This window comes from Arachis stenosperma, chromosome 3 (genome assembly GCF_014773155.1).
Source record: "Arachis stenosperma cultivar V10309 chromosome 3, arast.V10309.gnm1.PFL2, whole genome shotgun sequence".
Classification (NCBI taxonomy): domain Eukaryota; kingdom Viridiplantae; phylum Streptophyta; class Magnoliopsida; order Fabales; family Fabaceae; genus Arachis; species Arachis stenosperma.
Genome location: NC_080379.1, coordinates 96,631,399 through 96,703,487, shown reverse-complemented (window position 1 = coordinate 96,703,487; position 72,089 = coordinate 96,631,399). Strand labels below are relative to the sequence as shown.

The window sequence follows — 72,089 nt, the reverse complement described above, 5'->3', positions numbered from 1 at the left end:
AATATACCTTTGCATAACCAATAATAAGAACATACATCCCTGCAATTCCTTGAGAAGACGACCCGAGGTTTAAATACTCGGTTATCAATTTTAAAGGGGTTTGTTACTTGTGACAACCAAAACGTTTGTACGAAGGGATTTTCTGTTGGTTTAGAATTTATACTTACAACGCGACTATATTTTTACAAAATTCTTTACTAGCAAAAATCCTAACGTCATGTGCGAATGGATATCTTAGAATAAGAATAAGCATGAATTGAATAGAAAACAGTAGTACTTTGCATTAATACTCGAGGAACAGCAGAGCTCCACACCTTAATCTATGGTGTCTAGAAACTCCACCGTTGAAAATACATAAGTGAAAATAGGGTAGGCACGGCCAAATGGCCAGCCTCTCAAAATGTGAACAATGGTCCAAAGATGTTCCAAAAGCTCCCTAGTACAATAGTAAAAAGTTCTATTTATACTAAACTAGTTACTAGGGTTACAGAAATAAGTAAATGATGCAGAAATCCACTTCCGGGCTCACTTGGTGTGTGCTTGGGCTGAGCATTGAAGCTTTTATGTGTAGAGAATTTTCTTGGAGTTAAACGCCAGTTTGTAGCCTGTTTTGGGCGTTTAACTCTAGCTTGTAACTTGTTTCTGGCGTTTAACGCCAGAATAGGGTAGAAAGCTGGCGTTGAACGCCAGTTTGTGTCGTCTAAACTCGAGAAAAGTATGAACTATTATATATTTCTGGAAAGCCCTGGATGTCTACTTTCCAACGCAATAGAGAGCGCACCATTTGGGTTTCAATAGCTCCAAAAAATCCATTTCGAGTGCAGGGAGGTCAGAATCCAACAGCATCAGCAGTCCTTTTTCAGCCTCTAAATCAGATTTTTGCTCAGGTCCCTCAATTTCAGCCAGAAAATACCTGAAATCCCAGAAAAACACACAAACTCATAGTAAAGTCCAGAAATGTTAATTTTGCATAAAAACCAATAAAAATATACTAAAAACTAACTAAATCATACTAAAAACAATCTAAAAACAATGCCAAAAAGCGTATAAATTATCCACTCATCATGAGCCTAGGAAGGGGAATCACCTTCATTTGAACTAAAGCTCTATCCATCACAATTCTCATTACCAACACTATTCGAGAGGAATTGAGGTGTTGAGAATTTGTGTGGCTTATGGATAAGAGAATGTGCTCTAACTCTTCTCATGACAATTAGATCAAGGAATTGGCAAGATTGATTGTGATTAAAGAGATTGGATTGCCAAGGAATTGGTATCCAATCAATTTCAATCCGCCATAGATCTATGCATATGATTGAGAAAGGAGTTGAGACTCAATTGATTCATGAAGGATTATAGCATCTCCAATCCCTGATAAATCACCTTCTTTAAATTTCTTTCACTGTGATTTTTCTGCATGTGCTGCAATTTACATTGTTTACTGCTATTTTGATTCCCAAAACCCAAATCCCTTTATTATTCATGCAATTTAAGTTTCATTGCTATTTAATATTTCTGTACTTTTAATTCTTGCACTTTAAGATTCAATCATTTATATTACTTGCAATTTAAGATTCAGTTCTTTTACTTTCTTGCACTTTAAGTTTCAGCAATTTACCTTTCTTGCCATTTGAGCTTCTGCTATTTTACTTCCAGTATTTAAATTTCTTGCAATTTACTTTCTGTCAATCACAAATCACTCAAATCACTACTTGTTAGCTTAACTAAATTCATCACCTAACTAAAGTTGCTTAATCCAATCAATCATCATGGGATCGACCTCACTCTTGTGAGTTTTACTACTTGATGCGACCCGGTATACTTGCCGGTGAGTTTGTGTAGAATCGTTTTTCCCTCATCAAGTTTTTGGTGCCATTACCGGGGATTGATTTAGATTAGCAATGATTAAGTAAGGTGATAATCTAGATTAATCATATTCTTTTATTTTTGCTAAGCGCACTAACTGTTTGAGTTTTTGTTCCTATTAACCATAACCCCACTCTAGCAATAGAGTGCCTTGTTTTGTTTTTGGTTTGTTTGTGTTTGTATGCCAGGAGGAAGAAGAGGTGAATCCACCTCATTTGATTCTGAGCCAGAGAGAATATTCTTGTGGTTGAGAAGAGAAGCAAGAGGGAAGGGAGTTGTTGGAGAAGAATAAGAAGAAGAAGATCAAGAAATAGAGGGTAACATCCCTAATCCACCTGAGGATGTGGCTAACAATAATGGTCAACCTCAGAGAAGAGTTTTAGCTTCCTATACCATTCCCAACCCAAGGCATTGTGGTAGCAGCATCTTAACCCCCAATGTCCATGCTAATAACTTCGAACTCAAGCCTCAATTGATTACCCTGGTCCAGAATAATTGTCAATATAGAGGAAGTGTTGCTGAAGATCCAAACCAACACCTATCTGTGTTTTTGAGGATTTGTGATACTGTTAAAATCAATGGAGTCCACTCTGACATCTATAAGCTCTTATATTCCCATTTTCACTGAGAGATAAAGCCATACACTGGTTAGATACATTCCTAAAAGAGAGCATCACCAATTGGGATGACCTAGTCAGTAAATTTCTAGCCAAATTCTACCCCCTTTAAAGAGTCATCAAATTGAAAACTGATGTACAAACCTTCAGACAGCAAGAAGGAGAGTCATTATATGAAGTTTGGGAGAGGTATAAAGCTTTGATTAGAAGATGTCCAAAAAGAATGTTCAGTGAGTAGGTTGAGCTCCAGAATTTCTATGAAGACTTGTCTCTAAGTTTAAGGAAGGCCTTGGACTATTCTTTAGGAGGATCTCTGCAAATGATGAAAACTGCTCAAGAGGCACATGATCTTATAGATATGGTGGCCAACAATGAATACTTCTACTCCTCTGAAAGGCAAGCCGCTCCGAAGAGAAGAGTATTTGAGCTTGAAGGAGTTGATACCATCTTAGCTCAAAACAAGATTATGCATCAACAACTTCAACAACAAATTGAAATGATGTCAAAAAGGATGGATGGGCTACAACTTGCAGCAGTGAGAACCACAAATCAACCACCAGTAGTGTGGGGACAATAAGAAGAGAGCTATGAGGAGCAGCAGCCTAAACAAGTGCAATACATGCACAATCAAGGAGCCAGACCAAATAATTTCCATGGAGACACCTACAACTCATCTTGGAGGAACCATCCCAATTTGAGGTGGGGGGAGAACCAAAACCAGCAACCATGGCAGAGAAACTCAAACCAAAATAACTCCAGAAACACAAACCAACAAACCCATCAAAACATTAACCAAAATTCATACAGAAAACCACAAAATAACTACCCTGCATCTAACTTCTATCCACCCAATAATTCCGCAATTAACCAAAATAACGTTCATCCTCCCTCAACATCCCACACTCAACCACAACCACCCCAAGCATCTCAAAGAATCTCCAATTTGGAGATGATGATGGAAAAAATGATCAAACATCAAGAATTAGCTAACAAGAACCATGAAGCTTCATTGAGGAATCTAGAGAGACAAATTGGACAACTGTCCAAGCAAACAGTGATTGAAAGACCAACCAATGCACTACTAAGTGATACCATTTTCAATCCCAAGAAAGAATGCAAAGCAATCCAATTAAGGAGTGGAAAAACTTTGGAGAATGACATTGGCAGCAAGAAGCAAGTAGAAGAAGACAAGCATGACTAAGAGACATCCAATAAGAAGGAGGAGGAACCACAAGCTTCAAGGATGGGAAAACAAGTCATGGAGGAACATCCACAAGAACAGAAAAAAGTGGAAAAATCATACATTCCTTCCTTCCCATATCCTCAATGGTTCAAAAGAGAGCTTAAAGATCAACAATTTCCCATGTTCTTAGAGGTTTTTAATAAGTTGGAAATTAACATCCCACTTGCTGAAGCATTGGAGCAGATGCCTCTATATGCAAAATTCCTCAAGGAGCTCATCAACCAGAAGAGAAGCTGGAATGAAAAAGAAACAGTGATCTTGACCTAAGAGTGCAGTGCAGTGATTCAAAAAGGCATGCCACCAAAGCTCAAAGATCCTGGAAGCTTCATCGTATCATGCACCATTGGTAATATGACCTTGGAAAAAGCTCTTTCTGAGTTAGGTGCCAGCATCAATTTGATGCCTCTCTCAGTAATGAAAAAGCTTGCGATAGAGGAAGCCAAACCCACTAGAATGTCACTTCAAATGGCTGATAGATCACTCAAGATACCTAATGCAGTGGTGGAAAATTTATTGGTGAAGATTGGAGAGTTTATTTTTCCCACTGACTTTGTCATTATAGACATGGAAGAAGAGGGACACAACTCAATTATCTTGGGGAGACCTTTCTTAGCCACAGCAAAAGCTATTATTGATGTAGAGAATGGTGAAATGATCCTCAGGGTGCATGATGAACAAATGATCATCAATATTTTCAAAGCCATGCAATACCCCCCTGAGGAAGAAAAGAATATGAGAGTGGAAATGACAGAAGATCTAGTGGAAGAAGTGTTTGAAACCAACGGTCAAGAAAAACAAGGAGAAGAAATAGAAGCAGCTCAAGATATCTTAGAGGAACAAGTACCTGAAATTTCCTCTGAAGGTAAAATAGAGGAAAATCCAAGACAAGAATTGAAGCCTCCCCCTTCACATCTTAAACATGCATTCCTTGGTGGAGAAGAGAATTTTCTAGTGATCATCAATTCTGCCTTGAGTAAATAAGAAGAAGAAGAGCTCCTTGTTGTATTAAAAGCTCACAAAGATGCACTAGGGTGGACCATTGATGACTTGAAAGGCATAAGCCCAGCCATATACATGCACAAGATACTTTTGGAGGAAAATTCTAGGCCAGTAGTACAACCACAGAGAAGGCTAAACCCTACAATGAAAGAAGTTGTTCAAAAAGAAGTAATGAAGTTATGAAATGCTGGAATCATCTATCCAATTTCTGACAGCTCATGGGTTAGTCCAGTGCAAGTAGTGCCAAAGAAAGGTGGGATGACTGTCATTGTTAATGAGAAGAATGAGCTCATTCTCACAAGAACAATGACAGAGTGGAGGATGTGCATCGACTACAGAAGGTTGAATGATGCCACAAGGAAGGATCACTTCCCTCTTCCCTTCATAGATCAAATTCTTGAGAGGCTGGCTGGCCATGCCTATTACTACTTCCTGGATGGATATTCTGGCTACAATCAAATAGTGGTTGACCCCAGAGATCAAGAGACGACTTCATTCACTTGCCCCTTTGGAGTCTTTGCATATAGAAGAATGCCATTAGGGTTATGTAATGCCCCAGTTACCTTTCAGAGATGCATGCTATCAATCTTCTCAGATATAGTAGAAAAATTTATTGAAGTCTTGATGGATGACTTTTCTGTTTTTGGTGATTCTTTCAATGTTTGCTTGCATCATCCTACCCTAGTCTTAAAAAGGTGCCAAGAAACTAATTTGGTTTTAAACTGGGGAAAATGCCATTTCATGGTACCCGAAGGAATTGTTCTTGGTCAAAAAATTTCAAGAAAGGGTATAGAGGTTGACAATGCAAAAGTAAAAATCATAGAGAAACTTCCTTTACCAACCAATGTGAGAGCTGTTACGAGTTTCCTAGGGCATGCTGGATTCTATAGAAGATTTATTAAAGATTTTTCCAAAATAGCTAAACCACTTAACAACTTGCTGGTGGTTGATAACCCTTTTAATTTTGATAAAAGCTGTAAGCATGCCTTTGAAACTTTGAAAACTAAACTCACAATAGCACCAATCATCACACCACCAGATTGGGAATTACCTTTTGAACTCATGTTTGATGCGACTGACCTTACAATTGGTGCTGTGTTGGGACAAAGGAATGGCAACTTGCACCATGTCATCTATTATGCAAGTAAAGTATTGAATGAAGCACAGAAAAATTATACCACAATAGAGAAAGAATTATTGGCTGTTGTTTATGAATTTGATAAGTTTATACCATACTTGATTGGATTTAAAATTGTGGTTTATACTGATGATTCTGCCCTTAAGTATTTGATGTCAAAACAGGATGCCAAACCAAGATTCATTAGATGAATATTACTTCTACAAGAGTTTGACATTGAGATAAAGGATAGAAAAGGGAGTGAAAACCAAGTTGCTGATCACTTATCAAGGCTGCCACAAGGAACAAGTCAAGAGGCTACTCAACCAGTGAACAAAAGCTTCCCAGATGAACACCTCTTGCAAATTCAGCAAGCCCCCTGGTTTGTTGATATTGCAAACTACAAAGTTGGAAAGAAGATCCGTCAAGGATTCACCAAACAACAAGTGAAAAAGCTGCTCAATGAGGCTAGAAAATTCTTGTGGGATGAACCATTCCTGTTTAAAAGATGTCCAGATGGGATGATTAGAAGATGTATCCCTGAAAATGAGATGAGAGACATATTGTGGCATTGTCATGGCTCAACCTATGGTGGATATTTCAGACCAGAAAGAACAGCAGCTAAGATGCTTCAAAGTGGATTTTATTGGCCAACCATATTCAAATATGCCAGAGAATTTGTGCACCAATGCAATGAATGTCAAAGAGCTAGAGGGTTAACAAAGAGGAATGAAATGCCTCAAAACTTTATTTTAGAAGTAGAACTTTTCGATCTCTGGGGTATAGATTTTATGGGCCCCTTTCCTCCATCCTATTCTTTCAAATACATTCTAGTAGCAATGGAGTATGTCTCAAAATGGGTGGAGGCTATGGCAACAACTACCTGTGATGCACCAATTGTCCTTCAATTCCTCAAGAGACATATATTCACCAGATATGGGGTGCCCAAAGGTCTTATTAGTGATGGTGGTGGCCATTTTTGCAACAGACAAATGGAGAAATTGCTTCACAAATATGGGGTAATTCATAAGGTGGCTACACCTTATCACCCCCATACCAATGGCTAGGCTGAATTGGCTAATAGGGAGCTGAAAAGAATCTTGGAGAAGACAGTTAGAGCCACAAGGAAGGACTGGGCAAGAAAACTGGATGATGCCCTGTGGGCATATAGAACCGCATTCAAAACTCCAATTGGAAAATCACCTTTTCAGCTAATCTATGAAAAATCGTGTCACCTTCCTATGGAGCTAGAACACAAAGCATACTGGGCCACTAAACTCCTCAATCTTGACTCTCAAGCAGCAAGAGAGAAAAGGTTATTGCAACTCAATGAGTTGGATGAGTTCATATTGGAAGCTTATAAGAATGCTAAGATATACAAGGAGAGAGCTAAAAGATGGCACGACAAGAAGATCACAAGAAAAGAGTTTGAGCCAGGGCAACATGTGCTGGTATACAACTCCAGGCTCAAGATTTTTCCTGGGAAACTCAAATCTAAATAGACTGGACCTTTTCTGGTGACCAAGGTTTCTCCATATGGAAGTCTTGAACTTCTAAATGAAGCCACACAGGATACATTCATGGCGAATGGTCACAAAGTCAAGCACTACCTGGGAGGATCTTGGAACAAGGAGGAGAGTATGCATGAACTGAGCTGAACAAGAAAGGACAAGATGTCAAGCTAGTGAAAATAAAGAAGCGCTTGTTGGGAGACAATCCAACCGGAGGTAGTTTTCTTTTTATAGCTATTTCAATAAAGAGTGAAGTAGATTTCTCTGCATTGTATGGAACTAAGTTTGGTGTTGCACACCAAAATAATTTAAGGGTGAATGGGTGATTCTAAGTTTGGTGTCCCACCACAAATTTCATCAAGAACAGATTACATCCCTCTGTAAGATTAATCACCAACTATAAACAATCAGAGAAACTACTTAACACTTGCTTAGGTTCTGGTTCATAATCTGTTTTCTTTAAAAGCATAAGGTTTCATGTATGGCAACTTGCTGCATCATAGACTGTGGCTAGGAGCTAAGTTTGGTGTTCACACACCAAAGTAATAAGTTTAAGAGCCTACAATTATCCATGCATGCTAACCATATTTTCAAGTGCTTGGGGAACAAGCAACTTCCAATAATTATGCAGGAAAGGCATTCAGCATCTTGAATGAATCATACATTATCACCAAAAGATGTACAAAAGTTATAGATGATGATGATAAAAGGAAAGATGGATGACACTCCCAGGAGGTTGTATCGTCACTTAATTTCTTTTGCTTTGAAATATTTGAATTGGAAGTTTCTGTGTACCCTGCTAATTAGTTAAATGAGTGCATTTTTTTCTTGATGTCTGATGAATATTCTGGTTTAAGTACTTGTTTTCAAATTCATCTGCTTAAACTTATGTCTTATACCCTTCTGCAAAAATGCATAAAGGAACAATTCTTTGAAAAGATGGATTGAAGAATAATTTTTTTTATTTTGAGGCAAGCAAAAGATTAAGAGAAGTGGTGGTTCTAGTTGTATGATTGTGTATTGAGGTTGCATGTTTATGAAAACTTGCATGGGAGCTCATAGACAGGAAATAGAGTTCAAAGAAGTACTGTGGAGATTCTCAAACATTTATTGATCCAAGAAGCAGCAACAAAAGAAAATAAAAGAAATGAAAAACAAAAGAACATGGCAAAAGGCTCTGAGCATCAATTACTAGGAGGAAAAAGAAAGAAATAAGAACTCAAAGAGTTGCTATCCTAGTTAAATGCTTGTGGAATAATTATGTCAAAGAGAGAGGCTTGGGCAAGTAAATCCTAAGGGGTGCTGGTGCGCGAAATTGTGAACTATACTTTTTCACAACTCTCATAATCCCTGGTAATGGCTCCAAAAACTTGGTGCGCTCAATACCATGGCATTACACAACTTCGCACAACTAACCAGCAAGTGCACTGGGTCGTCCAAGTAATAAACCTTACGTGAGTAAGGGTCGATCCCACGGAGATTGTTAGTATTGAAGCAAGCTATGGTCATCTTGTAAATCTTAGTCAGGCAAACTCAGATATATATGGTGATGAACGAAAATAACATAAAAGATAAAGATAGTGATACTTATGTAATTCATTGGTAGGAACTTCAGATAAGCGCATGAAGATGCCTTCCCTTCCGTCTCTCTGCTTTCCTACTGTCTTCATCTAACCCTTCTTACTCCTTTCCATGGCAAGCTCGTATAGGGTCTCACTGTTGTCAGCAGCTACCTCCCATCCTCGCAGTGAAAGCTAATGCACACACTCTGTCACAGTGCTGCCAATCACCGGTGTGGTTCCCTCCCCTACCGGAATAGAATAACTCTTTTGTGTCTGTCACTAACGCCCAGTAGGTTACAGGTTTGAAGCACGTCACAGTCATTCAATCATTGAATCCTACTCAGAATACCACAGACAAGGTTAGACCTTCCGGATTCTCTTGAATGCTGCCATCAGTTCTTGCCTATACCACGAAGAATCTGATCTCACGGAATGGTTGGCTCGTTTGTCAGGCGAGCACTCGGTTGTCAGGCGATCAACCATGCATCATGCAATCAGGAATCCAAGAGATATTCACCAAGCCTCAAATGCTTGTAGAACAAGAGTGGTTGTCAGTCACTTTGTTCATGAGTGAGAATGGTGATGGGCGTCAATCATCACCTTCATCATGTTGAAGAACAAGTGATATCTTGGATAAAGAACAAGCGGAATTTGAATGAAAGAACAATAGTAATTGCATTAATACTCGAGGTACAGCAGAGCTCCACACCTTAATCTATGGTGTGTAGAAACTCCACCGTTGAAAATACATAAGCATAAGGTCTAGGCATGGCCGAATGGCCAGCCTCCCAATGATCTAAGAACTAAAATGTCCAAAGATGATCTAGAGATCTAAAAGTGATCAAAAGATTTCTTTACAATAGTAAAAGGTCCTACTTATAAGAAACTAGTAGCCTAGGGTGTACAGAAATGAGTAAATGACATAAAAATCCTCTTCCGGGCCCACTTGGTGTGTGCTTGGGCTGAGCAATGAAGCAATTTCGTGTAGAGACTCTTCTTGGAGTTAAACGCCAGCTTTGGTGCGAGTTTGGGCGTTTAACTCCCATTTGGGTGCCAGTTCCAGCGTTTAACGCTGGGATTCCTTGAGGTGACTTTGAACGCCGGTTTGGGCCATCAAATCCTAGGCAAAGTATGGACTATTATATATTGCTGGAAAGCCCAGGATGTCTACTTTCCATTGCCGTTGAGAGCGCGCCAATTGGGCTTCTGTAGCTCCAGAAAATCCGCTTCGAGTGAAGGGAGGTCAGAATCCAACAGCATCTGCAGTCCTTTTGAGTCTCAAAATCAGATTTTTGCTCAGGTCCCTCAATTTCAGCCAGAAAATACCTGAAATCACAGAAAAACACACAAACTCATAGTAAAGTCCAGAAAAGTGAATTTTAATTAAAAACTACTAAAAATATACTAAAAACTAACTATATCATATCAAAAACATACTAAAAACAATGCCAAAAAGTATACAAATTATCCGCTCATCACAACACCAAACTTAAATTGTTGCTTGTCCTCAAGCAACTGAAAATCAAATAAGATAAAAAGAAGAGAATATGCAATGAATTCCAAAAACATCTGTGAAGATCAGTATTAATCAGATGAGCGGGGCTTTTAACTTTTTGCCTCCGAACAGTTTTGGCATCTCACTCTATCCTTTGAAATCCAGAATGGTTGGCTTCTTTAGGAACTTAGAATCCAGATAGTGTTAATGATTCTCTTAGTAAAGTATGATGATTCTTGAACATAGCTATTTATTGAGTCTTGGCTGTGGCCCAAAGCACTCTGTCTTCCAGTATTACCACCGGATACATACATGCCACAGACACATAATTGGGTGAACCTTTTCAGATTGTGACTCAGCTTTGCTAAAGTCCCCAATTAGAGGTATCCAGGGTTCTTAAGCACACTCTTATTGCCTTGGATCACAACTCTTATTCCTTTCTCTTTTTTTTTTCGTTTTTTTTTTTCGTTTTTTTTTTTTTTGAAATGCTTTTTCTTGCTTCAAGAATCATTTTATTGATTTTTCAGATCCTCAGTAACATGTCTCCTTTTTCATCATTCTTTCAAGAGCCAACATTCATGAACCACAAATTCAAAAGACATATGCACTGTTTAAGCATACATTCAGAGAACAAAAATATTGCCACCACATCAAAATAATTAAACTATTATAAAATTCAAAATTCATGCAATTCTTTCTTTTATCAATTAGGCACGTTTTTATTGAAGAAAGGTGATGGATTCATAGGACATTCATAACTTTAAGGCATAGACACTAAGACACTAATGATCACAAGACACAAACATGGATAAACATAAGCATTAAAATTCGAAAAACAGAAGAACAATAACAAGGAAATCAAAGAACGGGTCCACCTTAGTGATGGCGGCTCTTTCTTGCTCTTGAAGATCCTATGGAGTGCTTGAGCTCCTCAATGTCTCTTCCTTGTCTTTGTTGCTCCTCCCTCATGATTCTTTGATCTTCTCTAATTTCATGAAGGATGATGGAGTGTTCTTGATGCTCCACCCTCAGTTGTCCCATGTTGGAACTTAGTTCTCCTAGGGAGGTGTTTAGTTGCTCCCAATAGTTTTGTGGAGGAAAATTCATCCCTTGAGGAATCTCAGGGATCTCATGATGAGTGAGATCTCTTGTGTACTCCATCCTTTTCTTGGTGATGGGCTTGTCCTCATCAATGGGAATGTCTCCCTCTATGTCAACTCCAACTGAATAACAGAGGTGACAAATGAGGTGAGGAAAGGCTAACCTTGCCAAGGTGGAGGTCTTGTCCGCCACCTTATAGAGTTCTTGGGCTATAACCTCATGAACCTCTATTTCTTCTCCAATCATGATACTATGGATCATGATGGCCCGGTCTATGGTAACTTCGGACCGGTTGCTAGTGGGGATGATTGAGCGTTGTATGAACTCTAACCATCCTCTAGCCACGGGCTTGAGGTCATGCCTTCTCAATTGGACCGGCTTTCCTCTTGAATCTTGCTTCCATTGTGCGCCCTCTTCACATATGACTGTGAGGACTTGGTCCAACCTTTGATCAAAGTTGACCCTTCTAGTGTAAGGATGCTTATCTCCTTGCATCATAGGCAAGTTGAACGCCACCCTCACACTCTCCGGACTAAAATCCAAGTATTTCCCCCGACCATAGTGAGATAATTCTTTGGATTCGGGTTCACACTTTGGTCATGGTTCTTTGTGATCCATGCATTGGCATAGAACTCTTGAACCATCAAGATTCCGACTTGTTGAATGGGGTTGGTAAGAACTTCCCAACCTCTTCTTCGGATCTCATGGCGGATCTCCGGATATTCACCCTTTTTGAGTGAAAAGGGGACCTCGGAGATCACCTTCTTCAAGGCCACAACTTCATAGAAGTGGTCTTGATGCACCCTTGAGAGGAATCTATCCATCTCCCATGACTCGGAGGTGGAAGCTTTTGCCTTCCCTTTCCTCTTTTTAGAGGTTTCTCCGGCCTTGGATGCCATAAATGGTTATGGAAAAACGAAAAAGCAACGCTTTTACCACACCAAACTTAAAATGTTTGCTCGTCCTCGAGCAAAAGAAGAAAGAAGAGAGTAGAAGAAGAAGAAATGAAGAAGAGGGAGATGGTTGTGTATTCGGTCAAAGAGGGGGAAGAAAGGGTGTTTAGGTTGTGTGAAAATGAAGAGTTGAAGAAGGGTATTTATAGGAGAGAGGGGGGTAAATGGTTCGGCCATTATGGGTGGGTTTGGGAGGGAAAGTGGTTTGAATTTGAAGGGTGAGGTTGGTGGGGTTTTATGAAGGATGGATGTGAGTGGTGAAGAGAAAGATGGGGTTTGATAGGTGAGGGGTTTTTTTGGGGAAGAGGTGTTGAGGTGATTGGTGAATGGGGGAAGAAGAGAGAGAGTGATGGTAGGGTCCTGTGGGGTCCACAGATCCTGTAGTGTCAAGAAAAAGTCATCCCTGCACCAAATGTTGCTCAAAATCACGTTTTGAGCTATTTCTGGCGTTAAACGCCGGGCTGGTGCCCATTCCTGGCGTTTAACGCCAGGTTCTTGCCCTTTACTGGCGTTTAACGCCAGTCTGGTGCCCCTTTCTGGCGTTAAACGCCCAGAATGGTGCCAGACTGGGCGTTAAACGCCCAACAGCTAGCATTACTGGCGTTTGAACGCCAGTTTCTTCTCCTCCAGGGTGTGCTGTTTTTCTTCCTGTTTTTCATTCTGTTTTTGCTTTTTTCATTGTTTTTGTGACTTCTTATGATCATCAACCTACAAAAAAAATAAAATAACAAAAGAAAATAATTAATTATAAAACATTGGGTTGCCTCCCAACAAGCGCTTCTTTAATGTCATTAGCTTGACAGAGGGCTCTCATGGAGCCTCAGAAATGCTCAGAACCGTGTTGAAACCTCCCAACACCAAACTTAGAGTTTGAATGTGGGGTTTCAACACCAAACTTATAGTTTGGTTGTAGCCTCCCAACACCAAACTTAGAGTTTGACTGTGGGGGCTCTGTTTGGCTCTGTTTTGAGAGGAGCTCTTCATGCTTCCTCTCCATGATGATAGAGGGATGTCCTTGGGCCTTAAACACCAAGGATTCTTCATTCACTTGAATGATCAACTCTCCTCTATCAACATCAATCACAGCCTTTGCTGTGGCTAGGAAGGGTATGCCAAGGATGATGGATTCATCCATGCACTTCCCAGTCTCTAGGACTATGAAGTCAGTAGGGATGTAATGGTTTTCAATCTTAACCAGAACATCCTCTACAAGTCCATGGGCTTGTTTGCTTGAGTTGTCTGCCATCTCTAATGAGATTCTTGCAGCTTGCACCTCAAAGATCCCTAATTTCTCCATTACAGAGAGGGGCATGAGGTTCACACTTGACCCTAAGTCACACAAGGCCTTCTTGAAGGTCATGGTGCCTATGGTACAAGGTATAGAAAACTTCCCAGGATCCTGCCTCTTTTGAGGCAGTTTCTGCCTAGACAAGTCATCCAGTTCTTTGGTGAGCAAGGGAGGTTCATCCTCCCAAGTCTCATTTCCAAATAACTTGTCATTTAGTTTCATGATTGCTCCAAGGTATTTAGCAACTTGCTCTTCAGTAACATACTCGTCCTCTTCAGAGGAAGAATACTCATCAGAGCTCATGAATGGCAGAAGTAAGTCCAATGGAATCTCTATGGTCTCATTTTGAGCCTCAGATTCCCAAGGTTCCTCATTGAGGAACTCAGAGGAGAGTGGTGCACGCCCACTGAGGTCTTTCTCAGTGGCGTCTTCTTCCTCTCTTTCCTCTCCATATTCGGCCATGTTGATGGCTTTGCACTCTCCTTTTGGATTTTCTTCTGTATTACTTGGGAGAGTACTAGGAGGGAGTTCAGTAACTTTCTTGCTCAGCTGACCCACTTGTCCTTCCAAATTTCTGATGGAGGACCTTGTTTCATTCATGAAACTTTGAGTGGTCTTTATTAGATCAGAGACCATTGTTGCTAAGTCAGAAGTATTCTGCTTAGAACTCTCTGTCTGTTGCTGAGAAGATGATGGAAAAGGCTTGCCATCGCTAAACCTGTTTCTTCCATCATTATTGTTATTGAAACCTTGTTGAGGTCTCTCTTGATTCTTCCATGAGAGATTTGGGTGATTTCTCCATGAAGAATTGTAGGTATTTCCATAGGGTTCTCCTAGGTAATTCACCTCTTCCATGGAAGGGTTCTCAGGATCATAAGCTTCTTCCTCAGATGAAGCATCCTTAGTACTGTTTGGTGCATTTTGCATTCCAGACAGACTTTGAGAAATCAAATTGACTTGTTGAGTCAATATCTTATTCTGAGCCAATATGGCATTCAGAGTGTCAATCTCAAGAACTCCTCTCTTCTGACTAGTCCCATTGTTCACAGGATTCCTTTCAGAAGTGTAAATGAATTGGTTATTTGCAACCATTTCAATCAATTCTTGAGCTTCTGCAGGCGTCTTCTTCAGATGAAGAGATCCTCCAGCAGAGCTATCCAAGGACATCTTAGATAGTTCAGAGAGACCATCATAGAAAATACCTATGATGCTCCATTCAGAAAGCATGTCTGAAGGACATCTTCTGATTAATTGTTTGTATCTTTCCCAAGCTTCATAGAGGGATTCTCCATCCTTCTGTCTGAAGGTTTGGACTTCCACTCTAAGCTTACTCCATCTTTGTGGTGGAAAGAACTTTGCCAAGAAGGCATTGACTAGCTTTTCCCAAGAGTCCAGGCTTTCTTTAGGTTGAGAATCCAACCATATTCTAGCTCTGTCTCTTACAGCAAAAGGGAATAGCATCAGTCTATAGACCTCAGGGTTAACCCCATTAGTCTTGACTGTGTCACAGATTTGCAAGAATTCAGCTAAAAACTGATGAGGATCTTCCATTGGAAGTCCATGGAACTTGCAATTCTGTTGCATTAGAGAAACTAATTGAGGCTTAAGCTCAAAATTGTTTGCTCCAATGGCAGGGATAGAGATGCTTCTCCCATAGAAGTCGGGAGTAGGTGCAGTAAAGTCACCCAGCACCTTCCTTGCATTGTTGGCATTGTTGTTGTTTTCGGCTGCCATGGGTTCTTCTTCTTTGAAGAATTCGGTCAGGTCCTCTAAAGAGAGTTGTGCTTTGGCTTCTCTTAGCTTTCTCTTCAAGGTCCTTTCGGGTTCAGGATCAGCTTCAACAAGAATGCCTTTGTCTCTGCTCCTGCTCATATGAAAGAGAAGAGGAAAAGAAAATGTGGAATCCTCTATGTCACAGTATAGAGATTCCTTGAAATGTCAGAGGAAAAGAAAAATAGAAAGAAGAAGGGGAAGAAGAATTCGAACTTTAATTAGATAAGGTTCGAATTGTGCATTTAGAAGGAGTGGTACTCCATAAACAGAAGGATGTGAGAAGGAGGGAAGAGGATTTTCGAAAATTCAATTAAAAGATTTTGAAAACATTTTGAAAATTTGATTGATAATTTTCGAAATTGAAAGTGGAAGAGAAATCAAGTGATTTTTGAAAAAGATTTTGAAATTAGAAACTAAAAAGATTTGATTGAAAACTAATTTGAAAAAGATATGATAAAAAAATATGATTGAAAGGTTATTGTCTTAAAAAGATGTGATTGAGAAGATATGATTTGAAAACCATTTTAAAAGATATGTTTTGAAAATTATTTTAAAAGATTTGATTTGGAAAATTAGTGACTTGCCTAACAAGAAAAGATATGATTCAAACATAAAACCTTCCTTAACAGAAAAGGCAAAAAATGTTCAATCAAATCATTAATTGTTAGTAAGTATCTTTGAAAGGAAAGAAATTAATTTTGAAAACATTTGAGTGAAAAGATTTGATTTGAAAAAGATTTGATTTTGAAAAACTTGAAAAAAATTGATTTGAAAACAAAATCTTCCCCCTAGCACCATCCTGGCGTTAAACGCCCAGAATGGTATACATTCTGGCGTTTAACGCCCAAAATGCTACCTCTTTGGGCGTTAAACGCCCAACCAGGTGCCCTGGCTGGCGTTTAAACGCCAGTCTGCCTTCTTCACTAGGCATTTTTGAATGCTCAGCTTTTTCTGTATAATTCCTCTGCAGTGTGTTCTGAATCTTCAATCCCTTGTATCATTGACTTGAAAAGACACAAATTAAAAATATTTTTGGATTTTTAATAATTAAAATGCAACAAGAATCAAATAACAATGCATGCAAGACACCAAACTTAGCAGTTTGTATACTACTGACACTAATGAACTGAAAATGCATATGAGACACACAAAATACTCAAGTCAATAGAATTCAAAGATCAGAGCAAGTGAATCATCAAGAAAATCTTGAAGATCACTAAGACATATGAATGCATGCAATTGACACCAAACTTAGGATGAGACACTAGACTCAAACAAGAAATATTTTTGAATTTTATGATTTTTTATTTTTTTAATTTTTTTGTGTTTTTCGAAAATTAAGTGGAAAAAGAAGGTATCAAAATTCTTAATGAGAATTCCAGGAATCAGTGCAATGCTAGTCTAAGACTCCGGTCCAGGAATTAGACATGGCTTCACAGCCAGCCAAGCTTCCAAAGAAAGCTTCGGTCTAAAACACTAGACATGACCAAAGGTCAGCCAAGCCTTAGCAAATCACTGCTCCAAAAGCAAGATTGATACGAAATCAACAAGCTCTTGTGGTGATAAGTTGAAACCTCGGTCCAATCAGATTAGACATGGCTTCTCAGCCAGCCAGATTTCAACAAATCATCATGAAACTCTAGAATTCATCTTCAAGAATTCGAAAAAAATAAATACCTAATCTAAGCAACAAGATGAACCGTCAGTTGTCCAAACTAGAACAATCCCAGGCGTTGTTACCAAAAGCTTGCTCAAAACTTGAACAATCCCCGGCAACGGCGCCAAAAACTTGGTGCGCGAAATTGTGAACTATACTTTTTCACAACTCTCATAATCCCTGGTAATGGCTCCAAAAACTTGGTGCGCTCAATACCATGGCATTACACAACTTCGCACAACTAACCAGCAAGTGCACTGGGTCGTCCAAGTAATAAACCTTACGTGAGTAAGGGTCGATCCCACGGAGATTGTTAGTATTGAAGCAAGCTATGGTCATCTTGTAAATCTTAGTCAGGCAAACTCAGATATATATGGTGATGAACGAAAATAACATAAAAGATAAAGATAGTGATACTTATGTAATTCATTGGTAGGAACTTCAGATAAGCGCATGAAGATGCCTTCCCTTCCGTCTCTCTGCTTTCCTACTGTCTTCATCTAACCCTTCTTACTCCTTTCCATGGCAAGCTCGTATAGGGTCTCACTGTTGTCAGCAGCTACCTCCCATCCTCGCAGTGAAAGCTAATGCACACACTCTGTCACAGTGCTGCCAATCACCGGTGTGGTTCCCTCCCCTACCGGAATAGAATAACTCTTTTGTGTCTGTCACTAACGCCCAGTAGGTTACAGGTTTGAAGCACGTCACAGTCATTCAATCATTGAATCCTACTCAGAATACCACAGACAAGGTTAGACCTTCCGGATTCTCTTGAATGCTGCCATCAGTTCTTGCCTATACCACGAAGACTCTGATCTCACGGAATGGTTGGCTCGTTTGTCAGGCGAGCACTCGGTTGTCAGGCGATCAACCATGCATCATGCAATCAGGAATCCAAGAGATATTCACCAAGCCTCAAATGCTTGTAGAACAAGAGTGGTTGTCAGTCACTTTGTTCATGAGTGAGAATGGTGATGGGCGTCAATCATCACCTTCATCATGTTGAAGAACAAGTGATATCTTGGATAAAGAACAAGCGGAATTTGAATGAAAGAACAATAGTAATTGCATTAATACTCGAGGTACAGCAGAGCTCCACACCTTAATCTATGGTGTGTAGAAACTCCACCGTTGAAAATACATAAGCATAAGGTCTAGGCATGGCCGAATGGCCAGCCTCCCAATGATCTAAGAACTAAAATGTCCAAAGATGATCTAGAGATCTAAAAGTGATCAAAAGATTTCTTTACAATAGTAAAAGGTCCTACTTATAAGAAACAAGTAGCCTAGGGTGTACAGAAATGAGTAAATGACATAAAAATCCTCTTCCGGGCCCACTTGGTGTGTGCTTGGGCTGAGCAATGAAGCAATTTCGTGTAGAGACTCTTCTTGGAGTTAAACGCCAGCTTTGGTGCCAGTTTGGGCGTTTAACTCCCATTTGGGTGCCAGTTCCAGCGTTTAACGCTGGGATTCCTTGAGGTGACTTTGAACGCCGGTTTGGGCCATCAAATCTTAGGCAAAGTATGGACTATTATATATTGCTGGAAAGCCCAGGATGTCTACTTTCCAACGCCGTTGAGAGCGCGCCAATTAGGCTTCTATAGCTCCAGAAAATCCGCTTCGAGTGCAGGGAGGTCAGAATCCAACAGCATCTGCAGTCCTTTTGAGTCTCAAAATCAGATTTTTGCTCAGGTCCCTCAATTTCAGCCAGAAAATACCTGAAATCACAGAAAAACACACAAACTCATAGTAAAGTCCAGAAAAGTGAATTTTAATTAAAAACTACTAAAAATATACTAAAAACTAACTATATCATATCAAAAACATACTAAAAACAATGCCAAAAAGTATACAAATTATCCGCTCATCAGGTGCTTCAACACCTAATACCCTAAAACCAACTGGTTTGGGAGTATTAATTGAAAGCTTATCTAAAGAACCGCTTTGAGACATGACACTTAAAGTTAATGCCAAAACACATGAACCATGAGTTGTTTCAAGGTGATTACCTATAGAGAGATCTCCATGATATCATTTGAATGATGGTCCTAAGATCTAAGACTTCCAAGATGTAGGGACTAGTAAGCACTGAAGCCCTTGCATGAGCATATAATTTAGAGTTTACCCCACTGTCACTTAGTCACTTCACTCACAAGGCATTACAAGTTATTCTTCAATCCATTCTAATTTAAAGAACCTTTGTGCATAATTCTTTTCTTACTTGAGGACAAGCAAGGTTTATGTTTGGTATTGTGATGACAAGTCATCTTATTCTAGTTTTACTAGCATTCTTTTCTTACTTGAGGACAAACATGGTTTATTTTATACAAAATCATGAGATTTATGCATAATTTAGTTGATTATTATGAATGATACAAAACCTTGTGATTTTGGTGAGACTTTGATTGCTGGTTTGGTTGATGACAGGTGAAAAGATGAAGATTTAAAAATAGAGAAACACAAGGTACAGATGAACGCTATGTTCATTTGAAGAACGTTGTGTTCGCAAGTGACGCGCACGTGTACAAGGTGCCCCCACGCAGTATGACAATGTTGGCAATCCACGCGTACGCGTACATGGTGCACATGCATGGGTGAGGGATTAGCGTTCACAAGCCACAAATGCAACGTTCACTTCGAATGAACGCATACGATACTTTCAGAGTTGGGATTTGATATTGGTCAACGACGCACACGCGTGCATGACGTGCACGCATCGATGTGACTGAAGTGGTGGTTGGCGCGAATGTGTACATGACGCTGGAACGCAGAAGTGAAGTTTTACCATCCACGCGCACGCGCACAGGGTGCATACACGTGAAGAGCGTTCATGGCGCGAATGTACCGTTCAATCAATGAACGCTATAAAGGACGCACATGCACGCATGGTACGCGCAAGCATGGTTGAAGCTGAAGATCGCATCGACGCGCACGCATGCAGTACGCGCATGCGTCGTTGGTGCAACATTGTAAGGGATGCGCACGCATATAGGACGCGCACGCGTAGGTAAATGAACGCAGCGTTCACTTTAAGAACGCTACGCTCTCCTGAAGTAAGCTCCCAACCACACCAACTAAGGACCCATTCTGATTTGTTTCATCAAAGGCCAGAAAGCCCACTTCAAGTACTGGAATGACCAAATTAGAAAGTGTATAAATAGGAGAAAATTCAATTTCATTAGGGGACTTTTACCTTTTATTCGGGAATCTCTTCAGCATATATTTCTTCTTCACTTTTCCTTTTCAGTTTTCTTTAAAATTTTAGATCTGGTTTTAATTTCCTTTCGGTTCTTCATCTTCTGCACTTTTTTGTTCTGTTTTGGTACTAGAGCAATAATGAACTAAACCCCAATTTCATTAGGGGGAGGAGCTCTATTATAATTCCAATGAATCAATAAAATTCTTCTTCTACTTAATTGAATTGTGTAGCTATTGGGTTTCTTCTGCTTTGATTGTGAATTATTCACTCCGGAAGGGGGTTTAATTCGGTGAATGTGGGTGTGTGCCTCGGAAGGAGAATCACCTTCATTTGAAATGAAGCTCTATCTATCACAATTCTCATTACCAATACTATTCAGGAGGAATTGAGGTGTTGAGAATTTGTGTGGCTTATAGATAAGAGAATATGCTCTAACTCTTCGCATGACAATTAGATCAAGGAATTGGCAAGATTGATTGTGATTAGAGAGATTGGATTGCCAAGGAATTGGGATCCAATCAATTTCAATCCGCTATAGATCTATGCATATGATTGAGAAAGGAGTTGAGACACAACTGATTCATGAAGGATTATAGTATCTCCAATCCCTGATGAATCACCTTCTTTAAATTTCTTTCACTGTAATTGTTCTGCATGTACTGCAATTTACATTGTTTAGTGCTGTTTTGATTCCCAAAACCCAAATCCTTTTATTATTCATGCAATTTTAGTTTCATTGCTATTTAATATTTCTGCACTTTTAATTCCTGCACTTTAAGTTTCAGTCATTTACGTTACTTGCAATTTAGGATTCAGTTCTTTTACTTTCGTGCACTTTAAGTTTTAGCAATTTACCTTTCTTGCCATTTGAGCTTCTGCTATTTTACTTCCAGTATTTTAATTTCTTGCAATTTACTTTCTATCAATCACAAATCACTCAAATCACTACTTGTTAGCTTAACTAAATTCATCACCTAACTAAAGTTGCTTAATCCAATCATTCCTCATGGGATCGACCTCACTCTTGTCAGTTTTACTACTTGATGCGACTCGGGATACTTACCAGTGAGTTTGTATGGAATCATTTTTCCCTCATCATTAGGATTTGGTTTTCTTTGTTTTTCATTACATTTTGTTTTCATTTGCTCTTGATAATTATGTTGTAGGAAATGATAATTTCAAGGACAACATGTATCAAGGATGGAACAATCAAAGATGGGAGGAGCCACAAGGATTTGATCAACCCTCTTAGCAACAATCCCCTCCAATATACCACGAGCGAGATCCATTCCAAGGTGCATACCTAGGCAATTGTTATGGTGTACTTCTTCGTGACAATCAACAACCACCATACTATACCTATGAACCTCATCCTCAACATAACCATCAACTATACTCACAAGCCCTCTACCACCAAACACCTCCATATGATCCTAATCCTTATCCATCATACCAACAACCATATGAGCCATATGAGCCACATATAGAACCACCCACATTCCAACATAATTTCTCCCAAGAACTGCCTCAATACATACCATCTCCAGACCCTTACCAAGAAGAACCACTTCCCTACTATAAACCCTTCCTCCACAACAATGAAACCACCTATCAACCCTAATCTTCAATGGATGAAACCCTTGGTCTTATACTTCAAGGGCAAAGAGAAATGCAAAGGGAGACACTAGAATTTGTGACTACCTTAACCAAGGTAGTAAGCACTTTAGCCTCCCAATGCTTGAATCCTCAAAGCACTCCCATGGTCACATGTAGAGAATAAAATGAAGAGCATAGAATGAAGGAGAGATTGGAAACTCCGGTGAAAAGTGAAGAATGTTGCTTTGTGTTAGAACAATTGGAGGAACCGATGATTATTGAAGAAAAGGAAGAAGTGGTTGAACTCGTTGAGCGTGCCAATTTTTTCTCAGAAGTAAAAATAGTCTTTTGGGTTTTCATTATGTATTTAGATGTTATTCTCCACTTTTATATATTGTAACTGTATGTCCCTCTTAGAGGTTAATTATGGAGAAATATGCTGTATTTTGTATCTTTATGGGATGTATTATATTATCTAGCCGGTCTTGTCTTCACAGGTCGAGACTAGTGTTATTATGTATACCCTTTTGACTTATATATATATATATATATATATATATATATATATATATATATTTCTGTATATCGTTGGCGTTTCAGGTACGAATAATTATTGTTTTGTTATTCTTCTTCACAAGCTCTTAGTTACATTATATATCTTCGAATACTATGTATGTATTTTGTTTTTAGGTGTCGTAATATCTCGCCACCTCTGACTTATGTCTGCAGTGTAATGTTTTTGTGTGATAGGGTTTTATATTATGGTATCAGAGTAGTTCTTTCCCGTAAAGCCTCAGCGACAGACCGACTATGCTTCTGAGAAGATTCTGGGCTATGTGTACATGCTATTAGGATGTCTGCTTGACATATATAGCATAAATATTCATGAGCATACCTTTGGGGATTCGAAGCACTATACTTGAGATATTAAGACAGTTCACCTTAATATCATTTGTTCAGTGTGGACCAGACCTAAATGGCATTTCATGGATGTGAGCAAGGTTATCCAGTTGACTTTATAGCTGCTCTGGAGAATATGGCTGATGCTATGTAAGTTATTACTGATGAGTTGGGACAATGAGTTCAAAATGGAAATGTAGGAGGTAATGGACATGGTGTTGGAGATGATAAGATGAGTACGGTGGCTCTGATGGAAATTACAAGTTTTTCGGAGTTCGTTCAGAAGAGTAGAGTGGTAGAGGACTGTGCAAGGAAGAGTGTAGTGGCAAGGGGTGACTGCCGGGAATTTTACAAGAGGGTTAGGACAATCGGTAGCATCCCGAAGTTATTGTTTAAAATCAGTAAAGGTCAATTATAATGGGAGTGAATGTTTAAGAGTTGATTTACGTTGGTTTGGAAAGGTCAATAGAAAGATAAAGGGGTTCAAAGAGATTTTTGGTTGTTGTAGGGGGATAATAGGGTTCTTGATAACAAACAATTAGACTGAGGCAGCGTTAGCATGCGCGAGCATTGACATGGTACACTTGTGATGAGTGAGTCGCCTTAATAACTTATTTAATATGCATATCATTAATAATTTTATTGATGATTGATAGTGTTTTTCTAAATATTTGAAATTATATATTTAATTTTTAATAATTTTATTTAATATTCAATTAAATCAGTTGAACTCCGGTCAAACCATTAAACCAGTGAACCAGTTACTCTACCAGTTCATTGACGAGTCCGGTCCTCACAATCTTGATTGGAATGCTTTTGAACCGAATTGGATTGAGAATTTGTGAAACTACACTTATGCAAATTTTAGGTAAGTTAGTAATTTTGTCCAACTTCGACGGGCCATAACCTGACGCTTGGAGTTTAGAATCGAGTGATATTAGTCTTAAATTAAAGTTAGGTGAAAGATCTTTAAAATCGTATAAGGATGAGGGAAAACAGAATTTTGTGGAGCAAGTTATGAGAGTTTGAAATTTAGTATTTTAAACTAAAATCTGAATGTTGTAGTAAATTGAGGTCATGCGTACGCATGACCCATGAATATGCATGCAGGGTGTTATGTAACTTTTTCCTTTTATGTTATGTTAGTATTTGGTAGCGTTAGAAATATAGATGCTATGGTTTAGATTTATTTATATTTATCTTCCATTTTATTCCATCGCCAATAATATTTAGTTCCTTCAACTATTTAGCATTTATTCAAGTCATGGCTATAAACTTTATGTATATTTTAGGTTTATATATTTTCTAAAAGGGCATTCTTTTATATATAAAATAGTTGGATAAAGAACAAACTATTGAAAAAGAGTTCAAAGCTAAATAACAAGTATATTTTATTTGATAATTCTCAAATAATATATATGTCAATAGTATATAATGAATGAATTTTGTTTGATGGAAAGATTCTGGAGTTTTGAGGAAGAAAGTGAGGAGGTGGGAGGTCAAGGTTTTGGAGCTCAATTAGGAGTTGGAGAAGAAGGGAAAGGAAATTGAGAAGCTCACAAAAGAGGTATTTCATTTTATTTGAATACTAATATATTATTATTTTATTTTATTAAGACTGTCTGCTGAGAATAATAAAATTTTGACTAAGCTATTGGAAGGACATGTTCTCAATAAGTAATTTTAAGCCTACTGCTATTTCCTTTCTCAAATATAAGTTGAGATTTTTTTGCATAATGTTTTAAATTGTTTTCCATGTTATTTAAAAATTTTGTATTGAATTAGATTGATATATTTAGTGAATGTAGGTAATAAGAAGTTTTGTAATTCCAATAGAATGATAAGAGGACTTCGAAATGAATTGAAATAATGTTCAATGAATTTTGGCGTTGTTGTTCTGTCTAGATGGAGTTGGATATCAATTTTTTTTCTTTTGTCTAGAGAGTAACGGGGGCACTTTCTATTTACATGAAAATTTGTTCATCGTTTTGGCCTTAATGCTTATATTTTCTGGGGGGTCCATGATGTTTATTTATTTTATCTTCTAGAAGGAAATGGATCATGAACTAATTACTACGTGCATTATACTCCAAACTTTCTTGGTGATTTTTTTCAAGTTCTGATTAAGTGTTTTATTTATCTAGTTTTGTGACTTCGTGACAAACTTTTGTACTATGAGTTGGTCTGCCACCAGTTTTTAGAATCGTGCTCCCTTTCTCTTGAAGCTTCTCATAGCATTACAATCGTATAACGATATTAAACTTTTTTTTTCAAACTAGAATTATTGGCAAATTTTTTACATATGTAGAGAGTATTTTCTATACACAACTATAAAACTGTTTATTACAGATGGATTTATAGATAGATTTGGTCTTTACTACAGACGAATTTTTGGTTATCGACAAATTTTGTCCTTCTGTAAAAGCTTCGTCGAAAATTATTTATCGACAGATTTTTTTCTGTTGGTAATTTACGGACAGATTTTTTTCCGTTCCCAACAAATTTTTTCTTGGTAAGCATCCCCTCTATTCGTTAAAAGCATCATATTTTCTGACAGTAATTTACCAACAGATTTTTTTGTTACCGACAGATTTTTTCTCGGTAATCGTCCCCTCCATTTCGCTTAAAATGTCAGATTTTTCGTCGGCAATTTAATGAAAGATTTTTCCTGTTATCAACAAATTTTTCCTTGGTAATCGTTCCTCAATTTCGCTTAAACATCAAATTTTTTGACAAATTTTCTGACAAATTTTCTGTCGATAATTAGAGAATAGAAGAGCATTCACAACTCTAAATACAGATAAATTTTTCATCTATCAATCCATCAGTAATATAAAACAGAATTGTTTTTAGATTTTTTCATACAAAATAAATATAAATTTAATCAAGACAAATTTTCATCTAATTTTCATCTAACTTATATTCCAACATTCATAGTATGTCAAAAAATAAACAAGTTCATCATATTATCAAATTAGAAGAAAAATACCATAAGCAAAATGTCTCTACTAAAAATATAGTATGTTGATACATTAGAAGTTCTACAATATAAAGATGGTAATACTCAAAATGTCTCTAGCAAGAACTTCGTCCAAAAAAACTATTATTGACCATCTCTACTACTACTACTACTTCTCAACTTTCTTCTTCTGCCACAAGCGGCCTAGTGCACTGTCGGTACCACTCTATAACCAACATATGATAGCATTAAGTATGAAACAAAATTACTAAATGGAAAGAATGAATGATATATAAGACCAAAGAAGGACATCTAGTTAAAAAGTTTGATTTGATACTAATTCTTGAAAGATCATGCAATGTGTAAAATCTATAAAATTAGTAAATAATTAGTCAATACATTAGTTATTAATTTGATAAATTAGAAAATAGAATTTTAAAGTTTAATGAGGTAGAGCTAATTAAAATAAAAATTTTGACACAAATTTTAAAAATTTCGGCCCAAGATTGGGCCGAACGGGTAGAATTGGTCAAACCGGGCCTAAACCGAGCCCAAAGCTCAACCCAATTATTAAAACACGAGCTTCAGCCCATTCTCCTCTTACCCAAAGAGAAACACGTTGATCATGTAAAGGGAAAGATGAAGATTGATTCCAAACCCTTGTTCTTCATTCAATTTGCCATATCTCCCAATCTGGAGCTCTGATCGCCACACCGTTTGTGGTCACGCGTCCATCGCGTCGAGCTTTACAAAGCCCGGTAATTAATTTTGGTAAGAGATCTTGTTTTATCTCAGTCACTCATTTTCCCCAATTTTCAAAATTTGTGAGAGTTTGGTGATAAAAACTTGATGTCTTGGTGTTTAGGCTCAAATTAGCTTGAGGAATTTGCGAGTTTATGTTCGATTAAGGCACGTATAAGGTAAGGACCCTCAAACCCTAGTGAATCCCTTGATTGTATGTATTTAGGTATCAAAATTTGGTATATAAATGTGATCATGTGTATTAGGTAGTGAATATGTGATTGTGAAACAAAATTGAGGTGATTGGAAGCTTGGGTTGTGCTTGGTTGCTGAATCTTGGTGGTGAAGGCTTGTGACCTTACCAATTTGAGGTGTCTTTGGCTTAGGGTAGAAATCGGCCAAGGTATGGTTTTGGTTTCTCGTATGTAATATATAATATTTCGTGAAAACTTATGTTAGATAACCCTAGGTTAAGTTGTATGATATGTATGATTGAGGAGTATAGACTTGTGGTTAGAATCGTTGAGTGAAGGGTTGAAATGTATGATGATTGATTATGGGTGATTGTGAATAATGATGGTGATAAATTGAGAATTTGATGAGTGGTATGTATGTAAGTGCAATTGTTGAATAATGAGTATATTGGAGTTGGAAGGTGTGGGAATGTATTATTGAGATGGTAAGTATTGATGATAAAAAGTGTGATGATGTATGATGATATTTAAATTTTAAGAATGATGCTTGTATGAGTGATGATAGTGATATATTGTTGAATTATGCATAAATGATTTTTTGATTAAGAAGTTGTTTTAAAATTGATTGAATTGAATATTTATGGGTTGAGAAAGGGACAGGACATGGAAGGATTTCGTATGGAATTTGGGTTGATTTGGGTTGAGAAAGTTTGGTTTGAAAATGAGGATTTGGAAAATAGAGGTTTTGAACGTTTTGGGTAAAACGTGATTTTTAATGAACTTCAGCGATCCATAACTTGAGCCTCAAATTTTGGATTTGAATGAAACCTAATTCAAATTAAAGATCATTTCAAGAGCTTTAAAATAGTATAAAGTTTGTGGAAATCGAAATTTTGTAGAGGAAGTTATAAATGTTGAAAATTAGATGCAGAAAACTGAAATTTTCTTAAGTGCAAAAAACCAGAATTTTTGGTGTGTGTGCATATGCACAGGTTGGGAAGATCGTTCTGTTGTGTGCATACGCACACTACCCTGTTTTGTACAAAAACTCCAATTTTTACCGTTTGACCTTCCCGGTAAACTTGTAAACCTCCAAAACTATTATTTTGATGGAAATTCATTATTTTTGAACTATTGAACATTCCTCTGATTTTCCAAACCTCTAAAAACTCTTATTAAAATTTATTAGTAAGGTTTTGAGTCATGAAGTAAGGGTTAGCAAGTGAAAGAAGATAAAATCGGCATCAGGGGAGTTGAATAAGGGGATACACGAATTGATGAGATATTGAGTAAGGGATTTAGGGATAGATAAGTAACCCCTATCCGAGATATAACATTGAGAATAGACGAGTAATCCCTATGTATGATAAGATTCAGAGGATAGACGAGTAATCCTTATGTATAATAAGATTCTAAGGATAGACGAGTAATCCCCATCCGAGTTATAATTTTTTAGATAGATGAGTAATTCCCATTCGATATGAGACTTTGAGGATAGATGAGTAATCCCTATCCGAGATGCGATTTTATGGGTAGACGAGTAATTTCTATCCGAGTCATGGCCTGTGGATAGACAAGTGATAAACCACTATTTCATGGTCTATATTGTGCTAAATTGAGTGGATTTTATCAATCTTTTGCACACTTATTCATACTAATTGCATGAGTTTACATTTTTCTTCCTGATTTTGTGCTATGATTGAAAACATGCTTCTTTGGCTTTTATTTTCTTTTATTTAATCTTCTCTTATTACCATTAGATGCCTTGATATGTGTGTTAAGTGATTTCAGGGATTACAGGGCAAGAATGGCTCAGAGGATGGAAAGGAAGCATGCAAAAGTGGAAGGAATAGAAGAAGTTGAAGAAATTGCAAAGCTGTCAGCCTGACCCTCTTGCACTAAAATGACCATAACTTGAGCTATAGAGATCCAAATGATGCGGTTCTAGTTGCGTTGGAAAACTAACATTCGGAGCTTCACAACGATATATAATTTGCCATAGCTGCCCCGAAGTTAGGCGACGCGAACGCGTGAATGACGCGCCAGCATCGCATCTGCAAATCTCAACCCACGCAAACGCGTGGATGACGCCTCCGTGTCACTTTGCCGCGACTTGTACGAACCAGATTTCACAATCAGCGATTTTTGGGCTATTTCTGACCTAGTTCTCTGCCCATAAAACACAAATTAGAAGCTATAAAGTGGGAGAATCCATTAATTCATTATCATACATTCATAATACACACTTTTCATAATTTAGATGTAGTTTTTAGAGAGAGAGGCTCTCTCCTCTCTCTTAGGATTTAGGATTAGTATTTTTAGAAATTAGGAATATTTTCTTCTTCATCTTAGGTTCAATGTTCTTTTATTTATTGTCTCTTTTATTTGTTTATGAACCTTTCCATGTTAGATTTGACTACTTTTATTAATGCAATTGAGGTATTTCAGACTTATGCTTGCTTTATTCTATTTATGATGCCTTCAATTTAATTTAGAATCTTCCCTTTTGGCTCTGGTTAAGTAATTGGTGACGCTTGAGTTATCAAATAAAGCAGTGGTTGAAATTGGCAGATCGCTCTAAAACTAGTCTTCCCACAGGGATTGACTAGGACTTGATGATCAAACTAATCATTCCACTTGACTTTCCTTTGCTTTAGTAAAGGTTAACTAAGTGGGATAAAATCCAATTCTCATCACAACTGATAAGGATAGGACTTCCAGTTCTAATACCTTGCCAAAATTTTATTTTATTATTACTATTTTAATTTTCTTATCATTTAACATACTTCTTTCTTACTTTCAAAACCCCTAATTTACAAGACTCATAACCAATAATAAGAACATACCTCCCTGCAATTCCTTGAGAAGACGACCCAATGTTTGAATACTTTGGTTATCAATTTATTTAGGGGTTTGTTACTTGTGACAACCAAAATATTTGTACGAAGGGATTTTCTGTTGGTTTAGAATCCATACTTACAACGCGACTATATTTTTATAAAATTCTTTACTAGCAAAAATCCTAACGTCAAAATGGTGCCGTTGCCGGGGAATTGAAAACGTGTGCCTTATTATTGGTTATTGTAAATAATTTTCAAAAAATATATATCTTATCTTATTTTTTCAAAAAAAAATCAAATCTTTTTCAAAATATTTTCTTTTTATTAGTTTTTGTTTTTATTTTCTCTTACTACTATGAACTCTCACTCCTTTGGCTATGAGTCTAGTTAAAATTGTATTGCAGGAAGAGCAGATTACAACAGGAATGCGCATCAAGGTCAAAACAACCAAAGATGGATGGAGCCAAGAGGATCTGATCAACCCTTTAGGCAATAACACCTTCCAGGATATCATGGACAAAGACCATTCTACAATGCATAACAAGATGATAAATATGGTGGACCCCCTTGTAGTTACCAACAAGACCCACCATATGCCTATGAACCCCCTCCTCCTCAATATAATTTTGAACCACCATACTCACAAGCCCCTTTCCGCCATTCACCTCCACATGATCTTAACTCTCATCCATCATACCAACCACCTTATGAACGATATCTAGAACCACACCAATTTCAACTCAATTACTCCCAGGAACCACCACCTCCATATACACCATGTCCATATTTATCAACACAAGAATCACAGGCTCGCTTCAAAGAATCAGTAGATCAATTTCATGCAACCCTTCATCAACTGGAGCAAGCAATAAATCAATTATCTTCCAGACGTTCGGACACTCAGGAAACCCCCATGGCTTCATGTGGAAAATCTACTGAAGAACGTAGCAGGAAGGAGAAGTTAGGCATTCCGGTGGATAGTGAGCAGCACAATTTTGTATTGGAACAATTGGAAGAAGCTACGCCTGCCATTGAAGAGGAAGAAGTGGTTGAAGACTTAGGTGATGCAGAACCTCCATGGGAAAGCCAAGTTATAGAGCCTCCTTCAAAGACGTTTGAAACTAATGATGAGGAGGGTGTACAACCTCCAAGGCATCTCATGGTTGAAGATTTTGAAGGGGATGATCAAGAGATGGATTCAATCATTGATGAATTCTTATCTACATTTGAAGCCTCTTCCATTGGACTTGACATGGAGATTAAAGAAGAAGAAGAACAACCTCCTATGCCCTTGGTGAGCAATGAAGATGATATTGAATTGGAAGAAATCCACGAAGAGGAAGAGGTTTGATATTGAAGAAGCTTGCAAGGAGGTGGAAGATGTCAAAGAAGAGCACAAAGGAGTGGAGCTTGCAAGTTCATTAGAAACCCCTCCCCCTAAGTTGCCATCATCCTTCATAACATTCAAGTGGGTAAAATTCATATCCCTTAGCTTTCTAATTCCACTTGAATATGGGCTACTAGAGACAGATGGTCAACTTAGAGCTCTTTGTGGCATTAAGAGTAAGAGGAAGATGGTCAGTGGTAAGAATTGTCCTATAAGGTTCACTATGGTTGGAAGCTCAAAGTTTAAACGCAAAGGTTGGTATAGAGCTCAACTGAATGGGTCTAAGAAGTTATTTGGCTGCTTCAGTGAGAATTCAGATTACTTGCCACCCGAATGGAACAATATTGCTCAACTTGAAGATGGGTGTAGAAACAAGATTTGGGATCCAGGAATATATGAGGATCAATTTTGGGAGCTCAAAGCTTGTGGAGAACTTCATCAACGCTTGGTAAATTTACTTGGTATTGATAGAGCTTATTAGAAGTCCAAGGATTGGTGGAAGTTTCAGGATGAGTTCAAGCACAAGCCACCATGACAAGGAGCTCGCCAAATGTCCAACTTAAGGACTATAACTAAAAGTGCTGGGTGGGAGACAACCCACCATGGTATGATCGTTCCCTCTCCATTTTACTCTGTTTTTGAATTTCGATTGAACCTGGAATTTTTGCATGACATTCACTGCATTTTGCATTCTGCATACTGCATAAAAAAAGAGAAGAAATCGCACGCAAGACGCTGTCGCGGCCGCGTCAATGTGCGTTGAGAAGAAAACAAAATTGAACAAAGAGTCATGCGAGAGCGTGGCTGGAGGCGTGCCTTTGGCAGAAATTGATCCACGCGACCGCGTCGCTGATGCGTCCATGTCATGTGGGAAAAATGCCTCCCACGCGTCCGCGTCACCTACGCGAACGTGTGCCTCAAAATCGACGTAAAAAGGGTGTATGGCCGAAAGTTGAGTTAGAATTGGGCTGGACTCATGCTAGAAGCACAAGCCCTGCCACACGTCCGCGTCGTTTTCAAATTTAGGCCATCCACGCGATCGCGTCAACTAAGCGACCGCGTCACCCCAGATTTTTGGCAAAAATGCATTTAAACAGAGAGTTGTGCGTACGCGAGGCTACTCTCGGGCCACTAGCACTAATCGAGTCACACGTCCGCGTGCCCCACGCGTCCGCGTCATATGCGACGCACAACTTATCCAGACCAGCGCCAATTATCTTATCTTTTCTTTTCTAATCCTAATTTTTTCTATCTTTTCTTCTTTCTTCCTCCTTTCTTACTTTCTTTTTCTTTTTCATTGGTGTTATATTTTCTTATTCAACTGTTGTATCTTTTCTGGTATTATCTTGGTGCTTAGTGACTTGTTTTATTCTTGTTAGGTAATATTAATTAAATCAATGCCTATCTTTTATACCTGTATTACTTTTGTATTGACATGAATTTATATCATCTCTCTTTACCCACTCTCTTCCCCATTGTTGCAATTTTTGCACTCTTGATATGCCCTTTGCTTCTACTATTTTCTCCCTTGCATGTTGTAGCTACCATGTAATTGAGACCTTTATTATTTGGCATTAACACCCATATTTTTATGTTCTTATCTTTATTTTTGGGTTACTTTCCTTTCTTTTTCTCTTCTTTCAGGATGGCCACCACGAAGAGAGAGAAAAAGCTTCTAACTAGAGAGACAGGCAAGTCAATCTACACAATCTATAGAGAAAGACATCAGTTGGAGCAGCCTGTCCACTTGTACATCTTAGCATGCACCGAGGACGGTGGAATCTTTAAGTGTGGGGAGGTCGATACCGATCTCCATGGGTTTGTTATTTTCTGACTCAACACTAATGTTTAAAGTTCTCTATAGTTATTTCTTGCATTTACATGTTTAATTGCATTATAGTTAGATTTTGTGCATATTTTACCACCACCTGGTTGAAGTAATAAATTTCTTTTCAAGACTTTATTTTATAATATTTCACTAATTTAAATTAAAAATTAAAATTTTCTATGTGTTAAATTTGTTTGAAGATTGTAAATTAGAACATGGTTTTTGAGCTAAAGAACACACACCCTGTGAGAATTTGAGCTTATTTACATGGTTACATTATTTAACCATAAATATTTTATTCTTGTGTGTTTTCTTCTCTATGATTGTAATCTTTATTTTGTTCCAATCTATATGTCCAATATTTAGTGTATTTACATGCTTGCATATGATTGAGGCCATTACTTGTTTTAGCTCACTTATCCCAAAAAGCCTACCCTTTTATGTCACCCTTGTTAGCCACCTTGAGCTTTTTACTCCCCTCTTGTTTTATAACCACATTACTAGCCTTAAGCAGAAAAACAAAATTAAATATCCCAATTGAATCTTTGGTTAGCTTAAGATAGAGGTTGTGCATCAACTAAGTGTGGGGAAACTGTGGAAACATGGGTTAATAAGGGAATGTATCATGTTTCTAATTCTGAATATTGGGAAGTTTGGGTATCTACTCATGTAAAACAGAAAATTAAAAATTCCATATGCATTGATATGTTATTTTAACTTTTATGTCTCTATAAAAAAAGAAAAAATTACCCCAATGTTAAGATCAATGCATATGTGACACAAATTAAAAGAAAAGTTGATACATGAGTATGTGATACAAAAGTGGAAATTATGGGTAGCTAGGCATGATTTTAGAAGTTATATAGAACGTATGTATGTTAGGTGATAGCTCAGATTACTCAAAGATTCAATTTATAACTCACTTAGCCATACATATATCCTCACCCTTGCCTTGGCCCCATTACAACCTTAAAAAAGACCTCATGATGTTTATATGAATACATTAAATATTTGTTGATTGGTTAGATGAAGAGCAAAGTTTAAAAAGCATGATTAGAGAAGAATAGAGTAATTACCCTATACACTAGAGAGACTAGAGTGAGACATACACTACCAGTGAGGGTTCAATGCTTGATTCTATATTCCCTGCTTTCATGAGCTATCTTCTTACAAGTTTACTTATTTTCACTGTATGATTTGAATTAGTGGAATTTGAATTATTTTTGTCTTGGAGAACTTATTTACTTTTAACCAAGTAGGTAGAAACATCTTTGCATATAGTTGCATTCATATAGATAGGTTGCATTTCATACATTCTATCATTCATCTTCACTCTTTTAGTTCTCTTGAGCTTAGCATGAGGACATGCTAATATTTAAATGTGGGGAGGTTGATAAACCACTATTTTATAGTTTATATTGTGCTAAATTGAGTGGATTTTTATCAATCTTTTGTACACTTATTCATACTAATTGCATGAGTTTACGTTTTCCTTCCTGATTTTGTGCTATGATTGAAAACATGCATCTTTGGCTTTTATTTTCTTTAATTTAATCTTCTCTTATTACCATTAGATGTCTTGATTTGTGTGTTAAGTGATTTTAGGGATTACAGGGCAGGAATGGCTCAGAGGATGGAAAGGAAGCATGCAAAAGTGGAAGGAATACAAGAAGTTGAAGAAATTGCAAAGCTGTCAGTCTGACCCTCTCGCACTAAAATGACCATAATTTGAGCTACAGAGGTCCAAATGATGCGGTTTCAGTTGCGTTGGAAAGCTAACATCCGGAGCTTCGCAACAATAATAATTTGCCATAGCTGCCCTGAAGTTAGGTGACACGAACGCGTGAATGACGCACCCGCATTGCATCTGCGAATCTCAACCCACGCAAACGCGTGGATGACGCCTCCGCGTCACTTTACCGCGACCTGTACGAACCAGATTTCACAATCAGCAATTTCTGGGCTGTTTCTGACCTAGTTCTCGGCCCAGAAAACACAGATTAGAGGCTATAAAGTGGGGAAATCCATTAATTCATTATCATACATTCATAATACACACTTTTCATAATTTAGATGTAGTTTTTAAAGAGAGAGGCTCTCTCCTCTCTTAGGATTTAGGATTAGGATTTTTAGAAATTAGGAATATTTTCTTCTTCATCTCAGGTTCAATGTGCTTTTATTTATTGTCTCTTTTATTTGTTTATGAACCTTTCCATGTTAGATTTGACTGCTTTTATTAATGCAATTGAGGTATTTCAGACTTATGCTTGCTTTATTCTATTTATGATGTCTTCAATTTAATTTAGAATCTTTCCTTTTAGCTCTGGTTAAGTAATTGGTGACGCTTGAGTTATCAAATAAAGCAGTGGTTGAAATTGGCAGATCGCTCTAAAACTAGTCTTCCCACAAGGATTGACTAGGACTTGATGATCAAACTAATCATTCCACTTGACTTTCTTTTGCTTTAGTAAAGGTTAACTAAGTGGGATTAAAATCCAATTCTCATCATAATTGATAAGGATAGGACTTCCAGTTCTAATACCTTGCCAAAATTTTATTTTATTATCATTTAATATACTTCTTTCTTACTTTCAAAACTCCCAATTTTCAAGACTCATAACCAATAATAAGAACATACCTCCCTGCAATTCCTTGAGAAGATGACCCGAGGTTTGAATACTTCGGTTATCAACTTATTTAGGGGTTTGTTACTTGTGACAACCAAAACGTTTGTACGAAGGGATTTTCTGTTGGTTTAGAATCTATACTTACAACGCGACTATATTTTTACAAAATTCTTTACTAGCAAAAATCCTAACGTCAAAATGGCGCCGTTGCCGGGGAAATGCAAACGTGTGCCTTATTATTGGTTATTGTAAATAATTTTAAAAAAATATATATCTTATCTTTTTTTTTCAAAAATATCTTATCCTATTTTTTCAAAAAAAAATCAAATCTTTTTCAAAATATTTTCTTTTTATTAGTTTTTGTTTTTATTTTGTCTTACTACTATGAACTCTCATCCCTTTTGCCATGAGTCTAGTTACAATTGTGTTGCAGGAAGAGGAGATTACAACAGGAATTTGCATCAAGGTCAAAACAACCAAAGATGGATGGAGCCAAGAGGATCTGATCAACCCTTTAGGCAACAACACCTTCCAGGATATCATGGACAAAGACCATTCTACAATGCATACCAAGATGATAGATATGGTGGACCCCCTTGTAGTTACCAACAAGACCCACCATATGCCTATGAACCCCCTCCTCCTCAATATAATTTTGAACCACCATACTCAGAAGCCCCTTTCCGCCATTCACCTCCACATGATCCTAACCCTTATCCACCATACCAACCACCTTATGAACCATATCTAGAACCACCCCAATTTCAACCAAATTACTCCCAGGAACCACCACCTCCATATACACCATGTCCATATTTATCAACCCAAGAATCACAAGCTCGTTTCGAAGAATCAGTAGATCAATTTCATGCAACCCTTCATCAACTGGAGCAAGCAATAAATCAATTATCTTTCAAACGTTCGGACACTCAGGAAACCCCCATGGCTTCATGTGGAAAATCTACTGAAGAACGTAGCAGGAAGGAGAAGTTAGGCACTCCGGTGGATAGTGAGCAGCACGATTTTGTATTGGAACAATTGGAAGAAGCTACGCCTGCCATTGAAGAGGAAGAAGTGGTTGAAGACTTAGGAGATGCTAAACCTCCATGGAAAAGTCAAGTTATAGAGCCTCCTTCAAAGACGTTTGAAACTGATGATGAGGAGGGTGTACAACCTCCAAGGCATCTCATGGTTGAAGACTTTGAAGGGGATGATCAAGAGATGGATTCAATCATTGATGAATTCTTATCTACATTTGAATCCTCTTCCATTGGACTTGACATGGAGATTAAAGAAGACGAAGAACAACCTCCCATGCCCTTGGTGAGCAATGAAGAAGAGATTGAATTGGAAGAAAGCCACGAAGAGGAAGAGGTTGATATTGAAGAAGCTTGCAAGGAGGTGGAAGATGTCAAAGAAGAGCACAAAGGAGTGGAGCTTGCATGTTCATTAAAAACCCCACCCCCTAAGTTGCCATCATCCTTCATAACATTCAAGTGGGTAAAATTCATATCCCTTAACTTTCTAATTCCACTTGAATATGGGCTACTGGAGACAGATGGTCAACTTAGAGCTTTTTGTGGCATTAAGAGTAAGAGGAATATGGTCAGTGGTAAAAATTGTCCTGTAAGGTTCACTATGGTTGGAAGCTCAAAGTTTAAACGCAAAGGTTGTTGTAGAGCTCAAGTGAATGGGTCTAAGAAGTTATTTGGCTGCTTCAGTGAGAATTCAGACTACTTGCCATCCGGATGGAACAATATTGCTCAACTTGAAGATGGGTGTAGAAACAAGATTTGGGATCCAGGAATATATGAGGAACAACTTTGGGAGCTCAAAGCTTATGGAGAACTTCATCAACGCTTGGTAAATTTACTTGGTATTGATAGAGCTTATTAGAAGTCCAAGCATTGGTGGAAGTTTCAGGATGAGTTCAAGCACAAGCCACCATGACAAAGAGCTCGCCAAATGTCCACCTTAAGGACTATAACTAAAGGTGCTGTGTGGGAGATAACCCCCCATGGTATGATCGTTCCCTCTCCATTTTACTCTGTTTTTGAATTTCGATTGAACCTGGAATTTTTGCATGATATTTACTGCATTTTGCATTCTGCATACTGCATAAAAAAAGAGAAGAAATCGCACGCGACGCGACAGGGTGACTAACGCTTCCGCGTCATATGTGCGTTGAGAAGAAAACAAAATTGAACAGAGAGTCACGCGAGAGCGTGGTTGGAGGCGTGCCTTTGGTACAAATTGATCCACGCGACCGCGTCACTGATGCGTCCGCGTCATGTGGGAAAAATGCCTCCCACGCGTTCGCGTCACCTACGTGAACGTGTGCCTCAAAATCGACGTAAAAAGTGTGTATGTCCGAAAGTTGAGCTAGAATTGGGCTGGACTCGTGCTAGAAGCAAAAGCCCTGCCACGCGTCCGCGCCGTTTTCAAATTTAGGTCATCCACGCGATCGCGTCAACCACGCGGCGTCACCCCAGATTTTTGGCAAAAATGCATTTAAACAAAGAGTTGTGCGTACGCGAGGCTACTCTCGCTCCACTAGCACAAATCGAGTCACGCGTCTGCGTGCCCCACGCGTCCGCGTCAGTTGAATTTAACACACCCCACGCGTCCGCGTCATATTTGACGCACAGCTTATCCAGACTAGCGCCAATTATCTTATCTTTTCTTTCCTAATCCTAATTTCTTCTATCTTTTCTTCTTTCTTCCTCCTTTCTTACTTTCTTTTTCTTTTCCATTGGTGTTAAATTTTCTTATTCAGCTGTTGTATCTTTTCTGGTATTATCTTGGTGCTTAGTGACTTGTTTTATTCTTGTTAGGTAATATTAATTAAATCAATGCCTATCTTTTATACCAGTATTACTTTTGCATTGACATGAATTTATATTATCTCTCTTTACCCACTCTCTTCCCCATTGTTGTAATTTTTGCACTCTTGATATGCTATTTGCTTCCACTATTTTCTCCCTTGCATGTTGTAGCTACCATGTAATTGAGACCTTTATTATTTGGCATTAACACCTATATTTTTATGTTCTTATCTTTATTTTTGGGTTACTTTCCTTTCTTTTTCTCTTCTTTCAGGATGGCCACCACGAAGAGAGAGAAAAAGCTTCTAACTGGAGAGACAGGCAAGTCAATCTGCACAATCTATAGAGAAAGACATCAGTTGGAGCAGCTCGTCCACTTGTACATCTTAGCATGCACCGAGGACGGTGCAATCTTTAAGTGTGGGAAGGTCGATACCGATCTCCAAGGGTTAGTTATTTTCTGACTCAACACCAATGTTTAAACTTCTCTGTAGTTAGTTCTTGCATTTACATGTTTGATTGCATTATAGTTAGATTTTGTGCATATTTTACCACCACTTGGTTGAAGTAATAAATTTCTTCTCAAGACTTTATTTTATAATATTTCACTAATTTAAATTAAAAATTAAAATTTTCTATGTGTTAAATTTGTTTGAAGAATGTAAATTGGAAAATGGTTTTTGAGCTAAAAAACACACACCCTGTGAGAATTTGAGCTTATTTACATGGTTACATTATTTAACCATAAATATTTTATTCTTGTGTGTTTTCTTTTCTATGATTGTAATCTTTATTTTGTTCCAATCTATATGTCCAATATTTAGTGTATTTACATGCTTGCATATAATTGAGGCCATTACTTGTTTTAGCTCACTTATCCCAAAAAACCTACCCTTTTATGTCACCCTTGTTAGCCACCTTTAGCTTTTTACTCCCCTCTTCTTTTATAACCACATTACTAGCCTTAAGCAGAAAAACAAAATTAAATATCCCAATTGAATCTTTGGTTAGCTTAAGATAGATGTTGTACATCAACTAAGTGGGGGGAAACTGTGGAAACATGGGTTAATAAGGGAATGTATCATGTTTCTAATTCTGAATATTGGGAAGTTTGGGTATCTACTCATGTAAAATAGAAAATTAAAAATTCCATATGCATTGATATATTATTTTAACTTTTATGTCTCTATAAAAAAAAGAAAAAATTACCCCAATGTTAAGATCAATGCATATGTGACACAAATTAAAAGAAAAGTTGATACATGAGTTTGTGATACAAAAGTGGAAATTATGGGTAGCTAGGCATGATTTTAGAAGTTATATAGAACGTATGTATGTTAGGTGATAGCTCAGGTTACTCAAAGATTCAATTTATAACTCACGTAGCCAAACATATATCCTCACCCTTGCCTTGGCCCCATTACAACCTTGAAAAAGACCTCATGATATTTATATGTATACAATAAATATTTGTTGATTGGTTAGATGAAGAACAAAGTTTAGAAAGCATGATTAGAGAAGAATAGAGTGATTACCCTATACACTAGAGAGACTAGAGTGAGATATACATTACCAGTGAGGGTTCAATGCTTGATTCTATGTTCCCTGCTTTCATAAGCTATCTTCTTACAAGTTTACTTGTTTTCACTGTATGATTTGAATTAGTAGAATTTGAATTATTTTTTTCTTCGAGAACTTATTTACTTTTAACCAAGTAGGTAGAAACATCTTTGCGTGTAGTTGCATTCATATAGATAGGTTGCATTTCATACATTCTATCATTCCTCTTCACTCTTTTAGTTCTCTTGAGCTTAGCATGAGGACATGCTAATGTTTAAGTGTGGGGAGGTTGATAAACCACTTATTTATGGTTTATATTGTGCTAAATTGAGTGGATTTTATCAATCTTTTGTACACTTATTCATACTAATTGCATGAGTTTACGTTTTCCTTCCTGATTTTGTGCTATGATTGAAAACATGCTTCTTTGGCTTTTATTTTCTTTTATTTAATCTTCTCTTATTACCATTAGATGCCTTGATATGTGTGTTAAGTGATTTCAGGGATTACAGGGCAGGAATGGCTCAGAGGATGGAAAGGAAACATGCAAAAGTGGAAGGAATACAAGAAGTTGAAGAAATTGCAAAGCTGTCAGCCTTACCCTCTTGTACTAAAACAACCATAACTTGAGCTACAAAAGTCCAAATGATGCGGTTCTAGTTGCGTTGGAAAGCTAACAATTGGAGCTTCACAACGATATATAATTTGCCTTAGCTGCCCCGAATTTAGGTGACGCGAATGCGTGAATGACGCGCCCGCATCGCATCTGCGAATCTCAACCCACGCAAACGCGTGGATGACGCCTCTGCGTCACTTTGCCGCGACCTGTACGAAGAAGATTTCACAATCAGCGATTTCCAGGCTGTTTCTGACCCAGTTCTCGGCCCAGAAAACACAGATTAGAGGCTATAAAGTGGGGGAATCCATTAATTCATTATCATACATTCATAATACACACTTTTCATAATTTAGATGTAGTTTTTAGAGAGAGATGCTATCTCCTATCTCTTAGGATTTAGGATTAGGATTTTTAGAAATTAGGAATATTTTCTTCTTCATCTCAGGTTCAATATTCTTTTATTTATTGTCTCTTTTATTTGTTTATGAACCTTTCCATGTTAGATTTGTCTACTTTTATTAATGAAATTGAGGTATTTCAGACTTATGCTTGCTTTATTCTATTTATGATGTCTTCAATTTAATTTAGAATATTCCCTTTTGGCTCTGGTTAAGTAATTGGTGACGCTTGAGTTATCAAATAAAGTAGTGGTTGAAATTGGCAGATCGCTCTAAAACTAGTCTTCCCACAGGGATTGACTACGACTTGAGGATCAAACTAATCATTCCACTTGACTTTCCTTTGCTTTAGTAAAGGTTAACTAAGTGGGATTAAAATCTAATTCTCATCACAATTGATAAGGATAGGACTACCAGTTCTAATACCTTGCCAAAAGTTTATTTTATTATTACTATTTTAATTTTCTTATCATTTAACATACTTCTTTCTTACTTTCAAAACCCCCAATTTACAAGACTCATAACGAATAATAAGAACATACCTCCCTGCAATTCCTTGAGAAGACGACCCAAGGTTTGAATACTTCGGTTATCAATTTATTTAGGGGTTTGTTACTTGTGACAACCAAAACGTTTGTACGAAGGGATTTTCTGTTGGTTTAGAATCTATACTTACAACGCAACTATATTTTTATAAAATTCTTTACTAGCAAAAATCCTAACGTCAACAAGTAATTCCTACCCGGGTTATGATTTGAGTCACATAGCTGAGTAGACGAGTAATATCTATTCTGGGTTGAGTGAAATACTAGCATAGGGAGACGAGTAATACATGTTCCATGTTGTGGTGTTCTGTCCAAGGTTAGCTACCAGGATATGTTGGGTTCGGTTATATAACCGACAGATGAGACTCATCAGCCGTAGGGAAAGTATGCATCTCATGCATTTGTATGTTTTGTTTGAGTGTGCATTGTCTTGGCTTGCTTAATTGTTTATTTATGTTAATTGCTAATTGCCTTCTTGTTATATATACTTTCTATATGTGCTTGTCTTGTCTGTATTGTTTATTTGTGCATCGGAGTTTTGGAGATTGGAGGAAGGTAGAGTTTAGGGCTTAAGTTAGAAAGGAATTAGAAATAAGAACCTTAGATAACCTACCCTGTTTATGGCTTTTAATTTATAAACTTTAAGATTTAAATTTGAGTGTCGGAGTTCTAGGATTGCCTTTGGCTTTTCCGGGGCCTTATATCTTATATATTCGGCACAATTACCATGTTGAGAACCTCCGGCTCTCATTCCATACGGATATTTTTGTTTTTTTCAGATGCAGGTCGAGAGGCACCTCGCTAGGCATCTGGAGTTCCGGTCACTGCGGAGTTGGGGCTTTACCTTTTTGGAATTTATATTTTGATATCAAATGATGTAGTTATTATTTACAATATCCTATATGTATATATAGCTAACTATGAGACTCTTAGAAGTCGACAATGGAGAAACACGTCGTTTATTTTGTATTTTGGGATTTCCTTGGGTTATGACTATATGTATGTATATACACACTTATACTCTGGCCAGTCTTTACTTTGCGAACTGAGTCAAGAGCTTGCTATTCTATAGTTTGATCCTCCACTTCTTATTGTGTAGTTTACATTTTATCTGGTTGCGTATTTTTGTGTGCGATGAATTTTATTTTTGCGGTTTTTGTTTAAACCTTCTTTCAAGGCTCCTAGTAAGGGGTTTTTAAGAATTGTTATAAGAGAATATTTAACAGAAAACTATTTTTTGATTGCAATAATCGTCGCTCATCCTATGAATCATTTTGAAAACCAACTGTTAATCATCCAAAAGCTCAAACCTCTTCGAAAACCATTAATCAATTACCCAAAACCTGAATTTATATTTTGAATTTATAAAAACTCCAATTAAACACGATATCTCATAACCTTCCACTACATGTACTAAAGGAGTAATTTCATCAAAATTTTCAGTGATTCATCTAATCACGGCCTCTAGCCTAAACATAACCAAATCATGGCATTTGACTCAATACAATATCACATCACGGCCTCCAACCCAAAACAATATCACATCACAGCCTTTGGCCCAACACGCAATCAAATCACACTCCAACCACCATAATTCGAACCAACAGTCACAATCACAAGTAATGTAGTTCAAACACAATCAAGAGCAATTACATCAAGTATAACAATTAGCTGATAAACAGAATTATTCACATAGGCAAACTGGTGCACGGATTTTGTGATCATCAACAATGGCTTCGATAATTTTGTAGCTCTCACACGTGAATTACACTTAGTCACAACTCCGCACAACTAACCAGCAAGTGCACTGGGTCGTCCAAGTAAACCCTTACATGAGTAAGGGTCGATCCCACAGAGATTGTTGGTATGAAGCAATCTATGGTCATCTTGTAGATCTTAGTCACGCTGATTCAAATGTGATTGGATTAGATAATTAAAAGATAAATAAAATAGGATAGAAATACTTATGTAAATTAATGGTGGGAATTTCACATAAGCGTATGGAGATGCTTGTCCCTGTTGAATCTCTGCTTTCCTACTGCTTTCATCCAATCCTTCTTACTCCTTTCCATGGCAAGCTGTATGTAGGGCATCACCGTTGTCAATGGCTACATCTCATCCTCTCAGTAAAAATGGTCCAAATGCTCTGTCACAGCACGTCTAATCATCTGTCGGTTCTCAATCAGGTTGGAATAGAATCCCGTGATTCTTTTGCGTCTGTCACTAACGCCCAGCCTTTAGGAGTTTGAAGCTCGTCACAGTCATTCAATCCCGGAATCCTACTCGGAATACCACAGACAAGGTTAGACCTTCCGGATTCCCATGAATGCTGCCATCAATTCTAGCTTATACCACGAAGATTCTGATCAAGGAATCCAACAGATATACGCCCGGTCTAAGGTAGAACGGAAGTGGTTGTCAGTCACGCGCGTTCATAGGTGAGAATGATGATGAGTGTCACAGATCATCACATTCATCAAGTTGAAGTGCAACGAATATCTTAGAACAGTAATAAATCGAATGGAATAGAAAATAGTAGTAATTGCATTGAAACTTGAGGTATAGTAGAGCTCCACACCCTTAATCTATGGTGTGTAGAAACTCCACCGTTGAAAATACATAAGTGATAGGTCCAGGCATGGCCGAATGGCCAGCCCCCAAAATGTGATCAATAGTCTCCTAAGATGAATAATAAAATAAAACTGAGACCAAAGATTCAAAATACAATAGTAAAAAGTTCTATTTATACTAAACTAGTTACTAGGGTTTACAGAAGTAAGTGATTGATGCATAAATCCTTTTCCGAGGCCCACTTGGTGTGTGCTTGGGCATAGCTTGATCTATCCACGAGCTGAGGCTTCTCTTGGAGTTGAACGCCAAGTTGTAACATGTTTTGGGCGTTCAACTCTGGTTCGTGACGTGTTTCTGGTGTTTGACTCCAGAATACAGCATGAAACTGGCGTTGAGCGCCAGTTTACATTGTCTAATCACGAATAAAGTATGAACTATTATATATTTCTGGAAAGCTCTGGATGTCTACTTTCCAACGCCGTTAAGAGAGCGCCATTTGAAGTTCTGTAGCTCTAGAAAATTCATTTCGCGTGCAGGGAGGTCAGATTCCAACAGCATCAGCAGTCCTTTGTCAGCCTCCTATCAGAGTTTTGCTCAGGTCCCTCAATTTCAGCCAGAAAATACCTGAAATCACAGAAAAACACACAAACTCATAGTAAAGTCCAGAAATGTGAATTTAGCATAAAAACTAATGAAAACATCCCTAAAAGTAACTAGATCATACTAAAAACTACCTAAAAATAATGCCAAAAAGCGTATAAATTATCCGCTCATCACAACACCAAACTTAAATTGTTGCTTGTCCCCAAGCAATTGAAAATCAATTAGGATAAAAAGAAGAGAATATACTATAAATTCCAAAATATCAATGAATATTAATTCTAATTAGATGAGCGGCACTTGTAGCTTTTTGCTTCTGAACAGTTTTGGCATCTCATTTTTTCCTTTGAAGTTTAGAATGATTGGCTTCTATAAGAACTTAGAATTCCAGATAGTGTTATTGATTCTCCTAGTTAAGTTTGTTAATTCTTGAACACAGCTACTTTTATGAGTCTTGGCCGTGGCCCTAAGGATTTTATTTTCCAGTATTACCACCGGATACATAAATGCCACAGACACATGACTGGGTGAACCTTTTCAGATTGTGACTCAGCTTTGCTAGAGTCCCCAGTTAGAGGTGTCCAGAGCTCTTAAGCACACTCTTTTTGCTTTGGATCACGACTTTAACCACTCAGTCTTAAGTTTTTCACTTGGACCTGCATGCCACAAGCACATGGTTAGGGACAGCTTGATTTAGCCGCTTAGGCCTGGATTTATTTCCTTGGGCCTCTTATCCATTGATGCTCAAAGCCTTGGATCCTTTTTACCCTTGTCTTTTGGTTTTAAAGGCTATTGACTTTTTTCTGCTTGTTTTTTTCTTTTTCTTTCTATTTTTTTCGCCACTTTTCTTCTTTTTTTTCGCAAGCCTTGTTCCTTCACTGCTTTTTCTTGCTTCAAGAATCAATTTTATGATTTTTCAGATTATCAATAATATTTCTCTTTTTTCATCATTCTTTCAAGAGCCAACAACTTTAACATTCATAAACAACAAGATCAAAATTATGCACTGTTTAAGCATTCATTTAGAAAACAAAAAGTATTGTCACCACATCAATATAATTAAACTAATTTCAAGGACAATTTTTGAAATTCATGTACTTCTTGTTCTTTTGAGTTAAAAACATTTTTCATTTAAGAGAGGTGAAGGATTTATGGAATTTATTCATAGCTTTAAGACATAGTTACTACTACCAATGATCATGAAGTAGAGACACAAAACATAGATAAATATATAACATAAAAACCAAAAAACAGAGAATTAAGAACAAGGAAGTTAAGGAATGAGTCCACCTTAGTGAGGGTGGCGCCTTCTTGAAGGACCAATGGTTCTTTGAGCTCCTCTATGTCTCTTCCTTGCCTTTGTTGCATGATCCCTAATGATTTTGGTGTTCTTATCCTTAGTTGCTCCCAATAGTTGTGTGGAGGAAAATGTATCCCCTGAGGAGAATTGAGTTCCAACATGGGACAACTAAGGGTGGAGCACCAAGAACATTCCATCCTCCTCCATGAAATTAGAGAAGATCAAAGAATCATGAGAGAGGAGCAACAAAGGCAAGGAAGAGACATTGAGGAGCTCAAGCACTCCATAAGATCTTCAAGAGGAAGAACAAGCCGCCATCACTAAGGTGGACCCGTTCTTTAATCTCCTTGTTCTTTATTTTTCGGTTTTTCGAAAATTATGCTTTATGTTTTATTTATGTTTGTGTTTTATGATCATTAGTGTCTTAGTGTCTAGGCCTTAAAGTTATGAATGTCCTATGAATCCATCACCTTTCTTAAATGAAAAATGTTCTTAATTGAAAAAGAGAAGAATTGCATGAATTTCGAATTTTATAACAGATTAATTATTTTGATGTGGTGGCAATACTTTTGATTTCTGAATGTATGCTTGAACAGTGCATATGTCTTTTGAATTTGTTGTTCATGAATGTTAAAATTGTTGGCTCTTGAAAGAATGATGAAAAAGGAGACATGTTACTGAGGATCTGAAAAAATCATAAAAATGATTCTTGAAGCATGAAAAAGCAGTGAATTCAAAAAAAAAAAAGAGCAAGCAGAAAAAGCCAATAGCCCTTTAAACCAAAAGGCAAGGATAATAGAAAAGATCCAAGGCTTTGAGCATCAGTGGATAAGAGTGCCTACAGGAATAACATCCTGGCCTAAGCGGCTAAACCAAGCTGTCCCTAACCATGTGCTTGTGGCGTGAAGGTGTCAAGTGAAAACTTGAGACTGAGCGGTTAAAGTCGTGATCCAAAGCAAAAAGAGTGTGCTTAAGAACCCTGGACACCTCTAATTGGGGACTCTAGCAAAGCTGAGTCATAATCTGAAAAGGTTCACCCATTTATGTGTCTGTGGCATGGATGTATCCGGTGGTGATACTGGAAAACAGAGTGCTTTGGGCCACGGCCAAGACTCATAAAGTAGCTGTGTTCAAGAATCATCATACTTAACTAGGAGAATCAATAACACTATCCAGATTCTGAGTTCCTATAGAAGCCAATCATTCTGAACTTCAAAGGATAAAGTGAGATGCCAAAACTGTTCAGAGGCAAAAAGCTAAAAGCCCCGCTCATCTAATTAATACTGATCTTCATGGATGTTTTTGGAATTCATTGTATATTCTCTTCTTTTTATCCTATTTGATTTTCAGTTGCTTGGGGACAAGCAACAATTTAAGTTTGGTGTTGTGATGAGCGGATAATTTATACACTTTTTGGCATTGTTTTTAGTATGTTTTAGTTAGTTTTTATTATATTTTTATTAGTTTTTATTTAAAATTCACTTTTCTTGATATTTCTATGAGTTTCTGTGTTTTTCTGTGAGTTTAGGTATTTTCTGGCTGAAATTGAGAGACCTGAGCAAAAATCTGACTCAGAGGCTGAAAAGGGCTGTAGATGCTGTTGGATTCTGACCTCCCTGCACTTGAAGTGGATTTTCTGGAGCTATAGAAGCCCAATTGGTGCGCTCTTAATTGCGTTGGAAAGTAGACATCTAGGGCTTTCCAGAAATATATAATAGTTTATACTTTGCCCGAGATTTGATGGCCCAAACAGGCGTTTCAAGACAGCTTCAGAATTTCCGGCGTTAAACGCCGGAACTGGCACAAAAGTGGGAGTTAAACGCCCAAACTGGCACAAAAGCTGGCGTTTAACTCCAAGAAAAGTCTCTACACATGGAAGCTTCAATGCTCAGCCCAAGCACACACCAAGTGGTCCCGGAAGTGGATTTTTACGTCATTTACTCATTTCTGTAAATCCTAGGCTACTAGTTCTCTATAAATAGGACCTTTTGCTATTGTATTTAGGGAATCTTTCAATCTTCGGATCATCTTTTGATCATGTTTTTATGATTGAACCCTCTTTGGGAGGCTGGCCATTCGACCATGCCTAGACCTTATTCTTATGTATTTTCAACGGTAGAGTTTCTACACACCATAGATTAAGGTGTGGAGCTCTGCTGTACCTCGAGTATTAATGCAGTTACTATTGTTCTTCTATTCAATTCAGCTTATTCCTGTTCTAAGATATCACTTGTTCCTCAACTTGATGAATGTGATGATCCGTGACACTCATCATCATTCTCACCTATGAACGTGTGCCTGACAACCACCTCCGTTCTACCTTAGATTGAGTGGATATCTCTTGGATTCCTTAATCAGAATCTTCGTGGTATAAGCTAGAATCCATTGGCTGCCATTCTTGAGAATCCGAAAGGTCTAAACCTTGTCTGTGGTATTCTGAGTAGGATTCAGGGATTGAATGACTGTGACAAGCTTCAAACTTGCGATTGTGGGGCGTTAGTGACAGACGCAAAAGAATCACTGGATTCTATTCCGACATCATCGAGAACCGACAGATGAATAGCCGTGATGTGACAGAGCGCGTTGAACATTTTCATTGAGAGGACGGGACTGTAGCCATTGACAACGGTGATACCCAACATACAGCTTGCCATGGAAAGGAGTAAGAAGGATTGGATGAAGACAGTAGGAAAGCAGAGAGACGGAAGGGACAAAGCATCTCCATACGCTTATCTGAAATTCTCACCAATGAATTACATAAGTATCTCTATCTTTATTTTATGTTTTATTTATCTTTTAATCATTAATCCTCCATAACCATTTGAATCCGCCTGACTGAGATTTACAAGATGACCATAGCTTGCTTCATACCAACAATCTCCGTGGGATCGATCCTTACTCGCGTAAGGTTTATTACTTGGACGACCCAGTGCACTTGCTGGTTAGTTGTGTGAAGTTGTGATAAAGAGTTGAGATTGCAATTGAACGTACCATGTTGATGGCGCCATTGATGATCACAATTTCGTGCACTAGCTATTAAGCCATGTCCAACCCCTGGATTGGAGCTTTAAGCTAACATTGAAAGATTCCTGGAATTCTTGTTAAAAATTTTGAATTTCTTATCTTCTTTTTCCTATAAAATTTTGAAAAATATATACAAAAAAAAATAATAAAATCATAAAAATAAAAAATATTTTGTGTTTCTTATTTGAGTCTAGTGTCAATTTTTAAGTTTGGTGTCAATTAATGTTTTAAAAATTTATGCATTTTTCGAAAATTCATGCATGGTGTTCTTCATGATCTTCAAGTTGTTCTTGGTAAGTCTTCTTGTTTGATTTTGATGTTTTCTTGTTTTGTGTCTTTTGTTGTTTTTCATGTGCATTTTTGCATTCATAGTGTTTAAGCATTAAAGATTTCTAAGTTTGGTGTCTTGCATGTTTTCTTTGCATAAAAAATTTTTCAAAAATATGTTCTTGATGTTTATCATGATCTTCAAAGTGTTCTTGGTGTTCACCTTGACATTCATAGTGTTCTTGCATGCATTCTTTGTTTTGATCCAAAAAGAAAAGAGAAAAACACAAAAATGACGTTTTATTCTTTTCTCTCTCATCATTAAAAATTCAAAAAAAATAAAAAATATATTTTTCTTATTTTTCTCAAAATTTCGAAAATTTGAGTTGATTTAGTCAAAATTTTTTAAAACTTAGCTATTTCTTATAAGTCAAGTCAAATTTTCAATTTTTTTCAAAATCTTTTTCAAAAATCAATTCTTTTTCATTTTTTTCTATTATTTTCGAAAATTTTAAAAATTATTTTTAAAATCTTTTTTTTATCTTTATTTCAAAATTTCGAAAACTTTACTAACAATTAATGTGATTGATTCAAAAATTTGAAGTTTGTTACTTTCTTGTTAAGAAAGGTTCAATCTTTAAATTCTAGAATCATATCTTTTAGTTTCTTGTTAGTCAAGTAATCAAATTTTAATTTTAAAAATCAATTCTTTTTCAAAATATCTTTTCTATCATATCTTTTTCAAATTTTTATCTTTAAAAAATTTAATTTCAAAATATCTTCTTATCTTCTTATCTTTTAAAAATTGATTTTCAAATCTTTTTCAAACTAACCAATTAACTCTTGTTTATTTTTTTTATCTTTTTCAAAACCACCTAACTAATTTTAGCTCTCTAATTTTCAAAAATTACCTCCCTCTTTTTCAAAATTCTTTTAATTAACTAATTGTTTTGAATTTTAATTTTAATTTTATTTTTTCCTTTAATTTTCGAAAATCACTAACTTATTTTTCAAAATTAATTTTCGAATTCTCTCACTCTCATCTTCTTCTATTTATTTATTTATTTATTTACTAACACTTCTCCTCATCTCAAGAATCTGAACCTATCTTCACCCTTGTGTATGGATTCTTACCTTTTCCTTCTTCTATTCATTTCTTCTTCTACTAACATAAAGGAATCTCTCTACTGTGGTAAAGAGGATCCCTATTATTATTTTCTGTTCCCTTCTTTTTCATATGAGCAGGAGCAAGGACAAGAACATTCTTGTTGAGGCAGATCCTGAACCTGAAAGGACTCTAAAGAGGAAATTAAGAGAAGCTAAATTACAACAATCCAGAGACAACCTTACAGAAATTTTAGAAAAGGAAGAGGAGATGGCAGCTGAAAATAATAATGCAATGAGGATGCTTGGTGATTATACTACACCTACTTCCAAGTTTGATGGAAGAAGCATCTCAATCCCTACTATTGGAGCAAATAACTTTGAGCTGAAACCTCAACTAGTTGCTCTACTGCAACAGAACTGCAAGTTCAATGGACTTCCATCAGAAGATCCCTACCAGTTTTAACTGAGTTCTTGCAGATCTGTGAGACTGTTAAGACTAATGGAGTAGATCCTGAAGTCTACAGGCTCATGCTTTTCCCCTTTGCTGTAAGAGATAGAGCTAGAATATGGTTGGATTCACAACTTAAAGATAGCCTAGACTCATGGGATAAGCTGGTCGCGGCCTTCTTGGCTAAGTTCTTTCCTCCCCAAAAGCTGAGCAAGCTTAGAGTGGATGTTCAGACCTTCAAACAAAAAGATGGTGAATCCCTCTATGAAGCTTGGGAAAGATACAAGCAGATGAGCAAAAGGTGTCCTTCTGACATGCTTTTTGAATGGACCATTTTGGATATATTCTATTATGGCCTATCTGAATTCTCTAAGATGTCACTGGACTATTCTGTAGGTGGATCCATTCACCTAAAGAAAATGCCTGCAGAAATGGAACTTCTGAGAGAAATTCCGTGAGTAATGGGACACCTCAGAGGAAGGGAGTTCTTGAAATTGATGCTCTGAATGCCATACTAGCTCAGAACAAAATGTTGACTCAATAAGTCAACATGATTTTTCAAAGTCTGAATGGATGGAAAAATGCATCCAACAGTACTAAAGAGGCATCTTCTGAAGAAGAAGCTTATGATCCTGAGAACCCTGCAATAGCAGAGGTAAATTACATGGGTGAACCTTATGGAAACACCTATAATTCATCATGGGGAAATCATCTAAATTTCTCATGGAAGGATCAACAAAAGCCTCAACAAGGCTTTAATAATGGTGGAAAAAATAGGCTCAGCAATAGCAAGCCTTATCCATCATCTTCTCAGCAACAGACAGAGAATTCTGAGCAGAACACCTCTAACTTAGCAAACTTAGTCTTTGATCTGTCTAAGGTGACTTTAAGTTTCATGAGTGAAATAAGGTCCTCTATCAGAAATTTGGAGGCACAAGTGGGCCAACTGAGTAAGAAAGTCACTGTAACTCCTCCTAGTACTCTTCCAAGCAACACTGAAGAGAATCCAAAAAGAGAGTGCAAGGCCATTGACATAATCAACATGGCCGAACCTAGAGAGGAAGGAGAGGACATGAATCCCAATGAGGAAGACCTCATGGGGCGTCTCTCAAGCAAGAAGGAGTTCCCTATTGAGGACCTAAAGGAACCTAAGGCTCATATAGAGACCATAGAGATTCCATTAAACCTCCTTCTGCCATTCATGAGCTCTGAAGACTATTCTTCCTCTGAAGAGGGTGAAAATGTAACTAGAGAGCAAGTTGCTCAACATCTATGTGCCATCATGAAGCTGAATGCCAAATTATTTGGTAATGATACTTGGGAAGGTGAACCCCCCTTGCTCATTAATGAACTAGATACATGGATTCAGCAAACCTTACCTCAAAAGATACAAGATCCTGGCAAATTCTTAATACCATGTACCATAGGCACCATGACCTTTGAAAAGGCTCTGTGTGACCTGGGGTCAGGCATAAATCTTATGCCACTCTCTGTAATGGAGAAGCTGGGGATCATTGAGGTACAGCCTACCATATTCTCACTACAGATGGCAGACAAGTCAATAAGACAAGCTTATGGATTAGTAGAGGATGTGTTAGTGAAGGTTGAAGGCCTTTACATCCCTGCTGATTTCATAATCTTAGACACTAGGAAGGAAGAGGATGAATGCATCATCCTTGGAAGACCTTTCCTAGCCACAGCAGGAGCTGTGATTGATGTTGACAGAGGAGAATTGATCATTCAAGTGAATGAAGAATTCTTTGTGGAATCCTTTGTGATTGATGTTGATAGAGTCAAACAGAGCCCCCATAATCAAACTCTAAGTTTGGTGTTGGGAGGCCACAGCCAAACTCTAAGTTTGGTGTTGAATCCCCACATCCAAATTCTAAGTTTGGTGTTGGGAGTCTACAACATTGACCAGATCACCTGTGAGGCTCCATCAGAGCCCACTGTCAAGCTAGTGACATTAAAGGAGCGCTTATTGGGAGGCAACCCAATTTTTATTTATCTAATTTTATTTTTATTTTATTTTTCCTTTATGTCTTATTAGGTTCATGATCATGTGGAGTCACAAAATAAATACTAAAATTAAAAACAGAATCAAAAACAGTAAAAGAAAAAGCACACCTTGGAAGAAGGGCTTACTGGCATTTAAACGCCAGTAAGGAACATCTGGCTGGCGTTCAACGCCAGAACAGAGCATGGATCTGGCGTTGAACGCCAGAAACAAGCAGCATCCTGACGTTTAAACGCCAGGAATACACCCTGAGAAAAGCTGGCGCTGAACGCTAGAAACAAGCATGGAACTGGCGTTCAACGCCAGAAACATGCTGCAAATGGGCGTTGAATGCCCAAAACAAGCATGAAGCTGGCGTTCAACGCCAGAAACGAGCATCAATCTGGCGTTGAATGCCATGATTGCATGCAGAGGGCGTTTTACACGCCTCATTGGTGCAGGGATGATAATCCTTGACACCTCAGGATCTGTGGACCCCACAGGATCATCTCAGGATGTGTGGACCCCACAGGATCCCCACCTACCTCAACTCACCTTCTCTCCTCTTCACACAATCCAATAACACTCTTCTCCAAAACCCTTCACCAATCACCTCAATCTCTCCTCCCATCATCACCTATTCACCACTCACATCCATCCACTCTTCCCCATAAACCCCACCTACCTTCAAAATTCAAAATCCCTTTTCCCACCCAACCCACCCAATATGGCCAAACCTTAACCCATCTCCCTCCACTATATAAACCCCTTTATTCTTCTTCATTTTCACACAATACAACCCTCTCTTCTCCTCCTTGACCGAAACACTAACCTCTCTCTCTCTCCTCTATATCTTCTTTTTCTTCATCTATTCTTTCTTTTCTTACTCGAGGGCGAGCAATATTCTAACTTTGGTGTGGTAAAAGCATAGCTTTTTTGTTTTTCCATAACCATTGATGGCACCTAAGATGGGAGAAACCTCTAGAAAAGGGAAAGGGAAGACAAAAGCTTCCACCTCCGAGTCATAGGAGATGGAGAGATTCATCTCCAAAGCCCATCAAGACCACTTCTATGAAGTTATGGCCAAGAAGAAGGTAATCCCCGAGGTCCCTTTCAAACTCAAGAAAAATGAGTATCCGGAGATCCGACATGAGATCCAAAGAAGAAGTTGGAAAGTTATGACCAACCCCATTCAACAAGTCAGAATCTTAATGGTTCAAGAGTTCTATGCCAATGCATGGATCACTAGGAACCATGATCAAAGTGTAAACCCGAATCCAAAGAACTATCTTACAATGGTTCGGGAGAAATGCTTAGATTTTAGTCCGAAAAATGTAAGGTTGGCGTTCAACTTGCCCATGATGCAAGGAGATGCACGCCCCTACACTAGAAGGGTCAACTTTGATCAAAGGTTGGACCAAGTCCTTATGGACATATGTGTGGAAGGAGCTCAATGGAAAAGAGACTCCAAAGGCAAGCCGGTTCAATTAAAAAGACTGGACCTCAAGCCTGTGGCTAGAGGATGGTTAGAGTTCATCCAATGCTCCATCATCCCCACTAGCAACCGATCCGAAGTTACTGTGGATTGGGCCATCATGATTCATAGCATCATGAATGGAGAGGAAGTAGAAGTTCATGAAGTCATCTCCCTTGAATTCTACAAAATAGCTGAAAAGCCCTCCACCATGGCAAGGCTAGCTTTTCCTCATCTTATTTGCCATCTATGTTACTCAGCTGGAGTTATCATAGAAGAAGACATCCCCATTGAGGAGGATAAGCCCATCACTAAGAAGAGGATTGAGCAAACAAGAGAGCCCACTCATGAATCCCAAGAGACGCATGAGGAAACTCATCACCAAGAAATCCCGGAGATGCCTCAAGGGATGCACTTTTCTCCCAACAATTATTGGGAACAACTCAACACTTCTCTAGAAGACTTGAGTTACAATATGGATCAATTAAGGGTGGAACATCAAGAGCACTCCATCATTCTCCATGAAATTAGAGAAGGTCAAAAAGCAATAAGGGAGGAGCAACAAAGGCAAGGAAGAGACATAGAAGAGCTCAAGGACATCATTGGTTCTTCAAGAAGAAAGCACCACCATCATTGAGGTGTACTCATTCCTTGTTCTTATTTCTCTGTTTTTCGGTTTTTATGCTTAATGTTTATCTATATTTGTGTCTTTCCTACATGATCATTAGTGTCTAGCAACTATGTCTTAAGGCTATGAATAATTCCATTAATCCTTCACATCTCTTAAATGAAAAATGTTTTTAATTCAAAAGAACAAGAAGTACATGAATTTCGAATTTATCCTTGAAATTAGTTTAATTATATTGATGTGGTGATAATACTTTTTATTTTCTGAATGAATGCTTAAACAGTGCATAATTTTGATCTTGTTGTTTATGAATGTTAAAATTTTTGGCTCTTGAAAGAATGATGAACAAAGAGAAATGTTACTGATAATCTGAAAAATCATAAATTTGATTCTTGAAGCAAGAAAAAGCAGTGAATAGAAAAAGCTTATTAAAAAAAATTTGGCAAAAAAAAATAGAAAGAAAAAGAAAAAGCAAGCAGAAAAAGCCAATAGCCCTTAAAACCAAAAGGCAAGGGTAAAAAGGATCCAAGGCTTTGAGAATCAATGGATAGGAGGGCCCAAGGAAATAAAATCTAGGCCTAAGCGGCTAAATCAAGCTGTCCCTAACCATGTGCTTGTGGCATGCAGGTCCAAGTAAAAAGCTTGAGACTGAGTGGTTAAAGTCGTGATCCAAAGCAAAAAGAGTGTGCTTAAGAACTCTGGACACCTCTAACTGGGGACTTTAGCAAAGCTGAGTCACAATCTGAAAAGGTTCACCCAGTTATGTGTCCGTGGCATTTATGTATCTGGTGGTAATACTGGAAAACAAAGTGCTTAGGGCCACGGCCAAGACTCATAAAAGTAGCTGTGTTCAAGAATCAACAAACTTAAATAGGAGAATCAATAACACTATCTGAACTTCTAAGTTCCTATGGATGCCAATCATTATAAACTTCAAAGGAAAAAGTGAGATGCCAAAACTGTTTAGAAGCAAAAAGCTACTAGTCCCGCTCATCAAATTAGAACTAATATTCATTGATATTTTGGGATTTATAGTATATTCTCTTCTTTTTATCCTATTTGATTTTCAGTTTTTTGGGGACAAGCAATAATTTAAGTTTGGTGTTGTGATGAGCGGATAATTTATACACTTTTTGGCATTATTTTTAGGTAATTTTTAGTAGGATCTAGCTACTTTTAGGTATGTTTTCATTAGTTTTATGCTAAATTCATATTTCTGGACTTTACTATGAGTTTGTGTGTTTTTCTGTGATTTCAGGTAATTTCTGGCTGAAATTGAGGGACCTGAGCAAAACTCTGATAAAAGGCTGACAAAGGACTACTGATGTTGTTGGATTCTGACCTCCCTGCATTCAAAACGGATTTTCTGGAGCTACAGAACTCCAAATGGCGCACTCTCAACGGCGTTGGAAATTAGACATCCAGAGCTTTTCAGAAATATATAATAGTCCACACTTTATTTGAGATTAGATGACACAAACTGGCGCTCAACGCCAGTTCCATGCTGCATTCTGGAGTCAAACGCCAGAAACACGTCACGAACCAGAGTTGAACGCCAAAAACACGTTACAACTTGGAGTTCAACTCCAAAAGAAGCCTCTACACTTGTAAAGCTCAAGCTCAGCCCAAGCACACACCATGTGGGCCTCGAAAGTGGATTTCTGCATCAATTACTTATTTCTGTAAACCCTAGTAGTTAGTCTAGTATAAATAGGACATTTTACTATTGTATTAGACATCTTTGGACGCCTAGTCCTTAGACCAAGTCCTTCTCCGTATTTTTGAATTCATATCACATTTTGGGGGCTGGCCATTCGGCCATGCCTGGACCACTATCACTTATGTATTTTCAACGGTGGAGTTTCTACACACCATAGATTAAGGGTGTGGAGCTCTGATGTACCTCGAGTTTCAATGTAATTACTACTATTTTCTATTCAATTCAGTTTATTCCTGTTCTAAGATATTCGTTGCACTTAACAATTACGAATGTGATGATCCGTGACACTCATCATCATTCTCACCTATGAACGCGTGACTGACAACCACTTCCGTTCTACCTTAGACCGAGCGCATATCTCTTGGATTCCTTAATCAGAATCTTCGTGGTATAAGCTAGAATTGATGGCGGCATTCATGAGAATCCGGAAAGTCTAAACCTTGTCTGTGGTATTCCGAGTAGGATTCAAGGATTGAATGATTGTGACAAGCTTCAAACTCGCGATTGTTGGGCGTGATGATAAACGCAAAAGAATCAATGGATTCTATTCCGACATGATCGAGAACCGATAGATGATTAGCCGTGCTGTGACAGAGCATTTGGACCATTTTCACTGAGAGGATGGGATGTAGCCATTGACAACGGTGATGCCCTACATACAGCTTGCCATCGAAAGGAGTAAGAAGGATTGGATGAAGGCAGTAGGAAAGCAGAGATTCAAAAGGAGCACAGCATCTTCATACGCCTATCTGAAATTCTCACCAATGATTTACATAAGTATTTCTATCTTTATTTTCTGTTTATTTATTATTATTATTCGAAAACTCCATAATCATTTATTATCCGCCTAACTGAGATTTACAAGATGACCATAGCTTGCTTCATACCAACAATCTCCGTGGGATCGACCTTTACTCACGTAAGGTTTATTATTTAGACGACCCAGTGCACTTGCTGGTTAGTTGTGCGGAGTTGTGAAGAAAGTGCTGAGTTATAAATGCGTATACCAAGTTGAATTTCATTATTAGAGATCACAATTTTGTGCACTAGACATCTTTCACCATGCCATATGCTCTATTCAGGGACTTGTCTGTCATCTCCAAAGAGATCTTGGCATGCTGCACCTCTAGAATTCCTAGCCTCTTCATTACAAAGAGAGGCATAAGGTTGATGCTTGAGCCAAGGTCACATAGTACCTTCTCAAAGGTGATGACCCCTATAGTGTAGGGAATAAGGAAGCTTTTGGGATCCGGTAGCTTGTGAGGGGAGCTTCTTCTGGACTAAGGTACTGCACTCCTTGGCCAGTACCACAGGCTCATCTCCCTCCTTCAACGCCTCAGTATGAGTCCAAGGAAGAGCGAAAAATTCGCTCTTCCTTGGACTCTTCATCCTCATCTGGAGAAGAGTATTCCTCAGGTTCCTCTATCAGCAATGGGGCGTGCAGGGTGACATTATCAGTGTCCTAATGAGCTCTGGTTTTCTTGAGCTCCTCAATGGCAGGCTCCTCCTTAAATTTGGTCACTACCTTCACCATAAGGGTATTGCACTCTTCCTTTGGATTCACCTAGGTGTTTCTTGGAAGAGTGTTAGAAGGGATATCTGGGATCCTTTTGCTCATCTGACCAACCTATATCTCTAAGTTCTGAATGGAAGACCTACTTTCATCCATGAAACTATGAGTGGTCTTGGAGAGGTTAGAGACTATAGCAGCCAAGTCAGAGAGACTCTGCCTGGGTGTCTCCAATTGAGGCTGAGAAGTTTTATAGGGTCTACTACTGAATCTATTCTGATTTATTCCACCCTTATTGTTATTGAAGTCTTATTGAGGCTTCTGCTGATCTTTTCACCCAAAATTTGGATGGTTCCTCCATCCCTGATTGAAAGTATTCGAATAGGGATTGCTATTGGAGTTTCTTAAGGAGTTTCCCATGTAGTTCACCTCCTCCATGGTAGTCCAAGCATTATCACCTACATCTAACTCATAGGCTGTCTCTGGACAGTAAGTCTCAAAGCTCTGCGTCCCACTGAAGTGTTGAGTGATCATGATGATCTGCTGGGACATGAGCTTGTTCTGAGCCAAGATGGTATCTAAGGTGCCTACTTCTAGGACGGCTCTCTTCTGGGCAGTCCCATTGTTCACAGGGTTCCTCTCAGAGGTGTACATGTACTGGTTGTTGGCAACCATGTCTATAATCTCTTGTGCCTCTTCAGGCATCTTCTTGATGTGGAGGGATCCACCTGCAAAGTGTTCCAATGACATCTTGGATGCCTCAGATAGGCCATCATAGAAGATATCTAGCATAGTCCAATCTGAGATCATGTTAGGAGGACTTCTCCTAATCAGTTACTTGTATCTTTCCCAGGCTTCATAGAGGGATTCTCCCTCTTTCTGCGAAGGAGAAGAGCATGAGCTTGTATACTTCTGGATTTACTCCATTAGTCTTGACAGTGTCACATGTCTGCAGAAAGTTAGATAGGAACTTGTTTCGATCTTCCTGTGGAAGTTCATGAAACTGGTAGTTTTATTGTACTAGAGTAACCAGTTGAGGCTTTAACTCAAAGTTGTTTGCCCCAATGGCAGGAATGGAGATGATGCGCCCATAGAACTCAGAATTGGGTGTAGTGTAAGATCCTAGGACCTTTCTTGCATCACCCCCATTGTCTGGATTAGCTGCCATTGTTGTTTTTTCTATTTCTTATTCTAGAGCTCCTGTGAGATTTCTTATGGCTCTGCTAGCTTGAGCTTGTTGCAGACGCCTTCTTAGAGTCCTTTCAGGTTCAGGATCCAAATCAAAGAGAGGTTCTTTATCCCTACTCCTATTCATAAACAAGAAGAGAAGAAAAAAGAATTCTATATGCCAAAAGTATAAAGGTCCTTGTTAGAGAATTAGAAGAAGAGAAACGAAAGGAAAGATGATTTTTAATTTAAAAAGAATTTTCGAAATTAAAGAGGAAATAAGAAGATTTTCGAAAATAAGAGAGAGAAAAGAAGAAGATTTTCGAAAAAGAAGAAAAGGGTTAGAGATTTTCGAAAAAAATAGAAGAGAGAAAGAATAATTAAGAATCAAACTTTTAAAATTAAAATGAAACAAATAAGAAACTAACTAAGAAAGATTTGAAAATAAAATAAAAGATTTGAAAGAGATTTGATTTTAAAAAAAATATTTGAAATTTTAAAAAGTAGGAAGTTGGAAAAGAATCTTTGAAATTTAAAAATTAAAAAGAGAAAATTAAAAGAGAGAAACAAGATAAGATAAGATTTTAAAATTCAAGATAAAAGATTTGATTTTAAAAAGTTTTGAAATTAAAGAGAGAAAGTCAAAGAAAGATATTAAATTTAAAAATTTGAAAAAGTCAAGAGGAAAGGGAGATAAGATAAGATTTTAAACGTCAAATTGAAAAGAAAAGATAAGATAACAACTTTTGAAAATTAAAGGGAAAGCTAAGATAAAGTTTTGAAATAGAAGATAAACAATAAATTTACACAAAAACAAAAAGATAACTAACAAGACACCAAACTTAAAAATTTTGAAAATTAAATGACACAAGTTTCGAAAATTTAAAATGAAAAACACTAAAAGAAACCAAACTTAAAATTTTAGAAATCAAACAAGGAAAAACATAAAGAAAATTTTGAATACCAAGAAAGAAAAACAAGAACAAGTTTCGAAAAATCAAGAAAAGAAATATCAACAAGAACCAGAATGACACTAAACTTAAAACTTGACACAAGACTCAAACAAAAGAAAAGATAACTAAAGATAAAAATATAAAAAAAAATTCGAAAATTTTTAAAGAAGAAATTAAAAAACACAAAAAGAAAAACAGTAAAAAGTACCTGATCTAAGCAGCAAGACAACCGTTAGTTTGTCAATGACAAACAATCCCCGGGAACGGCGCCAAAAACTTGGTGCGCGAATTTGTGACTTGCACAACTGAACCTACAAGTGCACCGAGTTGTCCAAGTAATACCTCAAGTGAGTGAGGGACGAATCCCACGAGGATTGTTGGATTGATCAAGCTATGGTTATCTTGCAGATCTTAGTCAGGCGAATAGAAAGTTGGTTGTTGTTTGTTATAGGCGCATAAACAAGTAATAATAATAAAACGTAGAAACAGTAGTGAGAGATCAGTTAAAGCTTCGGAGATGCTTATTCTTCGGGATCAACACGTCATACTAACTACTCCAATGATGAATGATTCCTTCAATGGCAAGGCTGTAAGTGATTAAGCCATTGGTTGTGGTCATTAATCTCCTCAGATCCAAACGAAACACCCGAACAGGCAAGATCAATCTGGGAGAGGATGAAGTGCACGCAATTCAATCGCTTGGTGATCCTACTCAAAACACCACAGATAAGGTCAGATCTTCCGGATCAGAGAATGACGCTCTATCATTCTAGCCCTTAGAGCCACAGAAACCTCAATAACCCCTGACTAATGAGATTTCATGTCACATATCCTAATTAGCCCAAGTAACTTGTTGGAACCCGTGATGCATTCTCAAGCTATAGCTCCATACTATCCGGGTCAAGACTCGTAAAGAACTCATGTAGAATAGGGGGTCATACTTTCATTCCACCCCAAGTTCATAAGGATGAAGAACGACAATGCATCATAGAATAGAATCAAACACAGATTAAAGTAGAAAAGTAATTGCATTAATCCATAGGAATCAGCAGAGCTCCTAACCTTAACCTAGGAGGTTTAGTTGCTCATACTATACAGAAAGTAACGTGTGATATGTTCTGAGGGGCTAAAAATCTTAAACATGGGTGATCTTCACCTATATATACTAACCTAATAAATAAAAATTACAAAATTGAATAAACTAAACAGAAAGGTGCGAAAATCCACTTCTGGGCCCATTTGGTGAGTGTTTGGGCTGAGCCTGGCTTCTAACTTGAACGAGTGAGCATTGGACGCGCACTAGGGAGTGTCCATGCTGCTGCCTTGCTTCCCTTTGTGGTGTTGAATGCCAGGATTGGGATTTCAACTTTGACCTTGGTCCTCTTGGGGTGTTGAACGCCCACTAGGGGGTAGTTTGGGCATTCAACGACCGTTTTAGGCTATTCAATCCAAAGAAAAGTATAGACCATTATATACTGCTGAAAAGCTATGGAAGTTATCTTTCCAACGCTGTTGAGAACGTGTTATTTAGACCTTTGTAGCTCTCAAATTGCTCGTTTGAATGCACAAAGTTTAGAATCTGATCGCATCTAGTATGCATTCCTTGTCTCTGAATCAGATTTTGCCAAAACTTGCCAGATTCACCCAAAATTCACCTAAAATTATAGAAAAAACACAAAATCTCAACGTAATATCCAAAAAATGAATTTTGCAATAAAACCTACTAAAACATAATAAAACTTAACAAAATATACTGAAAACACTAAGAAAATAACATCAAAAAGCGTATAAAATATCCGATCATCAGTGAGCCGACTACTTCCAAGTCCCAAGCATGTTTAACAATTCCCGATACCTCTTTTTTATTGCACCAATGCTCCTGAAACCTGAATCTTCTTCTTGACCTTCTTTCTTCCATTTCTAAATTAAAGAGTAAGGGGCAGTGATCAGATCCTGCACCATCCAAATGAGACACAAAACTGTTTGGATATTCTGCTCTCTATTCTGTTAAAGCTAGAGCTCTGTCTAGTCTTTCCTGATTAAAATTGCCTCCGAATTACCTATTACTCCATGTGAAATTCTTGCCTTCAAACCCTAGATCCACCAATTCGGCTTCATTAATAAAATCATTGAATTTCTGAATGGATGATGCTGATTTCATCCTCCCTCCCTCTTTCTCATGGTGGGCCTTTATAGCATTGAAGTCTCTTATCACCAGTCGATGCTCTCCTGAATTATCCATGACTTGAAGTAACTGTCTGAATTGAGCTTCTCTAATAGCTTCATCTGTGTGGAAGTGCACAGCAAAAACTTCCCATGTCTTTGCATTTTGACCATCTTCCCATGCAAAGTGCACTAGAAAAGACTCAAAAGCTCTGACTTGTACCTTCGTTTCCTCCTTCCAAGGAACTATTAACCTTCCTTCCTATCCAATCGGGTCCACGCAAAACAAATTTGAGAAACCAACATCCTTAATCACCCTCTCCACATGCGAGGTATTGTTTTTGGTTTTACAAAGAAACAATACCTCGGGGGAAAGAGATTTAACGATCCCTTTAATGTTGTGAACTATACGGGGTTTTCCCAAACCCTGACAGTTCCACATTATTATCTTCATGGATCCTTCGATGCTAATTATTGGGCAACACCCTTCCCCTTCTCAGTTTTTACTTGTTTCTATTGAACAATGCTTCTTATTTGCTGCCACATCCTCCTTTTCCTCTATTCTCCTTTTAACCCTATCATCTTATTACCCATTTTACCTCTCCTTGCCGTTTGCTTTAAACACAACTTGTGTTTCCCTTTAGTCTCAAGTGCACTGGCCGAAGCACTAAAGGAAAATATGCCGTCTAAGTTAAAATTCTATTATGAATTTTCTTCTTTATTCTCCATTTGTGCTACTTTCTCAGTGTTATATTGCTTTTCCAAAACTAGCTGATCAGCAAGGACCAAAATCCTCCCCTACTCCTTCTGTGTTCCACTTTTCACTTTATTATCCTCAACTCCTTTTCTTGTGTTAACCTCATTAACCAAGAGAATTGCAAAGCTTTTAATCAGGCTTAACGGAGTTAGATTTTTATCTCTTTGGTATTTTTTCTCTAGCTGCTGGTCAGAATTTGGTTTCTGGTTCTCTTTTTGGGAGCTGACCCTCCTTCTAAATTGTTCAGCTCTGACCCAAGTCCCATATTTCTCTTCCTCAACCTTCCCTGCCACTAAATCTTCAAGGAATTTGTTGCATCCGTGAGCCTCATGTCCCAAGAAACCACAATAATAACAAAAGTTTCCTATTCTTTCATATTTAACTTGTAGCTCGATCACCTTTTTATCTTCCTTGCAATCTTCATCGATCTCCGTGATGGTTTTGTGACATCTAACCCAATCTGTACTTTAACTATTTGCTCTTTTTTTCCTCTTAAAATAAATAAGTCAACATCCATCACTTCCCCGATCACTTCTTCAAGCTTCCTACCTAATTCTTTTGTTTTACAATGTTCCGGTAACCCCCACAATCGAATTCATATAGGAACTTATAGGAATTCAATTTCCACAATTGAGTCTTCTCCTTTCCATCTCTAGGTTGAGAATATAATTTTTAAATAGTTAAGAGGCACCATTCTCAATCTTAATCATCTCAATCTCCTTTTCAAAGAAAAATTGAAACACATTGCCACTATGATCCAAAACTTTGAAACCCTTCGGCTGTCTCCAGATCGCGAGTAGAGCAGCCTCTAACGTGCCAACACTGAACTTACGATCAGCCATTAATCTCCCAACTAGACTTCTTGTACATTTCTCCAAACCTTCTTTTATATCCTCCTCACCAAATTCAATAATTCAGTCTTCCTCCAGAACCTCCGATGCTCCTCCTAACCCCTGATATGTAACACCCTACCACACAGAGCCTTACACTTAGGATGTAAAACAGAGGTGGTGGGGCGTTACGACCTCTAAAAATAAAATTTATTATATAATATAGTGAAAAAGGTTTATAACTAGGAGCCTTCGAAGAAATGGATAAAGAAAAAATCGTTAAATCGAAAAATGTAACACTCCGTGTTCGGTAACGTAAGCAAGATAAGGTTTATATACTAAGAGTTCCAAAACACATGTAACAAAACTCAAGACTCGGCTCGCAAAGATAAACCGGTCCGAGCACATAGTTATACATATATAGGTATATAGGAAAACCGAAAAGAAAATCCAAAATGCAAAGTTACAAAACCTAAATCTCCAAAATCACCTCTAAAAGGAATTAATACAGCATACATATAATAGGTGGAGATAATAAGCATCTAAGCAAATACAGATAACCAAAATAAACCCAAAAGATAAAGATCTTCACAATATCAGAAGCTTCCAGCATGCCTCAGCGAGGTGCCACCTGTCCTGCGTCTAAAAACCACAAAACCCACATGGGTAAGAACCAGAGGTTCTCAGCTTGGTAATAGTGCCCAAATATCTAACATGTAATGTCCTGGAAAAGCCGAAGGCAATCCTAGAACTTACAAAAGATAACTAAAGCTTAAAACATAAATAAACCATGAGATTTAGACAGGCAACTAACTAAGGTCTCCAGAGCTATCTAACACTCCCCTTTTTAACTTTCACAAACCTTCCGAATATCAACGGAACCAAATGAAACAAAAATAATTGTTACAAACAGAGAATTCACAAATAGGATTCAAATAGAGCAGGTAATCAGGTAGCATTTAGTTATGCAATCACTTAGGCAATCCAAATAAGACATATAGATGCGTATGATGCATGCCTATCCTAGTGGCTGATGAGTCTCATCTGTCGGTTGTAAAGCCAATCCGACATGTCCTGGTAGCTAACCGTTGGACAGAACACCAAACACGGAGCAAGTGGGACAACACCTCAACCCTTGCATCTTACCCGCGTACCTAGAGCAGGGGACAACTCCACCCTACCTCTTACCTAGAAAGTGTTACATTCTTGGCTCGGAGCAAGCGGCAACAGAACACAGCCCTTGCGTCTTACCCGCAGTCTTTTCCGGAGCAAGTGGATAACACCACTACATCTTACCCGGAGTCACATCCAGAAACACACTTTCATTATCATTACGATTCATTCATTCTCAAATCATACCCGGAGCAAGTGGATAACACCACTACCTCTTACCCGGCGTTCTCACCTCTTATCTAGAGCAAGTGGTTAACACCATTGTATCTTACCTGGAGGCATATCACAATCAATCTAAGTTCATTTTCCTTATTATTCCAATTCCTTCATAATTGCTAATTCATTAATTCCTTTTCCATACATTATCAACATCTCTACACTTCTTAATCACATACCCGGAGCGAGTGGTTATTTTCCACCGCCTCTTACCCGACACCTCTATCTCATTCAATCATATGTGTTCCGAGGGTTACCTAAAATTGTAGGTCGATCTCGGACGAGATCTGTGGTGGTGGTCGGAGCTGACGTGTCTGACTTGTTGGACTTGATGGTGCAGCTGATCCTTCATCACCAGAGGGTGGTGGTACCTGCATGAGACTCCAATGCCTAAGTTAGCATGGGCTTTTAGCAGGTTTTTAGTAGGATCAGAGTATGAGTTATACTTGGGTGCTCTAGAGTATTTATAATGTTGTAGAGTGACCTTTTCTGGATATAATATAGTTATCTTATCTTTAGGGAACTGCCCTTATCTTTCTAGGCTTGTGCTGCATTTAGACTTGGGTTGTGTTCCTCTATTTGGACCCTTTTTTGGGCTCTCTTAGTGATTTAGCCTTCTTCCTTTGAGAAGAGGTCGGGTAACCTTTGACCTGAAGAGGTCGGTCGTCTTGCCTTCAGTTAGCCTGGGTCATACAGCTCGACCCAGGGCATGAACAGTGCCCCTACTTGAGCGCGGTGTTTCCTTTTGAGGTCGAGTCCTTTTTTAGGACTTCGATCCTTCTTTGGAGAAGCCGAGCTTGAGCACTTTGGTTGATTCCACTGAGGCTTCTTGAATGCGAAGCGTTTTTCTTTACTCCTCTTAGTTTGAAACGCGCATTTTTGCATTTGCACTCTTGCTTTGGGAATGCGCGAGGGTTTTTAAAGCTCATTAACTCCTCTTTTTGCCGTTTCCCTCTTTTAAATTTGACTTCCTAAAAGACTTTGCTTTCAGTTTTCTCTTCTCTTGCTTGCTGTTACTCCATTTTTTACCCTTCTGTTCTTGAGTTTTTTGGTTCGTCTGTGACTCTTCATTTTCGCTTGCTCCCAAGTTTTCACGCCTTCGCGCTTCTCCTTGTTTTCGGAGGTGACTGTCGGTGCTCGCCTTTTTGCTTTGACATTTCGTCGTCTTCTTCACAGGTTGGCCTCTTTCTTTGTATTTATTCTTTCCATGCTATATATTTTTTATGCTTGGATTTAAGAAATTTTGATCTTGCTTGTCTTCGTGTTGGAGAGTTTTGAATCTTTCTTTGTCTGCTGTGTCTGATCATTTCTGTGATGTGCACTATTTTAGGGTTTCTTTGATTTTGTATGGGCCTTTTCTCATTTCCTGATAGCTGATGCTTCTAGGGCTTTGAATATTATTATTGCTTCTGATTATGTCCTCTGATTTGAAGCTTTGGAATAATGAACTGTTTGATTCTGAAAAAGGTTGCATCTTTGATGTTTTCCATTTGGCATGTTTGATGTATGATAGTTCCCTTTGCTGATAGATTTTAAAAAGATGGCAATTCTGATGGCTTTTTAATTCATGACATTCTTTTTGGAGTGTCGCTTGTTGAAAGAGGGTTATTTTCTTGTTGAGAGATGTCGAGACGTAGACTTTCAGATTTTTCCTGAGTCCTTACTCTGTTAATGCCTCCAAAGGATGCCCCTGGACCTTGGTGCGAGTACTAGGGTCTCCTTTTGCTGTTGTATGCTTTAGTCTGAGTTGTATCCATATTTGTCGGAGCTGATTTCTTGGTTTGCCCGAGCTATTTTGGTTAGTAACCCATTTTTTTTTCTTACTGTAGGACTAGTTGACCCATGTCTTCTCACAAAAATATTTTCGAGATATCCTCCAAAGTCCCTGAGGTCATGTCTGACTGGCTAGACTCCCTCGTCTTGATGTGTGTCTTAGTGGTTAACTCTGAATACTACGTGCAGCTTAGAAAACATCACAGGATTTGTAGTAATAGAGATCAGGAGAAGAATTATGAGCTGATAGCGCCTGACCCTAATGAGAGGGTTTGTTTTCCTTCTCTGACCCAAGGGGAACATCCCTTCTTTTTTGCTTATGACTATTTTTTCAGCCAAATGAACATTACTGTTCTTTTTACCTCTTTTAAGACCAATTTGCTGTGGTCATGTAATGTAGCTCCATCCCAGCTCCATCCGAACTCCTAGGGCTTCATTAAGATCTTTTAGTTGTTGTGCCAAGAATTGGATGTCAAGCCTTCTCAAACTCACTTTCTTTACCTCTTTATTTTGACCAAACCTGGGATTTCTACCAAAAAGAAAGCTTTCTGGATCTCTTTCCGGTCTACCCAAGGAAAGAAAGTGTTTTTTATGTATGATGAGTCCTTTAGGGACTTTAAGAACTATTATTTCAAGGTCCGAGCTGTTGAGGGAGCTCGGCCTTTTTTCCTGGAGTCGAATAACGAACCTGCCTTCCCCTTATGCTGGAAAAGAATGTTGTAGTATCTAGATATTCATGGGAGATGCTTGATGAGGTCGAGTAGGCCTTTGCAAATGTGATGAAGGAGAATTTGGGGCAACCTCCCTATCTTGACACAAAGAAGTTCTTAGGGGATCCCACACTTCTCCGAGCTGAGCTGGGTAGTGGTCGACTTCTTTTTTTCTTCTGCTTTGTTTATTTTGATTTTGTTTATTTTTTACCATTTTTGTAACTTGGGTTTTGCTGTGGTTTTCAGATATGGTTAAGAATAATGATTCAATGAAGGCTTTTAAGAAGGCGAGGAAAACTATAGCTGCCCAGAACATCTTGGCCAAGGCTACTGGAGAAGGATCTTCTCAGGTCCCTCCTAAGAAGCTGATCTTGAGCACTTCTGGGCCGAGGAGGGTGATCTCTACTCCTCAGGTCCATTTGGTTAATCCTCCCTAAACTTTTGCTGCTACCTCTTCTCCCACTCCCGGCCCTCTTCCAAAAAGACAGAGGACTGTTGAACCTTTTGACCTTGATGCCCCTGACTTTGATGCTGTGGGGTTTGTTGACCATCAAATCACCCCTTATGGCCAACTTCCTATGAACGATGTGTCCATTCTTCACCACCTGGATTTCATCACCCGGAGTAGTGTTAAGATGGCACATATAGGTGCAGCCTTGTTCTGAACTGCTCAGGATATCCCGATTCATGCAACAAAGCCTTTTATGGAGGAGCCCAAGTTGGAATTTGACAGGATCAAGGGGTTGAAGGAGGAACTTGAGGTAAAGGTGGCAAAGCTGGAGAAAGAATTGGAAGGTGAGAAGACTCGGGCTACTGCTGCGGTAGCTTCTGCAAATCTGGCTGAGGAGATGGCGCAAAAACACAAGGAGCGCTATATCCAGACTTATGGTGAGATGGTGGAGCTTAGAGAGAGGCTGGAGTCTGCTCAAGCTGAATACATCGAGCTCCAGGGTCATCTCGTAGGCAGTGTGACTTCTGTCTATGAGAACTTGAAGGCTCAGGTCCGAGTTCTTGTACCCGAGCTCGACCTGACTTTCTTCAGTTTGGACAATATTATAGAAAATGGGAAGATTGTCCCTGCCCCAGATGATGATGATCATGATGTAGATCCTCCTCCTGCGCCATCTACCAAAGCTTCTGTTGCCCCGACTTCTCCAACTCCTGCACCCGAGGTCAGTCGTCCCAAGTTGGATCCTGATGTTCAGATTTTGACTCGTCCAGATAGAACAGTTGATGTCATCCTTCTTGCAACTCGTCCTCCTTCACCTCGGGATGTCGCCACTGGGGAATCTTTGCATCCTTTGTAGTTTCTATTTTTGTTTCTATATCTTAATGACCCGGTTTGTGGGTCTTTAAACTTCTATTTTCTGTAGCTTGTAGTTGTGACATTTTGGTTGCTTTTTCCTTAGCAACATTAATTAGAAAAACAAATGCTTTTGAACTCTTGAGGTCGAATCTCGGGTGGCCTTCAGAGTCTTTATAGTAGCTTTGTTTCTTCTTGATGTGTTTCATCTTTTGGCACTTCTAGGGATCTTAAGAGTGTTGGAGCTTTTGCTGTTCGACCTCTTTTTTAATTGCCTTTGTGTTTGTTTATTTCTTGCTTTGGTCGAAGTAACCACTTTAGGCTAGCCTTGTTCGACTATTCTTTTTTAGTATTCTCATAGAACACTTGTGAATGATTTTGGTGAGGTCGTGGCTTTCCTTGGGTCGAGCTGTGTCCCTTCTAGCGCATGCCTTAGGTCGGTCGACTTCTCTTTGTCAAACCTTCTTGAGTTATTTCTAGTAATCCATTTTTAATTGGACCTCGCCGGGTCTCTTTTTATGGATTTGATTTTTATAACTTTTGTTGCTTTTGATCGGCTTGGGCCGACTTCTTCATGTCAGTCCCTTCTAAGTTATTTCTAGTAATCCACTTTTGATAAGGGCTGATCAGGCCTCTTTCTATGGATTACTTTTATAACTTTGTCGCTTTGATTAGTCGGGTCCGACTTCTTTATGTCGGTCCGTCCTAAGTGATTTTTAGTAATCCATTTTTTCTCAAACCTCGTCAGGCCTCTTTCTATGGATCACTTTTGTATAACTTTTTTTGTCGCTTTGGTCGGTTGGTCTGACTTCTTCATGTCGGTCCGTCTCAAGTTATTTCTAGTAATCCATTTTTTAGTCAGGGCTGGCCAGACCTCATCTTATGGATTACTTTTTATAACTTTGTCGATTTTGTCGTGATCGAACGGTGAATTTGATCTTCACCTTGCCTACCTGTAGCTTTGTCTTGATCGAGCAGTGAATTTGGTTTTCACTTTTTGCCGACCTTTGTCGAAATTAGACGATGAATTTGGTTTTCATCGTGGTCGGGCAGTGAATTTGATTTTCACCTTGCCGACCTATAGAGAGGCTTTGTAGAAAATCTGGAAAACTTTATTCAAGTAGAAAAATAGACATATAAGCAAAAATATGTACATGTGGGTGTTTTACCCCTCTAATTCAGGTAATTTGCAGATCTTGGCTTGGTGCCTCGTTAAAAAACCTTTTTTCAGGAAAAAGAGTGTACCTTGTCCTAAGATCTTCTATTACCTCTTAACTATAATACCTTCTTAGGTTACAGGTGTAACATGACCTTGGTAGCTCTTGCCCCTCGAGTTCGGACACCCTATAGTAGCCTTTTCCCAGTATCTCTGTTACTTGGTAGGGTCCTTTCCAGTTAGCCGCCAGTTTTCCTTCTCCAAGTCGACTTGTTCCAATATCATTTAGGATTAGGATGAGGTCGTTGTTGGCAAATCTTCGCTGTACTACCTTCCGATTGTATCTTGAGGCAATTCGGCATTTTAATGCCTCCTCCCTGATCCGAGCTCTTTCCCGGATTTTTAGAAGTAGGTCGACCTCTTCCCTTTGAAGTTGGAAGTTGGCCTCTTCACTGTAGAAGGTCGTTCTGGGGGACCCTTCTTTGACTTCCACTAGGATCATTGCCTCCATTCGGTAAGCTAGTCGGAAGGGTGATTCCCTCATCGTGGAGTGTGGAGTTGTCCGATATGCCCATAGGACTTGTGGGAGTTCTTCAGCCCAAGCTCCTTTTGCATCCTATAGTGTTCGTTTTAACCCAGATAGTATGACTTTGTTGGCAGCTTCCGCTTGTCTATTAGCTTGGGGGTGTTCTACGGATGTGAATCGGTGCTTTATTTTTAAGTCAGCTATTAACTTCCTGAAACCTGCGTCCATAAACTGAGTGCCATTGCCTGTGGTGATGGAGTAGGGGACCCCAAACCTTGTGACAATGTTTCTGTATAAGAACTTCTGACTTCTTTAAGGAGTGGCATTAGCTAGAGGCTCTGTCTCAATCTATTTTGTGAAGTAATCAACCCCTACGATGAGGAACTTGACTTGTCCTGATCCCTGGAGAAAGGGTCCTAGGAGGTCAAGTCCCCATCTTGCGAATGGCCAAGGTGATGTTATGCTAATGAGTTCCTCTGGTGGGGTGATATGGAAGTTGGCATATTTTTGGCATAGTGAGCATGTCTTAACGAACTCGGTTGCTTCTTTTTGCAAGGTCGGCCAAAAGAATCCGGCTCGGAGTACTTTTTTGGAGAGAGCTCGTGCTTCGAGGTGGTTGCCACACATGCCAATGTGTACATCTTCCAAAACTTCCTTTGTGTTGGAGGTCGGCACACATTTTAACAGTGGTGTTAAAATCCCTCTCTTGTATAGAGTATTGTTTATGATGGTGTAGTATTGTGCCTCCTGTTTTAGTCTCTTCGCCTCCTTCTTATCCATAGGGAGTGTCTCTATTTTGATGTAGTTAATTATCGGGGTCATCCATCCATGATCCTGACCTGTTATGGCTAGGACCTTTTCTTCCTCGAGATTGATGGACTTTGCAATACTTCCTGGATGAGGCTTCTATTATTGCCCCCTGGTTTGGTGCTGGCTAATTTTGATAGTGCATCAGCTCGAGCATTTTGTTCTCGAGGTATATGGCGGACCTCATATTTCCCGAGCTGTCCGAGTTGTTCCATGGTTTTGTCCAGGTATTTTTTCATGGTGGAGTCCTATTCCGAGGGTTACCTGAAACTGTAGGCCAATCTCGAACGAGATCTTCTGTACTGTCGGCGCTGTTGTGTCCAACTTGATGATGGTGGCCGGAGCTGCCGTGTCCGACTTGTTGGACTTGGTGGTGCTGCTAATCCTTCGTCACTGGAGGGTGGTGGTACCACAAGGGACTCCGATGCTTAAGTTAGTAATGGTATTAAGCATTTTTTTTGTAGAATCAGAGTATGAGTTATACTTGGGTGCTCTAGTGTATTTATAATG

General features: G+C 38.3%; 2 non-coding genes across 2 annotated transcripts; one reads left to right on the top strand and one right to left on the bottom strand.

Moving 5' to 3' along the window:
* Positions 1 to 14,973: 14,973 nt before the first annotated feature.
* LOC130971852 (small nucleolar RNA R71) lies at positions 14,974 to 15,081 on the top strand. The gene has a single exon (XR_009083057.1). It is a non-coding gene; the product is annotated as a small nucleolar RNA R71 (small nucleolar RNA).
* Positions 15,082 to 50,929: 35,848 nt separating this feature from the next.
* Positions 50,930 to 51,037, bottom strand: LOC130972145 (small nucleolar RNA R71). The gene has a single exon (XR_009083341.1). It is a non-coding gene; the product is annotated as a small nucleolar RNA R71 (small nucleolar RNA).
* Between the last annotated feature and the right edge of the window lie 21,052 nt (positions 51,038 to 72,089).